This window comes from Corvus cornix, chromosome 1A (genome assembly GCF_000738735.6).
Source record: "Corvus cornix cornix isolate S_Up_H32 chromosome 1A, ASM73873v5, whole genome shotgun sequence".
NCBI classification, from domain to species: domain Eukaryota; kingdom Metazoa; phylum Chordata; class Aves; order Passeriformes; family Corvidae; genus Corvus; species Corvus cornix.
Genome location: NC_047057.1, coordinates 65241138 through 65301251, shown reverse-complemented (window position 1 = coordinate 65301251; position 60114 = coordinate 65241138). Strand labels below are relative to the sequence as shown.

Here is a 60114-nt window from a genome sequence, read left to right as displayed (position 1 = left end):
TACGTCTCAGGAAGGTGTCCCATGTCTACCGTGCTTTTTCAGAAAGCTGTTCACGTAGAGGTGATTGAGGTTGTAGGTAATTCAAGTTCAGTTTCTGCCTCTGCTGCAGTGATTCACACAAAAGCACAAGAGAGTCTTGTACATCTGTTCCTCACCTGCAAAATAAGGATTAATGCTTCCTTATCTTAGTGCTTGTAAATTACTTTGAACTTCCTCCAGTGTGCTGCAAGTATACCTGTTACTGTTGTTGTTGATAAAAATGTGAAATACCTAACTCAGTCATGTTAACAGCATATTAACTGAGAGGATTTTTAACACAACTTGAATATAAAAGTATCAGCACCATATTCCAGCAAATAACCAGCTACAGTGAGAGGATACCTTTACATCACCTCCATTTTCACTTCCACATGGGTTTCCTCATGAGTGGTTTTTTTCATGGGTCACTTATTTTCTGAGACTGACCCTCAATCTTGTATTGATCAAAGACTGCTTTTTCATATAGGATCAGCAAGAAACAGTGTTTTCAGTCATGAACTGGTAGGACCACTACATTGGACCAAAACGTTATGAATTAATTTCAAACATTCTTGTTGCCTCAAGATAATTAAAGAGGGCAGTTTTGAAAGGAATTTTTGGTAGTCTCCACAAATAAGTATTTATATAACAAAAATAACTCAATGAAAGCATGTTTAGTTGAGGTAAAATTGGAGCTAAAAGCACAGATAATCTGGACACAGATCATAGGTTACGGAGTTAAGACATCTGGATTTCTATTCAATTCTCTGAAGGTGTAACTAGGAGTTAATAAGGTTTGCTTTCCTCTTCCAGAAGAGCTTTTTTTATGTGGTGTCTGAAATCTGGCTTCCTTAGGGGATTAATAAGTGTTTTTCCAATTCAAAATAACAGCTTAGGATAGTCCTTCCTAACCCCTTATGCATTCACAGCAGCAATACTGTAATTCATGATTTGCAGACATGACTGAATCCTTCCTAGGAACAGCTGTCCCAGCAAGCAGGATATTTGAGCCAAGGCTTCTTTAAATCATTTGCTGCTTTGATATCTTAGGCAGTATCTGAAAGGATTTTTTTTGAAGTAGCAGTAAAGAGGGCTTGTATTTTGTGTTTGTCTGGTCCACAAGGTCTCCTCCCACTACATGTTTCATTTTGATATTGATACACATGCTTTTGTAAGTTATTGCACATTTTTATGTCAGATACATTTATAAGTATGTATAGGCTCAGTTCACTATACTTAAATACCTATGGCACAAGTGAAATATCCTCTTATAGGGTGTGTGGTTAGTGAATGTTAAATTCATCCTGCAGTTCCATGCATTGCTTGCTTGAGTGGTAGAGGACAGAGTGCCACAGCAGGGAATTATCAAGTATCTGATTCTCTTCTGACCCTTTTCTGAAAAGGAGATGTTGGCTATAGGAAGGGCATTGCACTGAAAAAACTTCAGTTGTATTTTAATGTTTGAAACACCATTTGTGCAAAATACACCATATATGTATATATACATATATATATATACACACAATTGTTTTAAGCTCCAAAACACATAAAGAACCTCCATGAAAAATCTAATTTTTTTCATTAAGTTCTTGAGATTCTTTTTTGTAATTGATTTTTTTTATTATTTTGAAGTAAGACCTTTCTCCTCTGAACATAGATTGCAAGTTTTTCCAAGTAGTTTTCAAGCACTTAGTTTGCCCAGTGTTTTTACAGAGAAGCAGCAGGAATACAAGGTAGTGCCAGATGAATGACAGCTTTCATTCCTTTACCATTGTTAACAGCAAAGTTTCAGAAGTTGTCATACCAGCTTTTTAAACAAAATTGTAAAACTTGCAGTGCCCATGTTTCCAGAAGCAAAAAGGCTTGCTAACGTTCAGGCTTCTTGTGGTGCTGACTTTTTACTTGGCTATTTTGTGTCTGATTATTGCTTCTTGACATTACTTTACCAGAGTCATTCATTTAAAAGATCTCAGGGAGAAAACCTCAAACAAATGCCAGTATTTTAAGGTCCTTACCATTGTGTCCCTTTGATATTAGACACCTGTTTTCACATAGCAAGAAGGGTTTTTTTGCTTCTAATTTATTAGGTCGCAGTTGTGATAACATGAATAGATCTACTTCAGATTTAGTCTGGTATCCTGCTACAGCTATAGACCTTTAAAAATTACGTGGCACACCATGCCTGTCTTCCTATCTAGAGTGATCATTTTGGGGGGACAGCCCTTCTTGAGAGCACATGTTTTTAGAGAACATAGAAATGAATTATGTGTATATTCCCACATGCCTTATTAAAGCAGGCCTATGTATTATGTTCCCATCTTACTCCAGATGTTGCAAAATACTTAGTCTGCTTACTTCATTGGTTACCATGCAGTGTGGATAGCTGGCAATCCTGTTCATCCTTTCAATTCTAATACTTGGTAGTAGGTTATGTTTATGTTGGAAAGATCATCATTTTTCTTACATGAATTACCAAGTACGTGAATGTTATAATTGTTATTCAGAGCCTAGATGATTCATTATTGATAGAAAGTGGTGTTCCTTTCTTAAAGGAATGGGCTGTTCATTTGGAGTGTTCAGTGTTAGAGTTGTCTTTCCAATGACAATGATTTGGGGTTTGGTTTCCTTTTCAGCAACTCAGGATCATTCTAGCAAAAAGTATTGGCAATCCACAACAGGGCACTCTCAGTATCCAGCATCTAGATTAGAAAGTGTTCTGGGATTATCATACCCCCATATGTTCTTACACATACCCTGTAGACTTGGTATGTCCCAGGTTATCATCCACATTTTATTTAAGAGTGTGTGGCTTTTCTTGTTTGCTTTTGTAAAGGTGCTTTGTATGCACTGTTGATGCTGCAAGACATAGAAATTAGGAGACTTCTATACTAGCACTTCCACAGCACCATAAAAGATTGTGGAAAATGTGTGTTTGCCAGCATAACTAGTATCCAAAATTTATGCATTCATAATATGTGGAAATACAAGGAAAATATTTAAAATACAAGGGAATATTTAAATGTAGGAGGGGAAGTTAAGCTTTTAGATTTCTTAGGTGTTATATCTTTAAATATTTGACTTGCTAGGGGGTCAATTCTAGGGGGTTTTTTTGTTTGTTTGGGATTGTTTTGGGTTTGGGGGTTTGTTTGGGTTTTTGGGGGGTTTTAGGGGGGTTGTTTTTGTTTTGGTTTGTTGGGTGGGTGGGTGGGTGTTTTTTTTTTCTTCTTGTACTTGCTTGCGTATGTATTTTACAGGCTCTGACTTTCTGGCCACAATAGAGCAGACAGAATTACTTGATGCTGAGAACCTTGTTAATTTTATGGCCCATTTTCACATGGAGCTCAGCTTTTATTTCCCCTCTTACTCTTTATTCTTGATTCAGTTGTTAGTAAGGTTTACTGAGCAAAAACACTGGGTGTATTATGGGAAGAAATCTAATCAATGCAGCACCAAGGGACAGTCCTTCAGAGTCCTCCCTGTGGCTGTGAGCCAGACTAGAGGTTACTACGAGGTTACTCTGTCTGATTTTAACCAAAATACCCATCTACTTCTGAAAAGGCTGCCGGCCGCCCCAAACATGTGTAACAGAAGCCTCATTAATATGAGTTCCCAATATATATATACACCTGTTGTACCAGCCCCCAGCACAGAGCCTGTGCTTCCTATTTTAAACACTTTGCATGTCTGTCTGCATTCCCTGCTGTCTGCAGTTGCTGTGCTGTGGTACTGCAGGGCAGCTCGCAGGCGGTACCTTCAGGGAATGCAGGAGGCTAAAGAAAGTGGTGGCAGATGTCAATGGACTTTGCCAAATGCTATTTTTCAACTTAGATTGTTTGAAAGATTCACTGGCTAATCCAGACTTTGTGATACAGAAGTATCCTCATTAGTCATGGCTTTAAGTGTGCATTTCTTTAATGCCTGCTCCTTTTTCAGGTGTTGATACAGAGAATTGCATTGACATGTGTAGGAAATCTCTATTTGTTTTGCAAGACTCTGCTTCCTAGCAAACCCCAGCCCTCCTGTATGCGGAGTTTACCTGTTCTTAGAGTTGAATTATTAGAAAGATACAGCACTTCCTTAGGGCTTTTACCTGTCTTGGCTCTGAGTTCTAATAAATCATTTGGCAGCAAAGTGACTCTAAGATAAACTTTTCCCCTTTGATGAAATATTTGTTCAGCACATTCTACAATATAGGTTTATGTCAGGAGTTATACTTCTTCCTTGTTAAAGACAAAAAAAGAAGGATCAAAACCATTATCAGACACAACTGCTGATTCAGCACAGGCGCAAAAACTTCATATACCCAGTGAGCTGTATATTTTCTGGCCACCTTGCTTGATTTTCCTGACAAACACATTGGGAATTCCCTGCCAGTACTTCTTATAGCCCTTGCCACATTTTGTGTAAAAGAGCAGTAAGTTGTTAAGGAAAGTATACCATTCCCCCAAGCAGGTCCTGAGAGTCTCAGGTGCTCTCACCTGCACACAGGTGGTTTCCGGGGAACACCCTCCCAGTAGTTGTGTGGCTCCTGTTACACTATGAGTGACTGAAATATCTGCAAACGGGCACATCTGCTGTTGCATTCACAGTTTTCATAATTGTTTTCACAAGGCCTGGTTGATACTGTCTGCATTTTGGGGTTTTTTATAAAGTTTTTCCATGGAAACTTCCAGTAAGGTATGAATCCTAGCACCAGATATTGATGGCTAAGAGGAGGCTGCAGTTCTACTGGCAATGAGCTGCAGTGAATCAGAGACTCTGAAGGAACTGAATTAACTCTATTTCAGTTTCAGCACTTCTCTGTGTGCAGTGATGTTCTTCCTGCCCATACCATGTTGCAGCATTTGATTGTGAATTGTAGCCTGAGAAGCATGTGGCAGTTTCAATATGCATGTATGTTAAGCAACACTTTCAAAGAAACAGTCTCCTCACTTAAAAGTTCTTAAGAATGTAGGAGTTCTGGGCCAGAGAAGGGTCTGTCTGGCCTACTGTCTTGTTTCCAGCAGTGATTAGTGGTCTGTGCTTACAGAAAAAATACAAGTGCTAAGTATATGGAATAAACAGGCAGGAGTGTTGTGGTTGTGAACTCAGTCACTGCATGTGGAAAATCTCCCTGGACTGTAGGTGCAACAGGTCAGAGAATTCTTAGGCAAAAGCTTGGATTTGTATGGTTGGATCCACAATCACATACTGGGCATAGTGACTGGCACAGCATAAACACCAGACAAGTCTGGGACTAAGCCCACGGGTTCCAGCCATTTGCAAATAATCTATTTGTAAGGGTATTCATCTTCAGTGACAGTAAATACAAGAGTGTTCAAATGCAACTAATGATTAACTTACTCTTAACTACTTTAGTAACCTGCTTCTTTCAATAATGGATTTGATTTGCCTGCGTCGTTTTCATATTATTTCAGCATAAACCCCATTCCCTTAGTCTTTGTGGGTGCTGGAACTCGATGATCCTTGTGGGTCCCTTCCAACTCAGCATATTCTGTGATTCTGTGTTTTGAGGACTTGGACCATAGAAGTTGTTTTCTGTTGTTAGTTGAAGTGGCATCACGTCACAAAAATCTGCATTTTGCGCAGAAGTCTGCACTTAGTAAAGTTGCAGACAGGCTGTAGAGTTTATGGGCACAGGAAATATCTGTAGTTATCACACCTAGGATGTCTTTTGCAAATATGAAGTATTCCAGGAAAGGTTAATAGCCAACACTTTCCTAAAATGGGATTAGTGGTGCCACTTCGTGGAGATCCTATTTCAGTGGGGTTCCAGTCAGTCATGTCATTGGGGTGGGGGGGTTAATCAATCAGAAGGATAATTTCTCCTTTCTTCCCACAAAGTAAACATCTTGCATTGCTCTACAGTAAACTGGGGCTTTTCCATTTTAGCAGACACCAAGTGTCAGTTCTACAACATTTGGTGTTCTATACTGCACTACTGTCGTGATGTGTAAGGGTTCCATTTCAACAATCATGAGTTAAAACAGCAATCCTATTGTATTGCAACCTTCCATGGAAAAGGGTCGCCTATGCCATCGACCTTCAAAAGTACATACCCAGGTTAAGCTAAACCAAGTACACTGATTTCCAGTGTCAGTCATTAATGGCTGAGGTTATCATTAGCACCCTTTTTTGGTGCATTGCATTAGTGAGGAACCACCAGCTCTGCAGCTTGGGCCAAAACTAGATGTAGACTTAAGCTTGACTGTCTCGGTGTGTAGATACTGAGTACAAAGGAAGTTCCACACTCTTCTAGAAGAGCTGGATTATTATTAGTTCTCTGACTCTCAGGCTGGGTCAGTTGGCTGCCTCAAAGACTGTAGTTAACATACTCCTGTTATTCTCCTCTTTCTGCTTTTACTCACAACGTTAAAATACAGTTCTTGCTAAAGAAGATCATGTTTGTTGTTTGGGAACAATATCCCTGATGTTCAGTAATGTCCCCATTCAGAATAATACATAAACATATCTTTACTTTTAATAACGTGTATCAGTAAGCCCTTGAAGACCCTGGAGCACAGGCATTGTGCATTTCAGGATGCAAGTTTAATATGATGTTTCTTCTTGTGCATTCTCATGTTTCAACAGAAATATATCTGGCAACTGTTGCTCTTCTATAGCCAGTCAAAGAGAGAGGGCTTTCTTATTAACTCTCTGGAGAAGAAATGTAAGACCCAGTCATGAAAACACTGACATGACTGAATAAAGTTCTTCATGTCTAAACACCTGCAGGATTGTAGCCTAATGTAATAATGGAATAGTCTATAAAATCTCAATGTGGCACTGTATCAACACATACTTTGTATACAGCCTTAAGGCTGTCAAGTTTGAAGAGTTTCTTTATCTGTACCATTTCTGTCCCATCTTGTGTCTGGACTTTTTTCTGCCTGTAGGTTCCCATTGGCCAGATGTCTGACTGAGGCTAAAGATGATTTTTCATGTACATTTTTGTACAGTACCTATATTCTATTTTAAGGGAAAATACACACATGCATTTGTCTTCTTTATTAATAAACTGAGTGACAATCTAAAATAAATTCTTTCAGCTGTTCAGAATGGTACACAGATGTACTGGCACATGAGTGAGTTAAATAGAGAGCAAAGCATTACATCGCCTACAGAGCTGAGGAAGAGGAGCTGGTCTCTGATCACTAAAGCAAAACAAAGCAGTGCCAAGGTGGTGGCTTTGAGAAAGATAAACCAGACTGTTACCTCTCCTTGTAGACTGTGTGGGGAACTCTGATGCCTTACTGCCTTTCATTCCAAGGCCAGATATCATCTCACAGTGGGTAACCCAATCCTAATTTTTAGGATGCTTAAGTCTTTATATGACTTTACTCTCAGACTTGGCAGTGAAGAGAACATTCACTTGCATTTAGATCTAATTTAGGTGCATGTGTAGGTAATTGTTATTCCTAAGCTGCTGCTATGGAGAGAGAAGAGAGAGGCTCCTAAGGGGTTGGTTCAGGGTACGTATGTTAAAGATGTACTGCAGGTTTCTCTCTGAAGGACCCTGTGTCTGTGTCTGGACACTCTCTACGATCCTATCACCTTAACTGAGACAGTAAAAGAGAGCTGTATCCTCTCCCTGTCTCTACATTTCTGTTCTGTAAACAAAGGCAGTAATTTTTCTCCTGTGAGTTTGGGGGTAACATTCAAAAGGAGTTGTGAAGCACTTGGATTTTATGGTGGTCAAAGACTGAGAAATGCCAAAATGGAAGGTGTCTTTTGTTGGAGAAAAACAGTATTCTAAGAAGAATTGATGGGCTGTTATATATAGAAATTTTAAGGATGTTGTGGTGAAAAGTAACCTTTGTTCATAAAACAGCAGCAGAATTAGCTGAAAAAAAACTAGAAGCAGTAAGAAGTGAACAGAGTTAGCATGTGATGTGATGTGATGTGATGTGAGAGAACAATCACAGCATCACTTCTTTGGAATGACCCAGAGTAACTTGTGTGGAGTGTGTAAGGGATGAAGCCTAGGTAGTTGCACTGTGAGTTCAGACAGTGCCCTAAGGGAGAGTTCCAGAGGTGGGACAGGGATGGAGCCCACAACCTTAGTGTTGTCAGCACCATGCCCTGAGCCCGTTTCAGGGTCAGTCTCACCTCTGAGAGGCTTAATATTTACTGAATATTTGTTCCATTACAGGCAGTTTTTCTGCACCGTTTAAGTGGATATAATTGTTGAGAGGGCTAATGTTTACTGAATACTTGTTCCACTAAATTTGGTGTTTCTGCATAGCTTATGTGGATATAGTTGTGAGAGGGTCACCATTTTTATATTTGTGCCATTAGACCTGTTTATTATGGACTTTGAGTGTTATCTCACCTTAATCCACATTGAGGGGAATCTGTGAATCTCAGCTCCTCTCCTCATAGTGGGGACATAACAGAGTGTTTTTTCATGTTCCCCATAGTTCTATCACCATCACAATGCAAGAAACCAGGTATTGTTATTTCACCACAGTGTATGTATTTTTATATGAGATAGTGGTTTCTGTACTTGACCATGATTACAAAGGATATGTAAAGATATTACTGACACAAATGCATTATCAAAAATGTGTCCCTGGCTACTGCAACTAAACTGCTGAATCCTATATTTTAGGAGTGATTTATACCTGATGTGTTGATGTCCATGATTGGTCAATTAATCTGACCACAATTTATCTTTCTACTAGTGATTGGTACAGTAATTTTAAAGGTCTGAAAACAAGGATGATATTCAGGGGTAAAGGTTGAAATATTTTTATCTGGTAACTTTTCTTTAAACTCACTTGGCTGTGAAAATAGAGGGCACTTTTTTTACTCACAGCTTTCAAGGTTTGCTGCTATTAAATTGACTGGTCTCAGGAATCTTGTCATGGTGCTTCCCTGAAAGTAAGTCATCCCTCTACAAAGTGCCATTCCTGCCCTACTTACCCTCAATTAAGGCTTCCAAAATAAGTTTGTGGTGGGACACTGGCCTTCTACTGAAACACATTCCTCACCAGCAGAAAAGACTTTGGAATGCTATATTTAATATTTGTATGTCTGTTCCTCACTTTTTCCTTCATAAGGATAACACATAAAATTATTTTTTTTCTTTCTTTCTCTATAGAAGCAGAAAGAATGACTTACTGGGGAACCAAGTTAGAAAATGAAAGAAGTGAAGATTGGTCATCTCTGCAGAGGAAATGACAAGGTATGCATAGTAATCACACTGGAGATTCATTTCTTGCTGGTGCTTAGGTCTTCATGGTACATTACTTGTGTCAATAAAGTTTAAAAATAGTCCTCAGAAACCTTGAAAAAGATGTTTGGAAAAGAACTTTTTTCTTCTGTGTGATTGCCACAGTAAGCAAAGTAAATATTTATATGGTTATAAATATCTTTGAGATGCACCTTTAAACTCATTACTATGCTGAATTGTAGCTGTGTTTCTGCAGGTAAATGGCAATCACATTCAATGAATTGGTTTTTTGGCTGAGGCCAGTAAAAACAACCCTTCTCCCAACACTAAACTGAAATGCCTCCAGATACTATCAGTGGTCATCCTTGAGACTTGAAGTGCTTGTTTCATGGACTCATTTTAATCACTGTGTGCTGGGTTCAGCAGTTACCATTTTCTCCTCCTCATTTATTACCATCACAAGGAGATGCACTTAGTACCTGTTTTGCATTGCATTTAAAGAATGTGTCCTTTTACATTTGTCATCCTGAAAATCTGTAACTTAAGGGATGCAAAATCAGCACTAACAACTCCTGTCTCAAATATTTTCAGTAAAGTGAATGCTTAATATTTATCCAGTGACTGCTCAGAGACCAGCACAAGGCTTTATACCACTTAAGTCCTGAGGTTAAATGTTACTTCAGTGATGCATAAAATTTGTATTGACTATCTGCCCTGCACTGAGTTGAACCCATTCATGAATAAGCCTCACAGTACCACTGTGAGATAGAGAATTATGGTCTCCATGTAACAAGTAATAAAACTGAGCCCCAAAGGGCTTATGTAACCACTTCAAGTCCTACAGGAAGTGTATAGTAGAACCAGTAATGAAGCCCAGCTAACCTGACCTGCCATCCTTCCTATTTGGACACCCCTGCACCTGGTATCCTTTCACTATCTTCTGTTATCAACAGCTATACACTCTTTATGTACAGTTTCAACCATCAAATTCTCTTGCAAAGAAACTTAAAACACAGCTGATGTGACCTGTGAATCCTTCTCGTCCGTAAAGAGCGACATGAGACACAAGGCACAAAGGCAGCACAAACAGCACCAGATGGCCTTCGTAACTGGAGCAAGTCAGCACAAAGTGACAACAGGGAGAGCTGTTGTTGTGACCTCCCTTTCTATTTTTTTGCATAATGTTGAGAGGAAGACTATGCAGATCTTTCTGTACTACAGAGAGGAGCTGCTGGTAGAGGGCAATCAGTGCTTTGCCTTTTGTAATCTTGCTCAACATCTCTTTGATTTCCTTTAGTAAATGTCAGGTCACATGTTGACTGCTTGCATTCTAAAGCTAAAGTATAAATCATCTTCTCAAGTGACAGAAACTGTCATTTCTCCTTGCAAAATATTTTTCTAACTATGTCTTATGTAACTGTTACAGTTGTTGACATTTTTCTTAAAAGCCCTGTTGGTTTGACACTCAGGATTCAGTATAAAGCTATAGACTGGGATAGAGAATTCTTCTGCCTTTGCTTGTATCTCTTTGCTTTCTCATGAGCCGAAGAAAGAAATATTATGCCACTCTGAGTCATGCTGTAGAAAGGTGTTTTATTTTTAATATCATTAGAATTTTAAAAGAAGGAGAAAGATAAACCTTAGCATAGTGAAACCAAGAGTTAATATGCTTCAATTATAGAAAGTGGCTATTAAATTTTGATGGGATGCTATGACTGATACTTCAAATAAAATGTTGATGTGGCAAAGTGGGGAGTGTCGATAACAAGTTGAATACTAGAGAAAGGCTGTTGATTTTTATGGAAAATATATATATAAAAAATACATGATCCTTAACCAAAGATGTTCTTGTGGAGATATCCATAGGAAAAAATCAGAGTAGAGACTTCTTATGTCTGTCTTGGCTTGTGTCTACAAGAATGCAGCCCTATATAGCTGTGTCTTGGCACAGATATAGGCTGAAAGTACTTGCCCACGTGAGATGTTTTACTGTGCCAAGCTTAAGGATGATACTGATTCCTGCCTCGCTTAAGGGTGATACTCTAGCATTATTAATCTGCTTTCCCTCTGCTCTTTCATGCCTGCAGAAGAAACTGTTGATACGTCTTCCTGACAGGTCTTTCTCAGAAGAAACAGCTGCAAAATGTGGAATCAGTTGTGTGAAATTACTGCTGGCAAGGCCTTTGACCTTCGACTGCTGCTGGATCCAGATGAGTGATCAAAGAGAGTACTTTTGCAGGTATTTCATGTCTTCACCTGTACTAATCTCACTTTAATGAGAAGTAAATTATTCTGGAAAAAGAAGTTCAAGAAACACTTGTGTTCCTTCTGAGGGAATGAGAGTGATCTGGAATGCCAGGAGTTTGGTCTTGAGTGGGCCCATTAATCCTACTGCATCCAAGTCCGATTTTTTAGTTAAATTTTAAGCAAGCTAGAGACCTTTATGTTAAATGCAAGATATTTTAAGACACGTTTAGGACTCTGAAGATACACTAGATGTCTGTATTGACACAGTTTTCATCTCTCAAAACCAGCATTGTTTGGTTAAGTATCCTCTGGCTGTCACAGAACATTGCTGAATGTAGAAAGGGAAGTCAGATCTTGATCTAAACATCTCTGCTTTATAATGAGATACTGTCTAATAGCCTTCACAGCAAACAGTTAAACTCAATACAGACACATGCTAGAAGGGGCACTTGGCCTGTTAAGAGAAGGAGTGAAAAGTGCCCTCCTCATCCCCATGACTGAAGGCCAGACTCCCCACTGAGTTTAGAGCAACCTACCTGGCATCTGTGGCATCTCATGATCATGACTCAGGGTTTACAGAATCACAGTTCCCTTCTTGTCAAAGCCAGAACTAGGATATAGTCCCTGTGAAACAGGTGCCCTGTGTCAGTCTAGGTACTTAAATGATCTTAGCGCTGAAGATGCCCAAAGCTGGTTCATGGGCATTACAAACTTGTTTTCCTCAGCACATAGAGGAGGAACACAATATTTTACAGGTATGGAAGTGAAGCACAGCTGTCTATTTTAAGTGGATATTTTAAGATGCATAACCTCAACAGATAGGGGTAGATCTTTAAAAGCTTTCAGTGTGGGTCAGCTTGTGACATTTTCAGGGAGACTGACAGCCAAGTTGCCGTTCGCTTTTGAAAGTCTGATGAGTTATTTTAGCATCTAAAGAAGCCAGAAGGACTGAATTTATTTTTCTGAAAACTTGACCCAGGTATTTGCCCAAGATTATGAAGGAAATACGTAGTCCAGTTGGTAAATTAATCCAGCTCACTTAAATTTCTGAATACCCAGAGGACCTTCCTCTCTCACACCTTGCTTACTTTTCTGTTCCAAAGATTCTTTTGCTGAGTACTTGGAAGGCAATGCAGCTCTTCTGTGCTAATTAAATCTTCCTTTCTCTTGCTGCCACTCTTTCCAACAGAGTGGAAATCCCAACAGGACTGTCAAAGAGTCCTGTTCTGCATATTAGGCCATACTGAGTCTGGAACCCTAAAGTCTCCAAAGGCTTACTGGATAATCTCTTTTTAAGACCTCTGTTAGTATCAGTTATCTCAAATTGCAAACCACTGTCAAGTCTCAGGAATCTGCAAGAGCAGGTCTCCCCAGTCATTAGATAAAACAACTTGAAGAGAAGGCTCTGGGGAGACCTTAGAGCCCCTTCCAGTGCCAAAGGAGATCCAAGAGAGCTGGAGAGGGACTTTGGATAAGGGCTTGGAGTGACAGGAATAGAGGCAATGGCTTCACACTGACAGAGAGCAGATTTAGATTGGATATTGGGAAGACATTCTTCCCTGTGAGATTGGTGAGACCCTGGCACAGGTTGCCCAGAGAGGCTGTGGCTGCCCCATCGCTGGAAATGTTCCAGGCCAGGTTGGACAGAGCTTGGAGCAACCTGGGATAGTGGAAGGTGTCCCTGCCCATGGCAGGGGCTGGAACTGGATGATCTTTGAGGTCCCTTCCAACCCAAACCATTCTGTGATTCCATGATTCAATACCCCAGGAGATCTGCAAAGAAAAGGAGGATGATTGAAATTTATGGCTGGAGCAAGAAGTCAGAGGGAGCATTACCCCACTGTTTGTTTTAAGAAGTTTTTAAAAGGAAAACTATTTTTCACTGACAGGTTGTTTGAATGATTGAATACACTGTGAGCTCAGTATTTGCAAGGCCTAGAGGAACACACTGATTTTCTGCTGGAAGATTGCAGTCTTCAGCCCTCTCAATATGAAGAACATTGGACCCTGGCTTTCTTGCTGATGTTTCTAAAATGAACTTTAATCAATCTTGAGAAAGGACTTTCATAACCTGAATTATGGCCCCCAGTACTAGATCTTTGATAGGAGAGTGAGCCTAGCAGTACTGATTTTCTCATGCTCAGCATTTATTCTGCTATTTTTTGCCACTTGTTAGGAATGTGTATTTTAAGAAAACCTCAGTTTAGGAAGTGCCTTTTCCCAGCAATTTTTCTGTGTTTAAGTGGAACGTTTTTACATCATTCACATATATTTTTCCTCATTTTGAAGTAAATGATTTTTTTTAGGAACTCCTGGATTCTGAAATCTAAAAATGGAAACTTCCTTCCCTCTCCAAGTATGACACAGCATTTGTCAGTCGCACCAGATGGGGAAGATGAGCCAAGAAAGCAGCATAGATAGTCAACCAATTTTATTTATTCATTTTGATGTTTTTCTGTGAGGAGGCAAATGTACTTTTTGACTCAATGTAGTGTTTTAAGTCCTGGCTTGTCTGTTTAGAAGAACTTAAGAGTTGGTTTTAATAAAACAGACTGGAGAGATTAGAGAATTTGGAGCCTTTCTGAGAGAACAGCAAATACCTGAAAGGGGCTGCCTTCATTTTTGGCCAAGAAATCCGATGGGGAGTGCTAAAAAACACCCCATAGCTGAAAACAAAATTTTCCTTTAGTGCTCTTTGTGCATTGTGGTTTATTTGCTGCAGAAAAGATTCTGTACAGTGCTGATTCTCCAAAGCAGATGGCAAACAATGATTAACCAGTTCCTTGCAACTGCTCACTAATGAGCAGACACCAAGTTGAACTAGTTATTCATATTGAATTAAGCTTAAAAAAAATCATTTAGTTATGAGCATAAATGTTCTCATCTAAATGGAAACTTTCCCAGAATCGTGCACTTGGGGCTGGATGGATATCTTCAAGCATATTTCTAGTGGCAGAGGGTATGAAAAAGTAAATGATAGTAGAATATGATTGTAGTTCTTAATGTAATTTAAAATTATTCCATTGTAAGTGAAATACTGATGCATAAGGGCGGGACCTCTGATCTACGTGCATTTGCAAGCCTGTCCTACACAGCAGTAAGTGTCTTGTGTGGCTGCTGAGTCTTACTATGCTGTCTAAAGCTTCTTTTAAGATTTGAGTGGAAGCAGTGCTCTAACAGTAGTATCAAGGATTTTAGATTTATGGCATTAAGAGCTAATGGGAAGCACATTTGCTGTACATTCACATTCCTAAGCTGTTCTACTCACAGCACTTCAAGGCCAAGTGAGGCCTAGGATAGATGAAATTTTTAAAAAAATAAAATAAATAAAATTAATATTGATAATTTGGAAATGGTGTAAATACTGTCATCAGTGAGATCATGATGAAACAGCTGTGTAGGAAGCAGCTCAGCAGAAAAGGATCTGGGGGTCCTGATGCACCCACCAGCCGTGTGCAAGCTGCATCCAGGGCTGCACGAGCAAAAGCACAGCTCAGAGCAGTGATCCTCCCTCTAAACAGCACTTGTGAGACTGTGTTAGAATCACAGAATGCTTTGGGTTGGGAGGGACCCTAAAGCTTATCTCATCCCAACCCCCTGCCATGGGCAGGGACACCTTCCACTAGACCAGGTTGCTCAGAGCCCCATCCAACCTGGCCTGGAACACTTCCAGGGATCCAGGGGCAGCCACAGCTTCTCTGGGCAACCTGTGCCAGGGCCTCACCACCCTTACAGGGAAGAATTTCTTCCCAATATCCCTGCCCTCTGTCAGTTTGAATCCAGTCCCCCTTTTCTTGTCCCTCCAGGCCCTTATAACTAAGTAGTCTTTCCCTGTCTGTCCTGTGGGCTTTCTTTAGGTACTGGGACATTTAGGTCACCCTGAAGCTTCCCTTTTCCAGGCTGAACAATCCCAATTCTCTCAGCCTTTCTCCACAGCAGAGCTGCTCCATCCCTCTAATCAATGCTGTGTCCAGTTTGAGAGCGCCCTTGTTCAGGAGAGAGACCAGCACTGTGAGACCACACATGCACTGACCCAGGCAGGACCACCAGGCTCCTCAGAGCTGGGCCACGTGGCAAGCACAGAGAAGCTGGGAGAGCTGGGTCTGTCCAGGCAGGGAAGAGCAAGACAGAGGGGAGACCTGCAGTGCTGCCAGCAGCTGCCTGATGACAGGGTGGGAGGGTGGAGCCTGGCTCTTCTCTGAGCTGCGCAGCAATAGAACAAGGGCCGTCAGCCATAAGCTGGAACAAAGGACATTCCAGTCAGATCAAAGGAAAATCTTTTAACCAAAGAATGGTCAAAGGTTGGGATAGGTGCCCAGAGAGGTTGTGGGTTCTCCATCCTTAGAGGTGTCCAAGATTCAATTGGGTGTGTGCTTCAGCAACCTGATTAATTAGACCTGCTTCGAACAGGTGGTTGGATGGGATGCTTTCAGGGTCCCCTTACAACCTGAATTATTCTGTCATTCTTTGATTTTTTCACAACAAGGACTAAAACAAAAAAAATATTGCAGACTTGGACCACTGAAAGATCAAAAAGGAGCAACTTAAGTTCCTTAAGGAGAATTAATAGTACTGTACATCTGCTTGTTCACCTTCTGGCATCAAAGAGGCAGGAGTTTATGTAATGAATAGTTACCTCAGCATTTTTCTGTCTGGCTGTGCCTAAAAGGAAATCACAGCTTCGCTACATGATAACAAAATTCTTACTGACTTCAGGAGGGTCTGAATTCTGCCAGCTTGAATGGGCATCACTGGAGGGCTCTTTAAAGTCAGATAACAGTTTTAATGTGGAGAGAACTTCAGAGAATAGTTCTGAGTTTTTCTGAAAGTGTATTTCACAACATCAGATTCCGTTAGCATGTACACATTAATTTGTGCTAGTATTGGAAACAAACAAACAAACAAAAGGTATTTCTCTCAGCTTTGAACCTGTGTTCCTGTAAGCGCAAGTATTTAATTGAGTTGCTGAAAAAAACAAGGGAAAATTGCAGGGAAGAAAAGCTTCCCTATGATCACCAAGTAAGAAAATATTTCCAAGCTTTGCATAATGTTGGCCAGCTCTGACATTTAGACGGCTCATCTTACAGAGAAAGACTGTAAAAAATCAAAACTTTATCAAGTGAGCTTGCTTACACCCTGAAAAAGCCTGGTTTTTACAGCCAGGATAAAAACATACGAACTGCAGTATACAGTGCCCTGGTAGGGCATATGTTCTTTTACTGCATTTGTGACAAGGGGGAAGGGGTTTTGACATTGCTTAGGCTGGCTTTATGCAATGGCACTTGGCAGCAGAGCATATATAGCCCTGGTACTCTTATGTTTGGATGATAAAAAATGTCCAGGGTATGTTTCCTTTTCTTATCTAACCAGCCTGTTCTACTTCATAATGTTGTATATGCTAGTGATTACAGCATTTTTAATTGTCTGGATTATGTGTGAGTACCAATAATGATAAATTCACACTGGAGTCTACTTGGCCCATAAAAATTTTATGCAACTCTGAGGAAAAGTTACTGTTATTAAAGAAACATTTTGGAAGCCAAGGTGCCTGCTTCCACAGCCCAGCCTTAATCCTTTAATGCACTCAGTGTTTTGGATGAGTGCAGGTGTACGTGGTCCACGAATATTTAAGAACAAAAATACTGCTTATGCAGTAGAGGCTAATTTCTGGAAAATAATGGCTGCAGAACCATTTGGTAATTTTCTACCCTGCCCTTCCAAAAGAACAGTCTGGATCTGAGGAGTGTCTGTCACATGTTATTACCAATTCCAGTGTTTGGCATTTGTGGTGATTTTATGCTAATATTAATGATACATTTATGGTTTTCTTCCTCATACATTTTAGCCCCCAGAACTTGTTTTCTTGGCAGTGTTTTCCCTGTAGTCATGAGGGATTTTTACATATTTGTAGAGAATCTGAGACAATGCATTTGTCCAGTAGCTGGAGTATTAAAAAGCAAGAAGCATAAATCTTGCAGTTCTGAGGACTGGTAATACTGCTTTTAGGATTTGGTAAGACCTTTTTTTTAATGGAACACTTACATGCTTGTATGTGAATCCATTACATGACATACACCATGGTTAGCAACAGCTTTTGTGTGTCATGGCACAGGTTCCCATACACTCCTGACAGTTTATGCATATTCATGAGATCCATGACATTTTCCTGCATCTGCTCTTATCACAGATTTCATTTCAAAGCAGCACTTCATTGATGTAGTACACTGACACATTTTACATATAATTGCTTTTCATCTGGTTGCATGATTATTTTGTGACACCTAGTGGATAAATTGATAGTGGTGCTGATTTAAATTGCTTCTGTTTCTTTTATTCTCCTGATAAAAGTTCTGGCTGGAGACTCAATTCACATCACAACACATAAACTCTCTTGCTTTCTAACATTCTTGTCTTTTTTCCCCCTCTTTAACTTTGTTCATGGAATAACTTGCTCATAGGTGAACAAATACCCAACTCCAATCGAGGAAATTCCAAGAGTCCCAAAATAATGCAAGGTAGTAAACGTTTGAAGATGTCATGGTATTGTTTAGTCAGGCTCCCTATCTGTGCAGTCTGCGATCTTCACACAAGAACTTCTTCTACTGTATCAACTTTTTCTGAGGTGTGCTTCAAGCATGCAGTTCCATTAAGAACCAAATGTGCAATGCATAAAGTAAAAGATTGTAAAGAAGTACTTGTACTTATTACCCTATGAGAACTCTTAGAAATATCTGTTCCTTTTGTGTTCTTAGAGAATGAACTCTGACAAATAATTAAAATACTATTCTATACACACAAAAATATTTACATGAAGAGTCTAGAAATGCCTTAAATGCATGACCTACTTTCACAACTAAGATATGTCTTTCGAAGTATATCTTAAGTTACATGTCATGGATTCTGTGCCTAAAACTTATTTCTCCAACAGGAAAATATTGAAATACTGTCCAGTGTGTTTGCTACCAATGCTGTGGGATAGAAAAGCAGGTACTTCTACATGGCTCTTACTTTTTGTGTTGATAAGGGGAAGGGAATCAATTATTTCAGTTGCACCAAGTCTGCTTGCTGTATTTCTGAGTTGACACTAGTAATGTGCATGTTTCTGTCTTCAGAGAAGGTGTAATCTGCTCCTGGCAGGGCAGATCTTAAATTCTGAAATCTGTCATCCCTGAGCAGGCACAGAACAATAGCTTACATGATAGCTAAGATAGAATTTAGTAGTTTTTAAATAGGAGCTAAGAGGAACCATAAGGCAGATGAATTTGGAGCTAAGAGGTTATGTATTTTTCATATGTGGGGAATTGGAATGGAGCTGTGCACAGGACATGAAGAAATTGATTCTAAAGACCACCTACAAGATTTTAGGTTTCAGCTTGTTACTCTTCAGAGAAAATGTGTTGCATATTTTGACTCCCAAGAGGCTTCACAATCAGAAAATGTAATACTGAGCTGTGTTTTTAATACCAACTGACAAGGCACTCTTTCCCTGTGCTTTTCCTGGTTGCTCCTCATAACAGTTCTCTTGTGACTTCCATTTATGTAAAATTAGGGCCTGTAGCAACAGCATCATGAATAATGGACACAGAGAGTCGAACACACCGTGGAGCTCTGGCAAAGATCTGCTCGCTCGCTACCACTGCTTCAGCCCCATCATGAATGTTTAACCAGTGAAAGCTTTAGTCTCAGGTACAAAAACTTACACTAGAATCCACCTGTGGAGAGCCCTGGTCACCTGAGAAAAGAGAAGGTTGTGTGGAGCTGAGCACAGGCAGTGCTGTGTGTCTGAGCCCCAAGCCCCGAGCCTGGAATTCAGGAGGAATTCTCTTGTTGCAGCGAGTGCCATGCTCCAAAAGCCTTCTCCCCCTCAGCACACAGGCACAGCTGGGCAGAAGGGCCCTTGTGGTGAAAATGGCAATTTTCAGTGGTTCCCCCCTTGCTGTTTGAAGACTTGTGTAAAGCTGGGCTGGGTAAGGGTGTGCGTAAGCCTCTTGGCAGTGTTGTTGGAGTGCTCTGGATGGAAAATAACTGGTCAGAGCAGAGGCAAAGTCATCGTGACAAAGCACAAGTGTATGCTTCTGAAATCATAACACAAGTTGAGACGGGATCCCATCCCAGGGTGATAACAAAGCTGTTATAGTGCACAGGGGTCTGTGCTGGTGACCAAAGAAAAACAGTCACTAAAAGGAAACAGGGAACTCTGTAACTGGCAGTGTCATTAACGGCAAATTCCTGGAGGTCCCCTGACAGGGACACAAAAATGCCTAACAGGGTCAGTAACAATACTTGCTCTTGCAAATGGGCTTGTCTGATCAGGTCTATATCCTCACACCCTCCCCGAGCCCCAAAAGTAACCAGAAACAAACTGCAGCCTGGGTTTGCAATGCCTGTACAAATGCTTTCTCTGTGTTAATGCATGTGGACTTCCGGGACTCTGCTGGCTGACTGTCAGGTCGAACCAAGCCCACTGGCTCAACCCCAGACCCCAGAACATTGTTCTGCAATGGAAATTAATTTTAAGCTTCTAACAATATTTTAAAACAAAGATACCACACAGAACAGTGATTTCATGCCAGTTTTCCATATAATGTTATTCACAATTTCAAAACCTGCAGGCTCTAAAGTGATCATCACAAATGGAACAGTTTGTAAAGGATGGATTTTGCTTGTCTGCCATCATATAAAGCTCCTTCTTCATTAGCACTCAAGTAACTTTATCATGTTTGTGATGATGGCAAATGTAAGGGTGCATTGATGTAAATACAGAATTTTAGGCTAAATCCATGTGACACTAGGTTATTCGGAGCTTTGACCTACTCCTGGATCCCAGACCACTAATTCACCCACTCCTACTTGTCAGCTGCTTGATCTCACTAAGGGCTAAAATTTAAAATGAAAGCCTTATGGGAGAAAGGCCAGAAGCCATTTTTCTACCAACTATAATTATTGGCACGGCTGCATTCTGCAAAATGAATTTTAGTTTCTTGTTGAGGCTTACCCTGACAGATATTCCCTCTTGGTGCTTAATTAAGTTAGGACTTGCACATACTAGTTTATTGCATGTCTTTTTAAAGAAAAACAATTTCAGAGTGAAAATCCAGTTTTCCCAAAAAGGAATTAGTGGATTGAGATTGGGAAAGGCATTTTTAAAGAAGATGTGGCTCTGTTTAATTTTCCCTAGCTTATATAAGGAACTGAAAAAAATAGCTCTTTCTCAGTGTTGTCACGTAGGTTAGGTGTGACACTGTATGAATTGCACATATTAAAAAGCCAAATCCAGTTGACTTAAAATTCAGATGGCTTCAGAAATTAAGATTCTCTGTGTAGTAAAGGCATTTTCCATCCAAAAAGAATTTAAAATATCACTCAATTCCTTGTGAGATGGCTGAGTATTTAGCTGGAGAGACTGGAAGACTGTGATCCTGACTGTGCTCTGCATCATTGATTGTGCCCAGCTTTCATTTTCACAGGGCTTGAGGGGAAGTGGGAAAGGTGCAGTTTTGGAGAGCTGGACATCACATATCAAGTCAAAGATGAGGGTGTTCAGTTTAAGAGTCCAGTTTTGTGTTCAGAGATGTTAAAGCAAATCCAGGTGATAACCTGAGTTAGGTAAGCTCAGGTCTTTCAAATATAAGGTCCATTGTTCAACATCCTAAAACTAGTGAATCTTCGTGGAGGTTGTCATTAACATTTCATTTTTGTGTGAGTTGCATGAATACAATCCTCCCAGGAGCGTGGAGATAACTGAGGAATGTTTAGGAAATACTGTAAGAGAGGCATTCTATGCCCCTTTTACTGTCTCTATGTTCCAAGAGAAAATAAACCTGACACATTCTCTTTCCTCTTTTCCTAATAAAAAGTGATCCCTAATTTGTCACTGCTTCATCTCCTCTTGCTGGGACCATCTCCAAGGTAATCCAGCCCTTGCACTTCTGCTTTTACACATGATAAGATAGCAAGAGTACCTGTAACATTTGTTTTTCCTAAGATGTACCTCACCTGATGGATTTGCCATTTCCACACAGGTTTCACCTCCCCTGGACTCTGGACTTGCCCTGATTTCTGGGCTTTAGGATCTGGTGGTGGTCATCTCTGCCATGGAGAGCTCAGGGATACAGTGGGGGCAAGCACAGCAGCTTGGCTGGGAAGTCAGGAGATGGAAAGATTGTGCCAGGAAAACAGGAGATTGATCTGTAAGTCCTACAAAACTAATAGCTTGTAATACACTGAACAGTTCTGTGGTGCCTTTCAGAGCTTTTTTTTTTTAAATATATCTCCTTAAATGTTTATTTGCTTAAGATCACAAGTGCAACATACAGAGCTGCCAGTGCTTAGCCCTGGTTTAATTTCTGTATTTGTGGAAGCTTTGAGACATTGAGTGTTTCATCATTCCCTGGAATGCCAGCTTTTGTGGCTTTCTAGCATTCAGAGCAGTACATAAGCAAAACACAGACATAAATGCAATAGAAAAATAACTATTTTGTCAGTGTAGGTACTGCAGTTCACGTAATCAGAAGACATGATCCACCTCCAAGAAAAATGAGGTGTATTTTTGATGGAAAACCGTCTTGTCCCTAATGCAGTCCCTTTTGAAGCATGTTTAACATTCCAGGCATTTCACAGCAGAAGTGAAATGCTAACATACACCTATAGAACATGTCTGTGGTGATGCAGAGCACCTTTGGTGCACACCCAGCCTGTGGATCTGCTGCTCGTCAGACCTCCCTACACCCAGTCAGGGAGTTAGAGCAGCTGTCACTAAGCACATTCCATTTTCTGATAACCACTGTAAAACTTTTCTGGAAGGTCGTTTCTATGGAGGAATTTCCTTGACTTTGACATGGTTCCACACAAGGGTGAGGAAGTTCCTGTGCAGGTCTGGCTGGTAGGCAGGCTGCAGTATGTGAGATGGACTTACTTAAGCTGATGTAGACATTTAGCCAGAGAGTTCTGACTTGTTTCACAGCTGCTCCTTTTTCCCAAATACTTGCAAACCGTTCAGTAATGACAATGGCTTCACTGAATACATAAAACTATTTATTATAAAGAGCCATGTTGCACTGCCTGGGATGTTCTGTGTAATAAAGAAAGGATGAACAAAATTTACATAACTGATTTTAACAGATAATGAAAACAGTCATTGGCCCCTAAATTCTTTTTGATGTGTAAGCCTTCTACAAATCCAAAAGTGTCATTTTGAACTTCTGTGACTCATAATTTGTGCTGTATTGGATAATCAGGGCCTCCCTCAAAGCCACTGAGGCCAAGTGAGGGTGTACTGTTGATCTCAACAGTGTGTGAATTGCTCCTGTCCTTAAAAGAAATCTCTCTGATGAATCTGAGGGAAATGCTTTCCTGCAAAACTGTGCCTATGGTTTGTACAAAGCAGGACAGCACACCTGACTGCTCCAGCACGGGGGAACACCATGGATGAGCAAACGTCGTGGCCAAAGTTCACTACCCGTTTGTGCTTTATCACAACGGACAGAGCAATAAACTTGTTCCCCTAGTTACAGCCTGGCCTCACTAATGGCCAGGTGAAGATGTGAGCAAGCTGCTGGGCACAGCTAATGCTCTGCAGCTGAGACAGACAGACACTTGTGCAGAGGAGGAGCCCTCCTGAACTGAATCTTAGAACATCCTGTGCATCTCCTCTGAGTGGAGGAGGAGGCTATGGAGGTCTGGTCCTGTAAGTTTTCCCCCATTGTGCCTGCCTGAAGTTCTGGCAGAATCTGTCCTGTATTATTAAATTACAGGAAAGTTTCACAACTGGGGAAAGAGCTGTTGTTTGCCATTTTAGAAGCAACTGTATTTAAGTAATGAGTGAGATCATGAGTACATGTTGTATTTCCTGGGAGTCACAACATCTGTGTTTGTAGAGTATTTTTTGCTTCTTGAAGTTTGCATGCTATTTGAAGGCAGTGTGTCATTTTGGTTATATATAGTTAAAAATATATTTTAAAATACACTGTGTGAAATGTATCACCCATAGATCCAAGGAAACTGAATCCTTCCCTCCTCTAAGTAATCTCTACCTGAAATCTCCAGGAAAGTTACCTGCCATGATACTGCTTTGGCACAACCTTGCCCCAGAAGAAGGGTGTGGCAGTTTTGCTGCTGATCCAGGCCCTGCTGAATTTGGTCAGGAGGCTTCCCTTGGCTGCTGTGTCCACCCTGGCATATCCTCAGCCATTTCCCCCACAGTGCTCTTCCCAAAAATGTTTGTGACGTTTTCAATCGTGAATCTGTAGGAGCAGAGTGGGGACTGTGCATCACTTAGGAAGCCATGAGACAGTCACTGCATGCAGAGAGATTGGAAACTATTGGTCTGGCCTGCATCCAGACCCCAGACCTTGCTGGGGAATGTCCCTTCCTTGGAGAGCCTCAAGCCCTCTTCTTCCCTGATAATCACAGTGCACTCCAAGAGCACACACCCAGGGCATTTCCTTCTTCCTGGCAGCCAGGGAGGCTTAGCCTTTGTAAATCCTCACGAGGTTTTGGGGGGAAGTACCTTGAAATTGCAAAATGCTTGTTCTGTGCTGTCCCAGTCTGTTCATTAGTAAGGCTTTTAGTTACGTAACAACCCTGCTTTAAAACTGTCTGCTCTCCTGTAACATCACAGAAATAGGAGACTCGGCCCCCTGCCTTTTGCAAAGTGACTGCTGAGGTACTTATTAACATCAGTTCCAAGACATTTTTCGGTGAGCAGTGAGAGTTGGAATATGGAAATGTCATATTTTTCCTAGTATTCAACAGTTGTTAAACTAGAAACATAACTCTTGCCAGATAGTTATTTCTTGTGCCTGTCGTCTTCATAGAAGGAAAACGAACGTGCATTTTTCTTCCATTAAGTATTTTAAAGTTCATCCTTGTTTGGTGACCTAGTCAATTAAAATAAGTTTATGAGCAGCTTGTGAGAGCAGAAGACTAATTAATTTTAGGTGTTAGATAAAGCACATTATTTTCCGTTTTTGTCTGCTAATGAGTATTACTAATACCCATAATAACAGATCTTACAGAAAATAGTGTTACACAGAGTTTATGGTACTTTACAAATAATTATCTCAATATCATTATGAATTAACAAACTGCTACTTTTGTGGGAAAACATGCATTAAGGCAACATTATATTAGCACAGCACCTAGAGAAAAGAATCTCTAATATTATTTTCATAGAAAATAAGAGCATCTTTCAGAAATGGTTCATTAAAGTTCACCATTTTTTTGACGGGGATGAACATTTTCCAGTATCCCACCTAGTATTGCCCCCAAAAGTGTAAGTGAACTCCAGATATATTAAAGACAGGCAGTGTACATCCCTAGAACATACTCCAGAATGTTGTTTTTCTTTGGATCTATATTTCTGTCTCTTAGAGTCACTGAAGTCATCTGTAAGTGTAGGTTCTTCATCCAAAATTCCCTTTCACTGGAGTTGGTTCGATCTGTGGGGTAGTTTGGGCTTTTCACTACTGCGAATGCATCCTTTTAGAGCCAGACTGGTTCTTTGAACTGCTTTCACTGGACCATCCAGCATAAAGAGTTGCTATTCTGAAAGGTTACATTGTTTTTATCCTACCACTATAAAGTAGATGCTTACAAAAAGTCTCACTTTGAAGTCACACAATGCTCAGCTTTTCTCTGATTATATTATGTAATGCTGTTCTACTGATATAAGCACAGGGTTTATTTTACACAGAAACCACTTTCTGAGAGGTGACTGTGCAACACACCCAGTCCTGCTGGAACTGCACAGAATTTTAGCTCCACTTCAAATTCTTGGCTCTTAGGAAAAATACTGAGATCTCTGATTTCACACATAAAGAACTTGTTTATTTTTAAATAGTTTATCTAAAAAACAGAGGTACAGGGTAGGGGTGTTTTTTCAGAGGATTATTGGGAGAGTAATTGACTGTGCCAAAAAGATGGTACACAGAAAATGCTGAGATTTAAAACCCTTAAGTACATAGAGAAGACTATCAGGCTTTCTGCTAGAGAGCTTTCCAAAAGGGTTCTTCATAGTGGTTAAGAGTGGCTTCTGGTACCAGTTTTGGGTTTTTTTTACATTGATGAGATGTTGCAGTCTCTCAAGGTATTCCTTTGATATGGTCTAGAAAGAATATCATCCTGTTTGGCCTACAAGGGCTTTGAGGTTCCAAGAGGTGCAGTTCAGGGTTGGACAGTGTTTCCTTCCTTGCAGTGATCTCAGCATGGTCAGAGTTGCACCTGTCCTGTTTTGTCCAGCAAATGGCACCATGTGCAGCTCACAGCAACCAATGACCTCTTTCTACGTGGTCTCAGGCCACTACAGTGAAATGATGTTCAGTTGATGGCGTAACATTGTCCTTTATAGATCAGCACATTGATATCCAGTTTGGTCAGATATCTGCATTCCCCTTCCTTCTCTGCTTTGTTTAAAAATGTTTGTTCCTTGAAGGTGAAGTACCTGATACCTCTCTCTGCCTGTCTCTGCAATGCTCCTAACATTCAAGTTATAAAAATAATAAAAATAATAAAAAATTTATTCTCTTTTCACTGTACTTTTCTCTTGCCTGTCTCTTTTGAGTCGGGGTCCCTGTGGGCCGTGGTGTAATTGTGGTAGTAACAGGTGAATGGGAAAGCTGATGCTCTTCATGTTTCTCCTGGAGAAAGAAGCTGCTCCCTGCTTTTGCACATGCTCTCACCCACCTTACAATTGTTTCAGTGTGGAGTGAAATACAATTGAGACATGTGTTTTGTCTTGCTCCTCTCTTTTCAGGTCTCCACATTAGTGATGCCGAAAGCCAGGGCAGATGGCTTCCATCCCCCTGCAGTGTGACCAGCTGCCCTCAGGGTGAGATTTGCCGAGTGAAACAACTCTCTTGATCCATGTGGGGCTGATGGATGCAGCATTTATTGTGTTCTTTAATTAACTAGCAAAAGGTTAGTTCACTGATTAAGGTAGGGTGTTTGTTTTAAAAGTTTGCTTATTTATTAAAGTAGTGTTTATATTAGAATACAGACTGATATCTCAGTTATTCCCACTTCTTTAGATCTGCCCTGAATGGGAAGTGTTGCTGTTCATCAAACCAGGTGGCAGTGAATAACAAGCCCCTCAAATTCGAGTATAAGTTTGAGGTTACAGAAGCTAATGCTGTAGTGGCATTTCTGCCAATCCCCCTAACCGAGGTCTGTCTGGTACAGTGGCGTGTGTTTAATTTGGTCATCAGTTCAGGGCTGGGTTACTACTCAGTTAGGAGTGTTGCTGAGTAGGCCACAATTCCTCACAGTCTTGACAAAATCATTGCTCAGTCTTTGGGGTTTACCTGTGTGGAACCTGGGAAATTCACTTAGAGAACCTCAGCTCTTCCCCATTAGGATAATGGGGGAGTATCTGGAAGCATGTTAAACAATCCCTCTAAGTTAGCATCCATTCTAAGTCATAGTGATGCCTTTCCTGAAGTGACAAACTGGTTTGATAAGGTACAGTCATGTAGGAGCTGGAAGTACACAAGTGCAGTTATTAAAAATGAATGCTGTATCCTGTTTCCCTTGTGTATCTTGTCACTGACGTGACTTCACAAGTTGCAAATCTATTAAACATTTCAAACATGAAACTGGAGCTCATTAAGCAGAATGTTGACTGGTATATAGCAAACTGTTTCAAATTCAAGACTATTAACATTTGTCTCCCAAGTTTTTTGTCTTCTAGGTTGTCATCAAGCAATCCAGCTGCCTGGGAATACAGGCTGTGCTTCCTGTGATCAGAGTGTGACTGTCCTTTGGGGTGAGGTAGTAGGTTGTATAGTTTTAGGGCTATGCCCTGCCTGTCAGATAACTATACAATCTACTGTCTTTCCTGAAGTGGCTGTGATGTCAGCGCTGGATGTCTCTGAAAGACAACGCAGATATTTTTCAACTGTACCATTCTCTGGCTCTGTCTGCATGTTTGGTTCTTGTACACAAATGTCCTTGGAGTGTTTAGATTCCTGTATTTCCCATTCAGGCTCAAAAGCCATTTCCTTCTGGCATTTTCTGAGAGCAGGTGGGGTGTGAGTGCCAGGACACAGAGGTACAACCCAGTCCGCAATGGATTTCCTCACGCGCAGCTGTCTGGGACTGCCATGGGAGTGGCCACTTGGAAACAGCTGATCCATTTCTCCACTGTTTTCTGGCATTTGTCTTCATGTTAAACATCAAATGGCACTTTTGATTCAGCAGCTGTCTAAATCCACTTGGTGTAGGCTGTTTGAGAAACTACAAAGGGATGAGCTGGACAAAGCCCAAAGAGGATGTCTTCCAGTCAGTCGTGTTTTGCCCTGGAACTGGTAAATGCTTGAACCCTAAGTAAGAGGTCTCTTTAATCAGTTTTGGATGCTGATCTAACTTACTTTTTTATTACATATTGCTAGTTTGGGAGGGACAGTGTTTGCCACTGCAGTTCTCCTGTCTCTGAAGTCCCTCCACCAGTTCTGTCTGACTCCCAGGTAGGGCTGTGGGGAAGGGCTGAGAGGTCACACATGGCCTTTCTAAGGCTAAGAAATGTGTGGGCTGGAGAGTGATAAGGTAATTTACTTACAAATGGTGAAATGTTTCCTTCAGAAGATGCACGTGATGCTCTAACAGGATGAGGTAGTAGGTTGTGTGGTTTCAGGGTAGTGATTTTGCCCCAATCAGGAGATAACTATACAACCTACTGCCTTCCCTGATAGGCAGCATAACATCAGTGTCCTAATTCACAGAGAAACAAGAGCTAAAATACACTCCTCATATACTTCTGAGACCAGCAAAGTAAGTCTAGATACAATTGTCGCTATCCTGTCCCTAATAGCTCTAAATTTAGATTTTTAGTGTAGATTTTTGATAAGCGCCTGCAAAATAATTACTCTTTTTTAAGTCTTTATCATGAAAAAGTTAATTAAAGAAGTTTTATTTATTTCAAAGTTTGCCTGCTCTCAATCTGTTTCATTTTTGGTTCATTGAGTGGGATAAAGTTACTGGGAGAAATGATTCCAAAAATACTGCAAACTTGCATTCAGGAAGTTTGTATTTCCTTGACATCTAAGTTTGACTGCAACAAATTTTACTAGCAATGCACTGGTTTAGTTAACCTTACCTCTCCCTCAGGAATCTTGCAATGTTTTACAAGTAGTACTAGGTTAAGTCACACAACATTCTTCAGCAGGTAACCTTTATATTGCAAGGGAAAAGCTGTAACAGTGGAAATCAAGAATGAGAATTAAAAAATCAAAACCAGACATCTATTTAGTCCCTCAGTTTCTCATAACAGGCTCATTTCATGACATTTAGTGCCCCTGAAAGAATTCTCTGCTATCTAAAAAGCACAAATTGCATCTGAAAAACTATGGACAAAAAATGTTTGGTCATTAAAGATATTTTGAGAATATGAACTTCAGAGTCTTACAAGAAAAATCTGCAGAAGAAAGCGAATATGACAACAAGGTGCTGGGTTTGGTTGTAGACATAGAAATTGTTCTCCCACATGCAAAGTGTACCCAAAAATAGGAGTCTGTAAACCTTAAGGTTTCCTTGAGGCCAGAGGTATCAGACTGGTTTTGTATAACCATTAGTATCTATTTTGATTGTACAGCATCCTGTTACTGTAGACCAGAGTGAAAATTGAAGGTAGCTGTAATCCTGTGTTTCTGTCTGCCGTGCTTCACAAAGGCAAGCCCGCCTTCCCTGGATACCTTCCCCCTCATCTCTGTAGCTGGGAGAGATGTGACATGCACAGTGAAAGCAAATGGAATAACTCATGGTACAGTCAGCAGCAAAAGTGGGTATTTTATTGCCTCTCTGGTCCAAAAGTACCACACGTTATCTGGAGTCAGGTGGTATTTGAGGTCATTCAACACCTTGAAACAGGGCCTTTCCTTCATACCTTTGCCAAAGGTTTGGAAGGTTATTTGACTTGAGTTCATAGAGATGGGAAAGGCTGTTGGTACAGGAGGAAAAGTTGGTGCATGTCTGAAACACCCACAGAAGAACAGGCAATACTCTGGCTGGTTTTAATCTTCTCCATTCCTCTGGCTCTGCATCTCTTAATGCAGCACTGCAGGTCCTTTCTTGCAGCCCCAGGGCTGCAGTGTGAACATGAGAGAAGCTGGGATAGTATTTGCATTGTGTGTAGCCTAAAGCATCGTGCTGCTCTCCAGGATGCACAACGGGCTGGAGAGCACAGTCTTGCATTCAGTAACTACAGAGCAAATGTTCTCTCTGGGACAGTGGGGTTAACAGAGGGAAAACGCTGTCGACATTCTACAGCAGCCTGTTAGATCTCAACTCTGAAGTATTTTTCAAATCTTCTGGCTCTGCCTGGGTCAGCATTTTGCTCTTGGTAATGAGCTGTGAGTTTTCAGATTCTAGTCGTTCTGGCAATCCCATTAAAATAAAGGGCCAAAAATATCCATAGTGTTCTCCTCTCTAGGATCAATGGTAAATGCAAAACCATGTGCCTGTACTTGGCAGCGTGTGAGCCTGCAGATAACCAGGCCTGTCCTTCGCAGTGGCTGTCATTACAGCTAATGACACTCCAACAGAAACTTGAAAGCACAACTCAGGGGCACTGAGTATTTCCCAGAACCGCATACTGAAAATGTTTCTATCCAAATGTAAGCAGCAGCTTGGCCTGCTGGAATCACAAGGGAAAAACTGCTGAGTTTTTTTAAAACTCAAGTCAGCATTACCACTTCTTGAGGTCTCATGCTGTTTGTTGTGCAACTGCACAGACACACACATCAAGTGTGAGGAAAGCTTAATCATGAGTACACATAACATCACATGAGAAATGTGTTTCATGACATGCACTTTTATAGTGTGTGTCTGCTTAAACATCTCTCTTGGATTTAGTGTGCCAGCAAGTATTCATCGATGAGCAGAAGCTTAATACATCTTGCTGGATGCCTGTACATTTGCTTATAACAGGCCAGGTAAAAAATGGTGGGTGTAGGATTTTCCATGAGGCCAGGACTTCAGTATTAGTTTCCCTTCTGTGCCCTGGAGAAAATGCATGGTGTTTTGAGACAAGGCACAGAGAAGACATTAAGCAGCTCTCTGACATTGAAGCCACTGTTGAACTTTGGATCTCCACTGCGTGGATGTGTGTTCTGCCTCTTCTTCCTTTTCAAGGCTCTTACAGTTTTGTTGGGTTTTTAAACATGAGCAAACCTCCTTATTCTCTGAAACCAGTAATCCAGTGTAAAAATTTTTACTTCATTTGGCAAAACACAAAAGCAAAGGTAGATGTTTGCAGATGATCCTAATAACTACCCTAATGACGTGCTGCCAGCCCCACCTGTAAACACCCAGCCTTGCTCCCGTGTATGGGTGCCATGGAGTGCAGCTGCTGGGGCTCTTCCTCGGTGGCTGCAGCAGAGAGGCAAAACCATAGAACACAGGAGTAGTTCCTGGGCACCGTGCTGAAAGGGCAAATTGCAAAGGGGTATTTATACTGGGGGAGGATCTGAATGCCCAGTAAGACTGTAGCTGTTGTGCCAGTCTGTGCTGGTACAGGTGTGACATGGCACACCACATCTTGCTAAACAGGAGGGGCAGTTGTGGTTGCAAGGACAGAGCTGGTGCTCGTTGGGAAATTCAGAAAGCCCTGCCCTCCCTTGGGCTTGGAAAGGGTTCTCACAAGGGGCCTGGTCCCAGCATTGTGCTCTTACTGGGAGGTGAAAAGTAGACAGAGAATCGTGGAATATCCTGAGTTGGGAGGGACCCAAAAGGATCACTGAGTCCAACCCCCAGCCCTGCACAGACACCCCAGCAATCCCACCCTGTGCATCCCTGAGAGCGGTGTCCAAACACTCCTGGAGCTCTGGCAGCCTTGGGGCCTTGCCCATTCCCCGGGGAGCCTGTTCAGTGCCCCAGCACCCTCTGGGGGAAGAACCTTTTCCTGATACCCAGCCTCACCCTCCCTGACACAGCTCCAGCCATTCCCTGGGTCCTGTCCCTGGTCCCAGAGAGCAAAGATCGGAGTTGCCCTTCAGGAGGAAGCTGCAGACTGCAATGAGGTCCCCCACAATCCCCTTTTCTCCAGCTGAACTGACCAAGTACCCTCAGCCACTCCTCATATGGCCCCTCTGATGCCTTAAGAGGCCTCCTAGAAACAGAGACTAGACATGAGTAAGGGAATAAAAGTAGGTATTTATTTGAAAGGCCTTCAAAGGTACACCCTGGGGACCCAGATGGACCCCAAGATGGACAAGAGGTCACAAGTTCTTGACACTTTTAAAGGTTTGGTTCCTTTGCATATCAGGGTTAATTCTCCAATTAAAGTTTCCGTTTAATGATGTAATTTCCCCTCCGCTTTCCCCCCTTAGAGGCTCTTTGGTTTATACTTTCTGGGCCTAGGATGGTCTGGGTGTCCTTGAAGAGCAGGTCCAGAGAGACTTTGTTATGTATACCTAGCATGAGAGAGCAGAAGTTAACAGGCTACAAGAAACTTCAGAGTTACACACTAAGCAGTACAGAATTTGAAAAATATAAAAGCTAAAACCTAAGGCATCACCTCCAGATCCTTCACCATCCTTGTGTCCCTCCTTTGCATGCTCTCTAAGAGCTTTAGGTATTTCTTATCATGGTGGCCAAAACTGCCCAGCGCTAAGAGTGGCACACTAACCTTGAATGACAAAATCATTAACAAAACATGTTCAAGCTATATTGGCATTGCTCTGATCCATGTGACTCATGGATGGTTATCCATGAAGGCATCCAGATATAAACTTCCATTGCAAAAACTATGGGAGATAAGAGCCTAGGAAGATGTCTGTGACGATCTGGGATTCAGTGATGTGCATGCTCAGATTTCACCAAAATATCAGTGCCAGCACTGCTTAATAAAGCAAGACAAAGTTATCAAAAAACCTAGGCAAAAATAGCCACTGGTTTTCAAAGAAATCTGTGTTCCCAAGTCACATAGACACTTTCAATTGTTCTACAATTAAAAGTAATGAGCACCAGTTGTGCTAAGCATTTGATGGTATAAAGGCTTTTATTTGGTTGTGGGATACTGTTCATGCCTAGTGTCCAACACAAACCAAAACCCAGCAAGGAACCAGGTGAAGAGACAGTTGTAAATGAGTTTCCTGCTGTGTCTTATGTTCATGTTCCAGAGGTTCTTGCTCTGGATTTTCCCTGTCCAGCTTGCTTATACAAATGTAAACAATAATGTTTCCATCCTCAAGGAGCCCAAGTGAGACTTCATAAACTAAACAAAGTGTGTTAACAAGGTTTCTCAATCAGCTGAAAGCGAGCAGCAGTTTACACATTAATATCTGGTTTTAATTAACACTTAGGAGAGAGTGAGAAACACTGGATGCACTTTGAAGTAACACAAAAGTACCACTCTTAGACAGTTCTCAATGTAAACATCTAAACTGAAAATAAAATTGTTCCTGATATGGTAAATTTCCCTTTTGTGAAAAAAGGCAGTTTAACCCTTCCTTTCCACAGTAAGACAGGTCCTTTGAACATCTCGCTTTTGATGATGAGAACGTCTCACTTGTAGTGAAATTATTAAAACACACTTCACAGCACTCAGGGATCTGGGAGGTTTCAGTCCAGTCTCGGACTTTACAGTCCTTCCTGAGCAGATTATTCCTGTGTGGAAGCATACCCTCTTCTCTGGCTTCAGCCTGGATTTGGTACTGTGTTTCTCACATCTGGTAAAAAACTACCCTGCAAGCTTGACAAATGATAGTGTAACAGTGACTATTTGAAAATCAGATGGGGAATCCCACAGGTCCAATTTTTATTTAGGCTTGGCTTGCTGGCTCATTCCAGTGACCTCCGATGAGGTTTGGCATAGGATACTCATGGTTGCAACATATATTTTTCCTCCTTTTTATACAACTTTTTTCATCCAAAGTTTCAACATGGCCACAACTTTGGTTGTATTTTCTTTTTCTCTCCTCTTTTTTGCTTTTTACCATGGGTAGAATAAAATGATTGATGGCCCAGGATTCAGTGATTTACCTTTTATTCCTGCATCTTAGCAAAACTTCGAGTCTGAGTTTGGAAGTTTGAATGCATTTCACTCCCCTTTGCAATTCAACTTTTCCAAAGTTTAATAAGTTTTAACTGTAGCACAAAGAAACCTTATAAAAATATTACATCCATCATATTATACTAGCTGGCAGAAAAAAGAAAAGATTATTCAAAATTTTTATTAAAACTTGAGCAAAATTATTTTTAGGAAAGTCTCCCTCGGAAAGCTTCCACACTTGAAAGGTTTTTCCCACTAGAGCAAAGAAAAAGAGATTTTACTATGTAGAATATGGTAGCATATCCCTAGCTCCAGCTCTTCCCAAACTTCCAGTGGAGAGCTACATCTGCAGTGGTTTGGGTGAGTGTGTGGGCACACGCTCCAAACCAGCCATCACTCACATACAGCTGCGAAAGGCCCACGGTGATGGTGGAGCTTTCCCTGACCCAGAGCTGTGTCTGCAGCTGGGACACGAGAGAGGCTTGGCCACAAGTGAGCCCAGCCAGGTGTGGTGCTTGGTGTCCACAGGTGACGCCAGGTGGAGGCAAACCTGGACACGCACGGCGTGAGTGGCGGCCAGGCCATGCTCCCACCTGCAGTGTGTGGCACATCCCACAGGGCATTCCCACCAAAGGCAGGCGGGTGTGCTTTTCCCCAAGGAATATTTAAAGTAGTTTTATCACTGTTCAATCTGGAGACATCGGAACTCTTTTTTTTGAGGCAGGTGTGCTCACCTTGGCCCGAGGGCAGATGGGCTCCAGTGGCAGGGGCCAGGCTGCAGCCGCCTTCCAACCTTCCCCCGAGTTCTCCTGTCCAAGGCCTCTCCAAACTGATTTACGGCTCCCTCCGAGTGCCTGGGATGGAATTAGAGTGCCTTGTATTACACGGTGCCTTCCCTCTTACTCTTGCTGCATGCCACAGATTTATGATGGCTTTTAAGCCAGGCAGCACGTAAAGAAATATGATCTTAACAAAATATAGAAGGGACCAAAGGAGGTCAATGTGTGGGAGCTGAACACTATATGGTGATCCGGGATTTCCTTTTATTTACTGCTCACACCTTTTCAATCTCAAGTGGATTTGGGCTGTCTCAGGCAGCCCTACCCCACATAATCCTCTGAGCCCAGAGACTTTGCCATCAGCGGATGTCTTTCATTACGATTTAGCACATGTAGGAAATCCCAAAATGCCACTGGTGAATTAAATGAATTTTGAACACAGAGTGCCAGAAAGACACACAGCATCAGGGTAGGTAGGAACCCCACATTCATCCGGGCAGCCTTTCTGTCTCCTGACATCTCTTGCTGTGGCACCAGCTGAGGGTTTTCCAGGTCAGTGGTGTCCTGCAGAGCTCCTCTGCTTTCAGTGCTGAAGGAGAATCATTTGTGAGAGTCCTTCATGGAGACATGGAGCAAAAGCTGTGCCCGATTCCATTGCTAGGACTGTGGGACAAGGAAAGTAATGCTGTAAGCAGTTCTACTTTATAGCTTTATTTACATAGATTCATCAATTATTCCTAAACTGTAGCACACAAGAAAAATAGAGGCCTTGCCCTTAGCCTGCAGACGGATAATGTGAGACCTGCAGCAGGTGCAAGGTGTCTTGAGCACAAGGGCAGAGCTGCAGGGAGTCACCTGCAGGACCATGGCCTGACTTAAACACTGCCTCAAACTGCAAAGGGAAACAGCTGGCAAGGGGGAGGGAAGCTGTAATTACAGCCAACAACTGACTCCTGAGCCAGTGACTACTGCTGAGAGCCTGATCTTGAACCAGAAGCCAAGAACGGGAGCCTTTTCTCTTCTGGGTGAGGGCTGTCATTTCCTCTAGCTACAGTATCATTCTGTCCATTACTAAAACAAGGTCTGGTGTACTCCCTTTCATTCAGTTTATTATCATTATTTCTCTAGCTGGGGAAAGAAATTTGTCTCCCTTCTAGCCTAGGGCTGTAGCAAGGTTCCCATGGTGTGGGGGTTTTGCTGGTTTTATTTGGGGGGAGGGATGCTGGTGGTCTGTTTCTTTTTGGAAGGCACATAACAGTTCGTATAGTAGTTCACCTGCTCTTGTAAGCTTCCAGAGCAACATCCTTTCCAGTTCTCTAGCTGCTGGTTGCTGCTCACACTGTAAGCTCTTTCTAGAGCAAGAAGGGTTGAACCAGGCTGGTCCCCAGATGTTCTTTGGGAATTTCACAGGCCACGAGTGATTTGAAGCACCTTTTTTTAGAAGCCTGGACTCTTGTGAGATGTAAGGCAGACATCAGCACTGACAGTCACCACAAAACTGCCTCCTCTTGACCAAGTTCACAGGTGACTCGCATTGATAAAGTAAGCAGCACCCCTTTAGTTTTCTACACAGAATATGGTTAAAACAAATAGAGTAGTTGCTGGAAATAATCCGCAGGAGGTTTGATACTCTGCTGGTCACACCATTGTTGCCATTTCTTTCCCAGGTGCAGTTCCTCAAAGCCTGGGCTTTGCCTGAGAAGGTCTCAGCTATGGGTGTTCTCCTGAGATTCCAGGTCTCCTCAAGAGTGGCATCCAAAGAAGGGTGAGTGATGTCACTTTGCCAAAAGGGGAGATGTCTGGCCTCCCACTAGCCTTGGGATCCTTGTGTTCCCCAGCTCTCTATTTTTCAACTGATTACTGAATTTCTCATGCTTATATCCTCACAGTGTGTGCTGATTATCATGACATCAAAACAAATACCTCTTAGGAACACTAACCCTACAGCACATGTTAAGTGTAACATCTAAATCAGTCAGTTCTTGTGTATTTTGAACAAGCTGATAATTTGACATACGGCAAGACCTGGTACAATATGAACATGCTACCTCCTTTTTTCCTCACTGTAGTTTTGATGGCTCCCCTCATCAGGAGTTCCTGTGTTTTTGCCAAGTGGTTGTCCTCAGCTTAGTCTTTCATTATTGATGATGCAGAGAAGGTGAGGAGGAACAACTGGATCCCGCCTCATGCATTAACAGACCTAGGGAAGGGCATATTCAAAGTGCTCAGAAAGAGATGATTTTCCCCTGGCTGTTATAGTAAATCAGTGGAGATTGTTTCTGTGGAAGGTGCTGTGGTGCCCTTGGCCGTAAGAGTGAGAGGCTTATGTGGATGAGCACAGTGTACATAGCACTCCTGTCTCAACCAAGGGTGGATCCTGGGAAGGACACAGCCTCATTTTTTGAAAGGACTTTTTCAGTTATGTTTAAAAGCTGTGAAAGGCTTTTTTTTTTAATGGCAGGAGCACTGGCTTTAAAGAGTTTGGTAAGAAGCTGTCACAGTGCTACACTTGCTGTCCTTTAGCTGATTTTCTCTTTGGTGTGTTTTCTTTGCAGGGGTGACTTGGCTTCAGAAGCACAGTGGAGATCAATCTCAGAGTCTGTGTGTGTGTGTGGGTCCCCCACTTTGGCCAGGGCTGGACTTCAGCTGAAAGCAGCCCAAGCTGACAGCAGACTTTGCTAGGGGTAATCATGTAGTAATTTTTGCACTGTGTTTCCCTATCTCGGTGACACACTTGGCTTGTGCAAGAGCCACAAAGATGTTCATCAGGTCCCACTTCTCCTGTCAGGAGCCTCTTGCCTGTGCACTTGATCTGTGTGCTCAATTATAACCATTCCAGTGGGACACAAAACTCGTATTTTATGTTGAATGAAATTATGAAGTCACAGCCTAAACTATGTCACACTTCTTGCTGGGCCGTGTAATGCATATTTAAAGGAAGAAAGGTCAAAACATTGCACCAGCATAGAAAGGGGCACATGATGTTTTTCTCTGTAGAACAGGGATCACCCTGTATGCTTCTCTGCCAAGGCTTCAGCAAGCTTGAGGGCACAAAAATTAACTTTTCTATTTAGCAGGGCCAGGAAACGTTGTAAGAACAGTCAGTGAGAGGATGACTGAGGGGACTGAGCCTTTCACACTTGCTGTGGCTTTATGCCTTACACTTTCAGGAGAACACAGCCTCTTCTTTCCTATGCACCCATAGACAGACCATACGGATAAAGGAATAACAGAAATTCTGATCACCTCTGAGCCTTGAAAATGTTCCTTCTTCTATTGGTGACATATCTAGGTCCAAAAAAGCCAAAAACTCCTAAACATACCTGTAGTTTTCTACTTCATAGCTACAAGCAGAAATCAATACTGAAGGTCTGTAAACAGTGCTCTGGCTATGTAGTGTCCTTCATCTCAACTGTGGGCTGTAGGAAACCTCAATTCCCTGGCTGCAATAAATGCTGCAGGCTCCAGAGCCAAGCAAAAAGTTTCACTAAAAGTAGATAGATAGATAGATAGATAGATAGATAGATAGATAGATAGATAGATATCTGCTGATGCAGTCTCTCACTCTGGCATCTGAAATACATAGACCTCTTCTGGAGGCACTGGATGATTTAGATTTCAGGGTCGCTGCAGAAGCCTTCCAGCTGTCAGCATGCAGCGAGTGCCTTGCGGTTCTGTATAAAGACTTCCTGATCCCCAAAGGCACTGAGCTCCCATTGCTTTACATGCCTGGCCCTACCAGTTCGTGAGTTACTCGCCTCATCTGAGCGAGCCAGCGACACCTTCTGTGCTCTGAGTAGGCAGGCACTGCTGGAATTTTACGAGGCACTGGGTTTGGCAGTTCATGGCTATGGCAGCATTCGTGCAGTGCATGATGTTTTGGCTTTCAGGAAGCTTGGTGACTTTGAGGAAATGTCTTGCTGCTGCTTTAGCACCAGACAAGCCCTGCTCTTCTATAAACATTTAATGAAATGCAGTTTTTTGTTGATTTGTGCCTTAAGTCTCTCTTAGCACTGCATGCTGCAGCCTGAACTTGCCTCTTCTTCCTTAAATGAGATTATCCAGAGCATTGTCAAGCAAAATCTTTAATATTTCCACTAAGGAAGGTCCCACCTCTTCTCTGGGAAGCCTATTGCTCAATTATTTTCTGTCTGAAGAATTAGTTTTTTCCTATATCCAGAAGGAATTTCCCCTAAACTGTCTTGTGCCCATGGCCTCCTGTCCTGGCACCAGAAATCCTTTGGAAAAGAATGTCTCCATCTCCTCTAGAACCACCTCCTTTGGGTGTTGAGACACTGACTAGACCCATCCTGGGCCTTGCCTTCCCCAGGCTGAACAAACCCACTTCCTTTAGCCTTTCTTCATGGGTCAGGTTCTCCAACCCTCTCTCCAATGGACCCTCTCCAGTTCTTCAGTGTCTCCCAATGTCTTTCATTTTCTTGAGCTGGGGGGCCAAAAGTGGGCATCAAATTCCAGGTTCATCCCAACAAGTCTTGAGTAGCTGTGGCCTGATCAATATGTTCATGCAGATACTGGAATAAAAGGATAAAAAAAATCTAAAATTCAGCTTCAATATACAGAATTAATTTCAGTACCAAAACAAGTTCAGAAACGGAGATTAACTCTCTCCTATTGCAAGGTTCTTATACAAAGATGAGACCTCTAAAAAAAAAAAAAAAAAAAAAAAAAAAAAGAGTAAAGCAGGGAGAAATTAGTTCAAATCATATAAGAAATCCCAATATTCAAAGCATAGTAATATTCTGTAAAAGACAAAATTTAATGGACATTTTGAGGAGAAAATTCTACCTATCTTTTCTTACATTCCTTCCAATTGAATGATAGACTCAGTGTAGAAAAGTATTTATTCATTTATCTATTTTAAGTTTGCATTGCTTAACATACAGGAGTCACTGAAAGGCAGAATTGGTGCTTGTAATTAATGCCCTGAATGCTGAAATGTGTCCAGCCTGATGCTAAAGCAAATTTTTAGTGGGCTAAATGTGCTGCCAGCCAAGCTAAGAATGAAACTTGAATGATATTTGTCCATCCTCTCCTAAAGGAGAAAGGAATCCTGAAAATAGAAAATTAGAAGCAGGAGGAAGGGACGATATAGGGAATGATTCAACAGGTGATGGAAATTCAACAGAGATTGCATATGTGCAAGATAATCAGGTTGAAAAAATAATTAGTTGAGCTGGGAGAAAAATGAACTTCTAGTGGAAGAAGTTGGCTTAGTCAGGAGATAGAAATCTGATGCTGGAGAGAGTCTGAAGCTGAGCCTGATCAATCTGATTTGAGTTTTTCAAAATACAAATTCCTCCTGCTCGGCAGGTCATCTTCTAGTGAAGAGAGTATACATTGGCTTAAAATAACTCCACGTGAATTGGTCTTCAAAGTGAGAGTTTGTCTCAAGCAGTAGCTGAACTCTTGAGAGTGTGAGATTCTGCAAACCAAGCAGAAGGTCTCCTGCAATTCAATATTCAACAGCTGTCGAAGCTTTTAAGTTCATCATGTGAAAGAGGCAGTCATGGAAAACAGGGGAAAAGAGGCTTCAAAAATGCTTTTACTGACCTGCAGGTGTAAACATCCACTGGAGATTGAGGTACAGGGGAGCTGGCAGGGAGGGCTTGGGAGAGACACTGGGAAGCTGCTCAGAAGATCATGTTTCAGCACTACCAGGACTGTCAGTGTGTGCATTAAAGATGGCAAGAATGAAAAATGAAATACTAGATTAATATAACACATCAAGCTGAAATAAACTGGATCTGAAGAGAAGCTGGAGAATGATGAGGCTGGGGCATCCGTGACCACACACGTGGATGTGTGTGGAAGTGTCACATCTACAGATGCATCCCAACTACAAAACAAACACTTCAGCTTCCAGACATTGGGAATCTGGGGTACAGCTTCAGCTGCCAGACTTGTCTGAGATTCTGGGAGATGCACATGAAGCTTCTTGGCAAAAGGTAGAAACTGAGGCATCTAAATTATGAGAAAATTCTGTTTAAGAAAGTCCCTAAAGAAGCAGTATAAAGTATAAAGATCAGCATTGAAACATTAGCTATGACTTACAAACCCCCAGTATGATTCCATCTTCACATCTTCCTTCCTCCCTTACTACTTATTTAACAAGTTTTCCATGTACAGTAGTGCTTTTATACGAAGTTTCAATTCTTTTGCAGCAAGTATTACTGAGTTAATATAAAGCTGCTCTTTAAAAGAAGTTACTTCCCCTTTTGGCACTACTAAATATTTCTGTTTCAATTTCATGCTCCTTTCCCCCCAAAATCTGAATTACAAAACTACTTCCTTTAGTCCCCAGTGGAGGCCTATTTGTATTGGCTTTGACATGAGCAGTTTAGCTGCTTGGTTAAATTTTAACCTTTCAGGTGAAGGGTTTGTTCAAAATGAATTACACAGCATGAAATCTTAAAAGCCACGGTGAGATGCTCATGGAAAAAAATGCGTAACAGGTCTGGCTGGGGAAAAATGTTACAGAACTGATGTTCTCCTTGTCTACAAAAGGAAAGTACAGGTGGTATCTTTGTCAGTCTCCCCAGTGGAAATAATAGGCAAGATTTTGAAAGCTGATTAACTGCTGCAGCTAAAGAAATTGAACTCTGACAATCACACAAAAATCAAAAATACCAAAATAGTCTTAAATAAGAGCTGGATGCTTTCTAAAAATACTAAAATTAACATCAAGTGGCTTCCCAAGAAGTAATTACAGGTGATATAGACTTGAGGAGATAAAACCTCTGGGGCAGCTACAGTGTCTGGGCAAATTAGGAAGCCCAGCTTTAATGTTCAGAAATATGAGATGGATGGGTAAAGCCACTGGCCAGCTGGCTGCCACTGATCAGAAAATGTCCTAAGCAGCATGGTAGTACAAAAAAAGTCAACTGCTTTGGCTCATACCGACTGAGAGAAACTGCAGCAGCTAGGAACTTGCAAAAGGAAATTAGAAGCTGTCAAGATTCCTTGACGTGGAGACACAGATCCATTCAATATTTCAAATTCTTTTTACTTTGGATACAGATGTCAGTGTTTATAGACCCTAAAATTACTGCCATAAGAGAGAGTGGAAGGCCATGACTATAAAAGTCTAAATTTTCTAGGGGCACAGCATCAGTCGAGACTGAAGAATGATCTTGCTGCTCTTGCTTTGGGAACAATAAACTAGAATACACCTCAAACATAAAGAGTTGGAGTGGGGATAGGAAAGATGGAAGCAATTTCTTTACCTCAGAATAGCTAAAAAAGGCAAATATTAGCTGTAGAGGAAAATGTCTTGTTTCAGCATATAGGCAAAAACCTTCCTTGAAGTTATAATCCCTGCCTTGATGCCAGCCAGATGTTTTCCGTAAAGGAAAATTCACCAAATCTTCAAGTACCACAGGTGTATGAAAAGCCACTAATTTTATGCTGGCTAATCAGTTCAATATCATTCCACAAAGTCACTATAATTTAACTCATCAATGCTCTAAAATGGCTGGGATGAGTAGGAGTACCAGTGCCAGATAAAACCCAGGAAGAAGGATGGAGACATTGAGTTTCTGTGCTTGTAAAACCCAGCCCCAACCCACCAGGTGGTGCCAGGAGAAGCTTCTGGGTTTGGTCACCACATTGTTTTTTTATTCTCCCTTGTACAGTGCCAAGCAACAGGTGATGATGTTTTAGGTTTCACTGGAGGCATTTATGGAGAGAAACCACGTTGGGCCTGAATATAATAATGAAAAATAGCACAATGTCTCCATGGGTCACAAGAACATGTGGAAGAAAGTACAATTCATGGAAGAGCAATAATGTGTCAGCTTTTTCTGGGAAGGCTGCGAAGATACGTAAAATGCAAACAATAAGGACAGTATAATTAATTTTCTTAATAGACAACATAAAGCCACCCAAGACAGGCAACCCAGAAAGGCTGATGTAGTGAAAGGAGGGAGATTTGACAGCCTATGCAGGAAGGAGTCTCTCAAATTGTGGTGGGGTTTTTTATGAAAAGCTGTGCATGGAGGAGGTTCTCAGAAGTGGCTGAATCAAAGCATTTGGAAATCTGTCTGTGAGGGGATGCCCCTTTGGCCTGAGTGCACAAGGGAAAACCTGTGGTGCGGGCACAGGGCAGAAGGGCTGCCTCCCCTGGTCCCACGCGGTGCTTTGAGACGCGGATGAGATGTCATCATTGCTGTGTCTTTCAGTGGGACACGTGTGTGTGCTCTACCCACCCTGCAGGGTTTGGGGCTGCTGGTGACAAGAAGCTTGAAACCCTCTGAACTCACAACCCCTCTTTGTACACCCCTAAAAAACCCCAAATACTCCTGCAGCTGCAAGGATTGCTCAGTATTACCTTGCCAGTAACACACAAGGCGCATCCTCATGGACTTAACTCGTGCTCAAACCAGTATAAATATTTGTTAATCTAAGGCCCTCTCAGAGCTGTTACAGCTTTACCTGTGATTCTCATTAGGCAGCACTGCAGTTTGTATCTGCAGTAACATCTGAACCCCTCGTTTTCCTGGAACATCTCTTTTCAGCTGGAGAGGAGGGCGGGAGATGAACACTTACTGACCGCTAAACACACTTCTGGCTCTGAATGTCAGAGAAATTACAGTCCTCTGCCAGCCCATGGCTGCTGGACCATGGGGCATGGGCTTTATCACATGCAGCAGTCAGCTACAATTTAATAGAGAAAAGAATACTTTTTGTCCCGTGAACCACATTAGCCACAGAATTATGCCATTATTTCTTTCTTCAACTGCTTTTCTGGTTCAGTTCCAGTTCAGCTCTGCCTCAGCAGAATCCCAGCCAGGCTGAATATGAATTTCAGCTGAACCAGAATCTTTGCTGGTTCAATGTTCCTTTTTTGTTGTGATACACAAATTAACTAGGAACTGGAATGCAATTAAGATTGATGAGTACAAGGATTTTTTTTTTTTACTCTCATAGTTGTATCTGTTCCAGCTTCTAAGTCTTCCTGTCTATTGGAGCAAGAATGAGGGATGAGCAGCACATGTATTCTATGTCAGCAAGTTATAACATCAGAAAGAGAGTCAACAACCCCTGCAAGTACCTCCTACAAATCTAGGAAATGGATATTACGCACACCAGAGGCCTATGTAGAGACAAACAAGAGTAGACACTATCAACTTTGGGTGTTTTAAAGCCAAAACGCTACAATCTGACTGAAACTCTGTGACTTAAACCTTCCTCTACCAAAGTCAGGATTTGTTTTGAAAGTCTAAAATTAGCTGAACCCCAATTTCAATTTACAGAAAGTGAATTTAGTTTTTCAACCAACATCCTGTCACACCAATAAAACTGGGAAGAAATTATCAATTACTAAAACACATAATGAAGTATCTTTTGAACTGGAAGAGGTCAACTTATGTTTTCCCAAGGGTCATTATACAACTTCACAGCACCAGACTATGTATGATTTGAACACTGTATTTCTAAATGAAATAGTTTTGGAGTTCTCACTTTTTATGTGGCAGTTTTTCTGCATGAGAAAATGAACTGTAATGCTGATTTCCTCTCAGCTCTCTCAGTTTTCCATACATACACGCACACACACGTACATACATACATAGTGTAGTGTTAGTTCTTGGTACATTAATGAAATGCCAAAGTCGTAATAGCCTATTTAAGTAAATTTGACCACCAAGTCTACATTGGAGAATCTCTTCCCCATAACTTTTCTCAGCATTTAACACTACTTGCAAAGTTAGGGAATAAATTCTGACAAGATCCTGTGGTGCAAAGGTAGGTATTATAACTACTGCTATTAATGTGCTCTTTGGAAACAAGGCAAAAGGAATTCACTTTGATCAACCCATACTACAGGTGTTACAGCACAGAGAGATTTGGCTCCACATTCTCCCCCTCTCCCCCATCTTTAGGACCCTGAAACCTTTCTGCATATAGTAGTTTAGCAAAGATTATGATTCTGTACTGTCATCTGACTTCTGGGTCACCTGTGCATGGACACAGCCAGCACATGGCTGGATGAGAACGAGACAGCCAACAGTGCCACAGTGTTCCTGGTGTAAATCCTCACATGGAGCATCACTGCTCCTTGAGGAGGATGGCAGAGTGTTTTGGACTTGGGTGAATTACAACCATGAACTTTGCATGTGCCAACTAAAACAGCACAAAAATATAAATTCCCCCCCACGCCCAGCAGTGGCAAGGCTTTCACCAGAGCGAGCACAGCCATCCAACTATAAATAGCAACTTCCCTAAAATTAGATGGAACTGGCAGGCTCTGGGCCATGAATGGGAGCACTGTTAATATGCTCATCAGGTACTGGAAGGGCTCCAAATCTGACAAGGCCTGCTACGGCACAAACGTTCTGTGCCTGGAAAAATGAGCAGGAACGGCTGAATGAATGGGGCCAGGGATGTTTTCCTAACTGGGTAATAATGTCACAGGCTGCCTGACGATGCTGGTTACATTTAAAGGAGTATTGCAAATAGGATATTTCTCCATATTTCTTACTGCTTTGCTTATGCTAACAGAAAAATGCTGTTTAATCTAATGAATAAAGAAAGGTGGGAAATCATTTAGGGGGAAATTAATACCAAGATACTCAGTAAAGTTAAATCAAGATGGGTAACAGTGTAAATGTTAGTATATAACTGCTTTTGGCTGTTTTCATTCAGAAATGGTTAGGGCTTCGCTGCACTCCTCCATGGTGATTTACTGAACAGTGAATAAAAATATGAGTCGATGGTACACCAGGTACTCAGTACTAATTGGCTGTTCCCCTGCTATGGAAACATCAAAAATGCTATTTGGCTTTCTGCAGTTCAAAACAGACCCTATAGCACAGAAGGTGCCATTGTGGTCCCAAAATGGCAGAGAAACTTCAGCTGCACAGATGATGTATGCTGACCTTTTTTCCAGTGTAGCACCATTGAAATCCAATCACTTCTGCACCTGCTATCAATCAGCCCACACTTCCATATATAGCCTTTTTTTCCCCCTAAAAAAATTAAGTTACCTCATACAAAGGCACCTTGAGGGCATGCTGCATTTCCACAAGGGAAGTTAGAGCACAGCAGCTGATGAATTGTGAATTTACACCAAGCTTATTGGACAGTGTCTCTCCCATGTTGATAAACCATTATTTCACTTCAGTTTAATTCACTTTGAGTGTGAATTAAGTTAAGGTAATTATGGCCAGCGGACTCCTAAATGAGTGTCCATAGAGAAATTATATATGCTCGAGTTATACTCACTTTAAATTCACATCTTTTTTTGTTAATTCACTTGGACGTCTTGTGTAGGACAAGCCATTGGGTATTTTGGGCTTGTGCCAGAGCACCTTGAAGGTAAGGAAGGAGAGTTTGAACTAGTCTCAACAGAGAGAAGAAAAATCAGATTCTCAGAGGCTACTAGATGAAAAATATTGCAGATTTTTTTTTTTATTAAATAGAAAACATATAAATGGCTCAAACATAATAAGATTTTTGGACATAACTATGATAATTTAATGTCTTTTATGAAAAACATTAAACAATATAGTACTGTTTCTATGCCCTTCTCAAATCAGCACTTGTCAGCCATAAGGAAACCCCAGATTTACCCCACCACGTCCCAATTAATGTGAGCATTTAAATGGGCTAGAGTATTTGCACAGCTTTTTTTTTTTTTTTTTTCTGAAATCATCTCTTCATATGGCTGCATTGACTTGTTTATAATGTCCAGAACGCTTTGAGTCATTTGTAGCTTCATTTTCACTCTGGCTTCAGGAAATAAGCATGAGTTACTCTAACTCCAACTGGAAAATAATGATGCCATTGCTCCAGTCCTCCTGCAGGTTTGCCACTGTCACATTAACAGATTGTATTGGTGGTCTGAAGGCCTCACAAAGCTGTAGTGAAAAGTAGGTTTAACCATAGCTTCCAGACAATGGTCTTTTGCTTAGGAGAAAGTTTGTGTAAACCAACACTTTGAAATTTAATCCTACAGGGGTTAAAAACAAGACTGTTGTTTCTCAATGAAGGGGATTTAATATTTGTGTTAACCACTTGGTTAGTAAGTTTATGACCTTTGTTTATGGAATAGCTGCTGTATTTTTAGCCCAATAGGAAAGAAAGCTTTGATGTCCTGAGTGCTGATAGTGAAGTATGTATTTTCACCGGGGAAATGTTCTGTCATTGAGGAGCAGAAATGAAGTCTAATGAGGACCCAAATGGCCTTCTTGAATAATTGTGTGTGCATGGGGGGGAAACAACAAAATTGACAAACTTACCAAAAGCTTTCTATATGAAGATACAAAATCTGTTAGGATATTGCTGTATTTCTTTTGGAAATGTGTACACACTTCTTAAACATAGTAAAGTACACACTTCTTAAACATAGTAATAAACACTTCTTAAACATAGTACACACTTCTTAAACATAGTAATAAACACGAAGAAAAGTTTCAGAAACAGAAATACCCTGGATTCTGAACTGAGATTTCGGTAGAAAAGATAATTAAACAAAAACTGACAAAGCAACTAGTGGAAGTTCAGGCTCCACTTCACAGTTCCAGTTTACTCCATAATCCCTTTTTCCCCCACATTTCCAGCCCTCTCCCTTCCCACCGAGCCCAGACAGCTGCCACTAGAGGTCAGGTGTTTATCGCTCTCCTCACTGCCATCGAACACCTCTCGTGCTGCTCGGTTAGAAACGAACCTGCCTGAAGACAAATTAGAAATCAGAGCGAGGATGAACTGCGAATTTACACCATGTTTATGTGTTCTTCACAAATCAGAGCACTTCGAATCTAGTTAGGATTTTGTGTGGGAAATCTGCAGGTTTTAGTATGCTATATACAAAGACGGGAGTTCCCAACGGGCAAAGAAAACATTCATTGATTCAAGTGCTGCACCAAAACCAATAGAGAAGCTATCAGCAATGGTGATAAAAGCAATGGTTAGGTACAGTACGTGAAGGTTTGGAATGGTATAGGGCAGGTTTTGCTGTAATTTGTACCAGTAATGATTATTCTTCTCACACAAGAACAGCACGGGGACAAATCAGCTACTTTGCCCCAAAACGAGGGATGCTGGAGGATGTTCAGTCTAGGGCTGAAAACAAAGAACATGGAGCTAAAGGAACTGGGGAAGAGGAAGTGGCCAGCTGAAGCTCCCATCACACAAAATGTTTGGGAAATCGGGCTTTGCTTGTTTCCTGGCACACTTGCAATATGTGTATGGCTAGGAATAGTTCTACTAATTTTTCCAACTTGCTCTCAAGCCCTTTAGTAACTACACAGTCCGAATTGCTACCTTGTGTAAAAATACAAATGTAAAATTTTATTGGGTTGGGTCTTTCCCAGTGAATGCAGTGAATAGTCATACAAACTAACACAAGTAGAGCAATCATTCCAGGTCCAAATGGATGCTCATTTCATCAGTACTTATATATTTTTATAGAGGATCATGATGATTTTCTGAGCAAGAGCCTAAGAAACAAGAGCCTAAGAAAAAACAAGAACTTAATTGCTTAAAACGAGATGTTATTTAAATTAACTAAACCAGCACAGGATGGTGACATCAGAGAACCCCACTTAAGCTGTTGCCTCCCAACTGCACATCTGCATAGGGACATGCATTAAATGAGTTTATGGTGGTGGATCCACAACCCAAAGGCATGTGCAAGGGTATTTAGCAAGCAGCAGTTACAGTCACCTGAAAACACAGGTCCAGAAACTCCAGCTCATTGATGGTGCTTCTAAAAGGACAAAACCAGCTCAGCACAAGGAAGGAAACTGCCCCCTTAGCCTTCTCTTTCACAAAGGCGTTCCCATGACATGCCCCTGTTCCACGGATCTAAGCAAGAGGAGGTATTTTGCTTCCTGTAGAAGAGATGAAAAATCATCTGCTATCCTTCCTTTGTTAAATAAAACAGTTGGGTTCAATCTTTTGTCGGAAACCATTCAGTAGCAAAGAAAGAGCTCTAGGCTATGTGGATGCAGCCCTGATCAGCCCCAGGCTTCATTGCCATTCCAGCACTCTAAACTTCTAGTTTTCTAAGCTTTTTATTCGAGACATCTCTACAGAAAAATGTGGAGAGTATCCAGCTTCACTTTAAAATGTATTTCACCTGACATGCAGAATGTCTCGTGTACACTGCACTGAGATGATCTTCAAAGCCTGTTCTTTCCTCCACTGCCTCCTTCAGAGTGCAGCAAATTCTCTTACAGAGATTTCTGTGATGATAACAACAATCATTACATATGTCCCAGAGCACAGTCTTTTATTCATTGGCATCATTATGTTTTCAAAATATTTTCCAGGTGTGTTTGAAATAACTAATTTGAATTTGTTATTTAATCTGTACCTCCATCCCAAATTGCAGGGGACCTTCAGTGCAATGTCTTAGAACCGTGACAGGGTGTGAGGTGGTATAAAATTTCATCACTGAAAAACTCAAAGCACATCAATTCCAAATTTTTGGAGAGATTTAACTTCATTAACAATTAGAAAAACAAAATAATGTGAGAGTAAAAAGCTTGAAGTACCAGTCATACACATTAGTAAGAAAGAAGAACTATGTTTATTTAGGTATGGGAGGGTGGGCTTTGGGGGTTTGTGGTAATAGAAGTAAGTCTTTTTGTCTTCGTTCAAATGATAAGTGGCTACTGTTCTAAGCAGCAATATGGAAAGGGGTACAAGCCGTTTTGTCTCAGGTGTTTCCTGTTCTCTCCACCTTGTTTTTGCCATTTGACACTGTGCAATCACGGGTACAGAAGTCCACAGTTACTCAATGTCCATTTACTTCATGCAAATATTTTTGTTATGATAGAATCATTAGTTTAGAGGATGGTACAATGGTCCTGTTACTATTTTAAACCAGCTGCTGGTAATATGAAACTGCTCCCAGAGTACTTTAAAATGCTACTCTATGGTTTGCTAAAACTGGATTTAGGGTTTGTTTAGTGGCTTTGATGACTATGTTGCTCAGATGCTGCTGTGCTTTATGCTTTGTCTGCTCAGAAGAGGGACTACAGCTTTTCTTTTCAACCAGAGATAAATTTAATCAGCAAATATTTAATTTTTAGGCTTAAATAATTTCCAGGGGGGCTGTTCTTTGTTATTGTAGAGACAAAATTTTATAAGGATTAAAAAAAAAAAATTAATTAATGGGAAATCACCTATTTATGTTCTTGTAATGCCATAAGGCAAATGCAAGGAGAAATATTTTTAAATGAGAGAGGAATGGTTCTATCAAGCAAATGTGAAAATAAATTTGATAAGTAGGTACTCGTCCTCATTTTGCAGAGGAGACATATAAATACATTGAGTGTTAAAAGGTCAATCTAAAAGATCAGCTCTTATTTCAGACTTCCACTAATTTGAGGGCAAAAGATTTGCACTCATGGCTGCAGCTGTTTTCTGCAGGGCTGAACTCTTACCAAATCTGATGACTCTACAGTGCCTGCACAGTTCTGGGTGGAGCCCTGAAAGGTTTCTGTGCCTGCTGACAAATAGGAAGAGTAACTTTGTTAACACTGAGTGACTGCATTTTGTAAAGCTAAACCACTGCAGGTGGTTATGAGTCCTTTCTTTTCTAAAAAACAGTGCTTTTAAAATCCATTTAATGCTGGAAGGTTTAGCATGCAGCAGGGTATTCTCTGCTGCTGCCTTCATCTCTCTGTGAATTCTGGCCCAGGCATTTGGAGGCACATCAGTCAAAGGTGAATTTATACAAGGAATCCGTGCATCTATCTACTCCTGACAAAGGGATAATGTGACTGGTTTATGTGGTCTGCAGGAGAACTAACTTCCTATTGATGCCATGATGATTTTTTGCCTTTTCTTTTATACCCCTTTTATTTACCTTTTTACAGCTTTTGTATTCTAAGTGTTTTTTAGCTCACATTCTTAGACATATTTTGTCAAGCTAGGAGACTAAACATCTCAGAAGCCTCGTAGTTAGGGATCAGTGTGCCCCAGACACCAAGGTCCTCTCCAGAACACATTCTGTAAACTAAGATAGAACCATCCAGGGGAAGGTTCCTTGGGGAGGGGGGCTCACTCGAGCCTCTCATTGGGGAATCTTTGATAGACATGCTAATTAATAAGACCTATAATGTTATACGAGATCTATTGTGGGTGTGCACTGCAGGGATCCTTAAAATAAATACAGAAGTAAAATCCCTTTTTTCCTTCTAACCGTGTTTGATTCTTGATTTTAAGGCCAGGAAAAGGCATCCCTATCAGCTGCAGTCTTGCTGTGTTGATCACTTAAAATTTTCATAGCGAGGAAAGCAAGAATGCAATTTTGTAAGGGTTTTATAAAATAGCTTGCTGGCTGTGTCTCTCTTCTACACCAGTGAATGTGGCAAGGCAAAAATAACTACATTTTTCTCTCACAGAACCCCTCAAAAATAGGTAAAACCTGCTCACAGGATATGGGATAGACAGGGTACAGGGTACTGACAGAGACAAAAGGGTGGAAATGTCAATAGCCATCCTGCCCCAGGCTCCACTCAAAGTTCTTCACTGTCAAAAAAGTACAATTTGAAGTCCTCTGTATCCTTCCTCCTCAATGTCTCTGCATCTGATACATCTAGGCAGTCCATTATTTTCCTTTTTTTAATAGCAGCTTCCCACTCCTGAGCCTCAATCTGAACACCACCCATAAAAATTGACGAAGGTTCCAAGTTCAGCGCAGCATTTACAGAAGAGAGGTGCCACATCAGGCTTTCATTGTGACCTTTATTTTGACCCTCATGACCTCAGGCTCCTCCTGGGAGTTTGCTGCTGCTGTAGCACAGGCCCCTCTGGGAGGAGCTGCCCCTTTTTTTGCTGCAGAGTGCTCTGCTCTCTGTGAGGAACGAAAAATAACAGCGGTGAGTTCCAGTATGCACGGCATGAAGGACGTGGCTGCCAAGAACAAAGGCTTGATCCTCATGTTCCACAAAAAGAACGGCTCAGTGTACTTAGCACATTGCTCTGAGTGATTAATCCAGGGAATAAAGGTGGGTTTTTTTTTCCCATGGCACATGAATATTTTTTAGAAGTACAATTTTATTCTCTTGGAGCAGCAAAGCCTTAGAATTGAATAACCTAATTTCTACTAGTCCTATCATGACTTGTGATGAAGAATGGAAAAACAATATAAAATAGTAACCTACTGTATCCAACATATTTGTTCAATAATCTTTTTGGTATCCAGGAGCTTATCAGAAACCTCGTATCAGGCACAGACTGCTCTGGGTACAACCTGCTGTTCTGTCTGGAGCAGTGGCCAGATCAGTTATCCAAATTCAGAAATATTGCAGGAAGAATTCGGTATTTTCATACATTTGTGTTACCAACCTTTTCTTTTAATGTAGGGTTTGTCCCTTCACTCCAAAGTAACCTTACCTAGAGCGTATTTAGTGAAGAGCCTTGCTGGATTCAGGCCCACTGGAAACTATTTATCACTGTTTACAGAAGAGAAAAAAGCAGGGCCACCAGATTAGCAACCAAATCTAAAACTGACTTCAAAGTACATTCTCCAATAGCACAACACACATCTTTCAAATTTATGGACATGAGTGGATATCTGAGAAAAACATGAAATCATCATTTATCCAAAGACAGCCTGACTTTCATGAACCACGGGGACAAATAAAATGTGCATACGTTCCAGAAGCAAACACTGTAGCCAGGTCTCAAAGGTAACTCAAATCTGACTAGATCAATTTAACATCTGTTAGTTGTATTTCTAAATCAAAGCATCATAAGTGTAATATATATACCAGCTGTAAAGTTTTTATTTCTGGAGTGAAAAACCAATGTAAGACCTAGAGACAGAAAAAAACCAAAAAAAGGTTGGTTGTTTCACCTGGGCTCTTCAAGGATTTACAGAGTTTAGGGAGAAAAAAAAAAATCAGCATTTTATTTTATTTTTAATCAGAGATTCACTGGGCCTGGATTAAGGATTTTGATTCCAGTATTCCACTCTGATTTTTTGAATGTCTAGTTCACCTTTATTTATGTAATAAATAATATTTTTCTGCATGTAGTTCATGAGATTGATAGTGGGGTAATGACTGACTTGAGTCTTTGGGAGCAAATGAAAGTTGCTAAGATGTCTTAAGATCTTTAGCTATGTATAGGCAAACAGCACTTTACAAAATTGAGAGAAATGGTAAGATTTAGTCCCAAAGAACTGAATAGTCAGGTAAACAGGAGCAAGAATTCTGGTATAATTATGTTCATAGCAGTCAATGAAGAGTTGACCAATTGGAAAAACAAAGGCTGCAAAAGAAATAGGGCTTGAAGGACTGATGCAAAGACAGCAGGTAAAGACAGTGTGTGCTTGTGAAGAGGGACATTGCCTCAGTCAAGGGGTTTGAAGATGGGGGGAAAGAAAAGAGGAGTAAAACTAATTCTGGTGCAATGGGAAACCAGACAAGCCGTTAGGGATTTCAACCATTCTTTGATCTGTTTTTTAATACCCAAAGAAAGTGGATATGGCCTTTACCACCTTCTTCCAAGGTGTGGTTTAACAAACAAGTGAACTGATGTAACACCTTACAGCAGCAAGGTGGAAGGTCTCCTTTCCTTCTGCCCTCTCCCAGTGTCCTCTCCTCACTCTCGTGCCTGCTCTGGTGTTCCGTGGCTCCCAGCTGAGGCAACGCAAGTCCCTAACCTACAGGCAACTAGCCAGTCTTTTGGGGGGATTGAAAAATGCCAAGAATACTAAAGCCCAAAGAAGGTAAATGGTGGATCCTGTGCCTGAAAGAAGGGATAGGAGGAGGGAATGTGGTTTTCTATTTTCAGCAGTGCTGAGCAGATACATTGATATTACCCCAAAAGACTCCTCTGCTGCCAGAACACCATGAAGTGCAGTTGTGTGACACCTGTGACACCTGGCTTTGAGGATTTCTTCCTCACTCAGTTTCCAGTCTGAACACTAGCCTATGGCATTGCCCTTGATAAGAAAAAAAAAGACATTTTTTCACTTTGTGTTTAATTAGAGCTTTACTGGGTTAAAAAAAAAAAAAAAAAGGAGGCTTGGGTTTGTTTTTACTTGCAGCTCGTGTTGGAGCACAGTCATAGGCAATAGCTAATCTAACTGTAAAATCTGAGTGGAGAGACAGCTCTTGTAATTGTACTGCCGAGTGATTAGGTGATGTCAGCACACTGACACCCTCGGTCCATCTAACCTCACTTACCCTGTAATAACATAACAGTGCCTTGCCTTCCCCCCCTGTTTGCAGTGCCACAGGTACCTTGCTCTGTGTGGGGCATCTGAGGCTGTCCGTGTGTGTCTGCGTGCCATGACAGATCCGGTGACATGTGGGAGAGTGACAGGGCACTTTACCTTCTGCACAGCTCCAACAGGCAAACTGCCAGAATGTAAACATGGATGAGATGTACAGCACAGGTATATTGACAAGATCTTTTTTCTTTCCAGATTAAATAGAAATAAATTGGAGGTATAGTGAGATATCAGAAACATTTGAAAATCCCAGCCTGGACATTAAACAAACATATGTAATGCTGAGCCCCAGGATAAACAGCAAATATTTTGTGTTCTCTAACAAATATTTGCAGAGTTGCACACAGATGAATTAGGTAATCAGAGCAACTGCAGTCAGGTAGCGACTCAAAATGGGTGCAAAACTCTATGACATAGCTCTAATTAACCATTCTTGTATGATGCTTCTTGTACTTCGAGGTTCCTGAAATGGTATCAGTGACCTGCCTGTCCTCTTGTCAGCATTTCCCAGTGGCTTGGGAATTTTTGGGGTCTCCAGCTATGGCTGTAGAAAGGGAGAAGCCAGACAACCAGTGTGTGTGCACCCTTAGAGACAGGCAGCTGGCAGGAGACCAGCTTTGGTGTATTTACTACTCTACATTCAAACCTTATGGATTTTGGCTGCCAGTTTCTAGAGCCAAATGTACCCCAAGACGTAAACAGGAGGTAAAAAGGGAGATAATTATATTAAGATATGCAGTAAATAGTAAAAAGTTTTATTTTTTTTTTTTTAATGGGGGAAGACCTGTGAAATAATTCAGTTGAAAACTAAACATCTGATGACACTAGTACACAGAAAATCAGACTTCACAGGCTGCTGCTTAGAGAAGTTCTTTCCTCTTTTAAACCATATATCCAGACTTTTCTTCTGGCTCTTGCTGCATTTGTAGTGAGTGAAATGATATGAGAAAAGACGGTTTCTTCGTGTTTTTTGTTTTCTTAACTGGAAAGACATTAGCTCAGGGATTATTATGAGAAAAAAGCTGTTTGGAAAATATGCTGAATATTGCAGATGCATAGCTTGGAAAACCTGCTGGATTTTCATCTAGCTCTGAACACAATTTCTGTTTCTTGCAGGTTCAGTATTAAATCTTTTCCACGAGGTCATTAGGTTTTCCAAAGCAAATGGAGCATTTCAGGCTCGGTTTCATTAAAGAGAGATAGGTCTTGCTGCACAAAGATCTGTCATGTGCAGTTTTGTTTACTTGGGCCTGTTTGCTAACCTCCAGCTTCAATGAGTCACGGTATTTTTACTACCATGCTGTCCATTCCATAGGCTTTAACACACTCCTCCACTTAATTATTAACAAAGTCCAAAGGTATCCGCCCCTCTCCCACACAGATCTTCCAGCTAAACACAGCTTTGAAACCTCTTCTTATTTAAAATTGTTCTTTACGGTTTGGATAAATACAGTGTTAGCAGTTGATGCTTTCGTGTTGCTGCAATGACGTCCTTCCCGAAGAAGGCTCCTGCTGCTGCTTACATTCCTTATGTCCAAACAACCCAGACTTGCCTGCACTCCTACAGATATCCTCTGGCTTTGCTCCTCATGATCCTGTTGAAAATCACCTCCTTTCCCAGGGTTACCTGTAGCCACTGAAAGAAGCCCTTTGCTCTATTTCCTTATTCCTCAGGTTCCTTGCCACAGTCATCTTTTCCATGTCCTTGGTCAGGCTGGACCAGGGTTTGATGCCAGGCTGATTTCCAGGATAGTGCAGATGGCAGGAATTCAGCCAGTGCTCCTCCCGGATGTGAGGCACGTGCCATGAATTAGATTGTGAAATGATTTTTATTTTCTGCTGCTATTTTCTGTTATTTTTTCAGTGGAACAGGTTCCCTGATGTGGTTCACAGGAAAGAGCTGGAATTGGGAAGATTGAGGACTGGTGCAGCATGGCACGAGGACAAATAAGGTGGTACAGGGTGCTGGGATGTTTCTGAGGCCACGGGATCAGAAAACTGTAGCCTTTCTGCTCCTGGCCTGGGGTGAGCCTCAATTTCTAGCCAATAATGAGCTTGTTAATCTGCCTTATAACAATGTTTTTTCAAGTCTCATCTGACCTCCCTCTTCTATGTTTTTTAACATCTTGTTTACAAATTATTGTATCAAACACTTTAAACAATTTTAGAAGTACAGTCTTGCTTTAAAAAAACCTCTCTAGGGCTTAGTTACAAGCAGCTCCTATTCACACAGCAAAGCTGGTCAGTGTAAAGAGCAGAGAGAAATACTTGAACAAGAACATGGCCAGTCAAAGTTTAAAGGAAAAACTGGTACCTACAAAGCATCAGCCCCATTACATGTGCTTTTGTTTTCAAGTCTGACTTGTAGGTGTGCAATGATTGAGCAGAGAGCCCAGAAATGAACTGTGTGATTGTTCATCCCAAGGCAGTTGTGGCTGAGGCTCAGCATATCAGTTGTGAGTGCTGGAAAAGGCTGGGTGTGTATCACAGTGGGTGTTAGTCACAGCCTGGAAGCAGGGTAGGAAAACAATTTCAGCTGAATGGTTACTCAGCTAATTGCTTTGAATAAGTCTCACATTTACACACCCAAAGCACCCAAACTCAACGTTTTTACTTGACAGCATGCTACAAATACTTGCCCTTCCTCTGGGGGAGGTAAGTACAAGCAGTACAAGGGAAAGAAACTGCTTCCATTAAGGATCCTGGAGATCTGTAAATCTGTGATTAGATGAGCTCTGGGAAATGCCCTGGAGTGGACACACGGCACCAGTGCCGCCCAGTGTGTATCCTACTGTGTCCCACATGCTGCCAACTCCAGAAACAGCGCCAACCTGTACTTTCCCTTTAATTGCCTCAGCTAAAACCCAACAAATCCAAATCGGCTTAGCTTTGAGCTCCCCTTCAGGAGCCACCGGACTTTGCACCAAAACAAGCACACATGCACGATTGGCGCTGCATCTCCTCCGGTGCTCTGGCAGCAGTACAACCTGTACAATCACTGCATCTCCTTGCTAAAGAGGTGTGCTTACAGCTCTGGGTGCATGAGATGTACAGGGTACAGAGGCGAACAGAAGCTGCAACTTCAGTTTTAATTTCTGCACTTGGACTGAATTATTTACAAAGCAGCATTATTTAGGGCAAGCTGATCTTTTCACAGCAATTTCATCTTGAAATCTGCATAAAACATGAGTGAAGGGCCAGAAACTTCTGCAACTTACCTTAAGGCTACAACTAAAGCTAGACAAAGATAGGTAAGCATTGATGCTGGGAAAATTGACCAGTGACAGTATAAGCTGATCGAGGCATGCAAGGGAATAAATACACACTGCAAGGGAATAAATACTGCAGAGCTGCATAGGAGGACACATTTTAAAGAAAACCAAGTAGAAATTGCTAATAATAGTATTAAGAAAGGCAATCCACCAAACATTCTGTCTTGCTTCTGTGTTGTGCCGTGTCATGCTCATATACAGGCTCTGCAGGGAAGGGGCAGGTTTTCTGCAGGATTGTTAAAGGAGAGCAGAGAGTGCACCGGAAGTTACAGGAAAGAAGAGCTGGGAATTGGAAGCAGACATCAACGGGGGTACAGAGTTGACGTAAATAGTACAGAGACTTGAGAGGGGGACAGTGAAAGTTAGCTTTAGCTGGAAAGAAGGGAGAATGAGGGCCAGAAGAGATGTCGCAATAGTCACTCGTGAGTAAGATCTGAGTCACAGTTATGAGGGGGACAACAGGGGCAGATTTTAAGTATATCACCCAAGAAGAGAATCTCAGTGAGACAGATAAAACACCAACTGGGAAACTGAGATTGGGGGAAAAGGGACAACAAAGGCTTCATTGAGCCAACAAAGCAAAAGTAGGAATAAGTGGGAAGCCTGGATCAGAAAGAAACTCTTTCTTTGAAACGGGAAACATTCAAATAATATTCAGTTCAAAGAACTGGAAATACAGGGATCAGTAAATTAAAATGCATTAAGCAACTAAATTAAGAATACATTTATTTCCAAGGATAATAGGGAAAAATCTGCCAAAAAGGAGGAAATGTATTCCTTCAGTCACACTATGGCAAGTACCACGTTCATCAAAGAAAGGAAGGAGCAATCCACTCCTGTAAGAGAAAAACAAAACTTCTCCTCAGTTCAAGACACCAAGCAGTGATTTGTTTTCTAAAATGTATATGTTTATTATATTAAGCTTAACTGATTTTTAGCAGTTCTCGGAGACAAAAAACTAAACCTGCAAATAAACCTGCTAAATCCTGCTGAATCTGGTAATGCAGTGTTCAGCACAAAAAGAAATTTATAGAAAAGGAATCTTACACTGGAGAAAGAAATTATTCAGATGAGAAGGTAGGGCAAATTTGGGAAAGAATAGCCACAGGTGAGTTTTAAGAGTAATTGTGTTTTAAAAGTGTTTTCAAGTCAGTAATTTTCCCTCTGGTTCCTCCCCATCCTGCAGAAGGCTCCAGCATGGGCTCCCCCTCAGAAGAAAGATTTGGGACATCAGGTGCTTGCTCACTGCTAATAGTTTTCTTTAAAGAACTTTTTTATTAAAACAAAGAAATGAAACACACTGACTGTAATAATGATGGGGGGGGAGAGAACTGTCACATTAAAAAAAGTTTTAATTATTAATTCACCAGTTCTCAACCTGGCTAGCAATCATGTAGCGAAAAGCCATAGCAACAATGACAGAACCAGCATAAAGAGTAATGAGAGGAATTCTAAACATTTTGGCTTAAGAAGGGTTAATAAGTTTCAAGCATCGTGATCTTACATGCCACTGTTCTGAAGTCTTTTCGACACAGAAAGAGATGTATGGACACCTGCAATGTTTGATCTTGACACTCTGACAAGTAATGAATTGTTTCAGTAAGTGAAGAGTAATGAGCTAACTAACTTTCAAACATGAAAGAAATTATCTGAATGACAAAGGCCATACCTTATATTGTCAGGGTGGCATAGTAAACATCTCTAACAAAAATTAAATGTAAGTAACAGCTTCATTGCTTATTTTGTTGGGAAATATAATCTCATCTTAGATTTTTTTTTTAATTGAATGTTTAAATAGTTTTGTGAAACAGTGGACTTGTGTAAACCTGTAAGTTGCATCCTGCTTCCATCCAAAACCTATCATATTAAAATGAGGCAGATGAGTCTTATGTGACTTGTCTAAATGTTTTTCATTTATCACCTTTAGCCATAGAGCTTTGTTCTAATCCAGGAGAAAGACATGCATCTAAAAACAACCAACCCTCAAATCCAGCCTGACCTAAAACCAACAGCAAAGCAAAGCAGCACAGATATTTCTGTACCCAGGCTGCTATGCTGGGACAGAGCTTCATAAGGAAAGCTCAGGGTGGATAAATCTCACTGGTCTCCTCTGCTCCACCAGTTTTCTTGGCTGTTGTTTAGGTTTTTTTAAGGGGGTTGGTTTAATGAGAAAGAATTGTGCTTTTAACAATAATTTGCATACTGTGTGTATTAAATAAATCAGATGTAATCATCCCCTGTTCATTATCACATGGGACTTTTGGCTTAAACATATTTTGACCAGGCACAAAGGGGCAGGATCCAGCATGCACAAAGTTATACAGAAAAAGATTTAAATTACCCTCGGATAGTTTTCTAGACTTCTGCTAGTGACCTCTGTTCATAAAACTTGTTGCTTTTGTGACTGTCCAGCCACTTCTATTATTTTAATGAGTCAAAGATGATTTAATTAATTTTCCATTAGTACATGTTAGCTCTGTAAGGCTTCAGTAGGCACTCAAAGAGAAACAGAACCCTATGTATGCTATTTCAGCTGATAAAGTGCTGGCTACAATACCGGGTCTCTGCAGTTCCCTCTTCAAATAAATACTCAAATGGGAAGGCTCTATGGCTCTATCGACTTTGTAGGGGAAGTCTTTCACGATGACCCAGCAAAAACAAGGCCCATTGTCTGTTAAAATCTCTATCATCAAATCAGCAAGAGAAACCACAGCAAATATTTGAGCACAGGGTCAGCCCACTTCCTGCGTTCTGCCCATAGCTGGAGGACGTGGAGAAGGCACTGCTAATTTTTCCTGGTATGGTCTGTCTCCCAGACTTCTGAATGAGTCTGTGCTGACTTGGAGCTTCTCATCTGCTGCCACAGAATTGTTATGAGAGGCTCCATATCTGGCCTTTAAATAAATTTAAAGGCATTTCTCTTTTGCAAATGAAAATGTTTTGTGATAGAAATGCTGTGCATGGCTGTGCAGGCCTCTGACAAAGCCAGCTGGCTACTGGAAAGATGGAAAATCAACAACTGCACAAATCTGGCTGCTTCTTTCACAACTGTCGAGCTGTTAGGCAATTGTAATAAGGTTATTGCATATTAAAAGAATATAACACTAATTAAAGCTTATTCCAGCTAAAAACCTAGTAAATAATCTAACTTCTGATTTCTAAAAGCTTGCACATTCAAATAGCTAATGGATGTTTATGGTATTTAGTATGTGATTAAGATTTGAACTGTGATACAAATTTATACAATCCAGCCAGTAATCTACACTTTAAAAGCGCTTTCAGTACAAAAGGAATTACTACAGTCTCCTGTGTAAATACTTTAAGTGTGGGATAGATTCTCCTCCTTCACCACTTTCTGCAACACCAGTCATTTTCGTGGACAAAATGTTTCCAAGTTCTTCAGAATCCCTTCCAGAACACGGATTAAG

The 60114-nt window shown here is 41.2% G+C and overlaps 2 long non-coding RNA genes across 2 annotated transcripts; one reads left to right on the top strand and one right to left on the bottom strand.

Moving 5' to 3' along the window:
* The first annotated feature begins 15213 nt into the window (after positions 1–15213).
* Positions 15214–28671, top strand: LOC120411892. The gene is made up of 2 exons (XR_005604464.1): positions 15214–21630; positions 26193–28671. It is a non-coding gene; the product is annotated as an uncharacterized LOC120411892 (long non-coding RNA).
* Positions 28672–31581: 2910 nt separating this feature from the next.
* LOC109146163 lies at positions 31582–40501 on the bottom strand. Its single transcript, XR_002048029.3, has 3 exons — positions 39773–40501; positions 34157–38733; positions 31582–31842 (listed from the first exon to the last, which is right to left on the bottom strand). It is a non-coding gene; the product is annotated as an uncharacterized LOC109146163 (long non-coding RNA).
* Between the last annotated feature and the right edge of the window lie 19613 nt (positions 40502–60114).